This window comes from Arachis ipaensis, chromosome B7 (genome assembly GCF_059453495.1).
Source record: "Arachis ipaensis isolate K30076 ecotype BB chromosome B7, ASM5945349v1, whole genome shotgun sequence".
Lineage (NCBI taxonomy): Eukaryota > Viridiplantae > Streptophyta > Magnoliopsida > Fabales > Fabaceae > Arachis > Arachis ipaensis.
Window position 1 is genome coordinate 137,550,667 of NC_142442.1, and position 72,089 is coordinate 137,622,755.

A 72,089-nucleotide genomic window follows, 5' to 3' on the forward strand; every position below is an offset into this window, starting at 1 on the left:
TTTTATATAACCTAATCACTAATATTGTGTATGATATGGTAGGTGAAAATAAAAAATAAATATAAAATGTGTGTCAATGTATATTTTGTTGTTGTTTTTTATTTTTTTTACTCCTATTAGAACTCCCTTCTCCTTTATTGAGGTCAAGAACTTACTATAATTAACTATGAAAATAATAGCAAGTTATAAAATCACATGTGAAAAAAATAAAATCAAAACTGAAATTTCATGCCACGATTAAATACAAATTTAATAATAAAAAATAAAGTGATAAAATGATAAAAAAAATACTTAGAAGGAATATATACAGTAGGTTGTTCAGATGCAATATTGTCTGACAATGAAAATGGTGGTGGAGGATCAATACTTCCATCACATGAATCATTACGTGAAAATGGTGAGATTTGGAACATTGCGTCTGCGTGAGAATGATAGTGGAATGATGGTGGAAGGCCAGTGCTTCTAGCAGACTTTGCGTAAAAATGGTGGTGAAGGGTCAGTATTTTTCACAGAATCAAGAAGAAAAGTAGATTTTTTTTGTTTTAAAATTAATTTTTTTAAGGAAGTGGTAGAATAACTTATTGAAAAGCAGAGAAGTCATATATTTCTACTTCTTCAAAAAGTTGTAAATTAACTTTTCGAGAAATTAAAAATTTTTTCTAAAATGGTGCCAAACACACAGATTCTGACTTTTCATAGTCCAAAAGTCAAAAAAGTAGCTTCTGCTACTTCTCAAACGGACTCTTAGACCACTTGTATCAGCTCAACAGACTTAACTAACTTCCTAACAAATTTAATAGTTAGATAAACTTGATTAACTAACGGACCCTTTTTATTCATTTTCAATATCTTCTTTCACTCTATCAATGTATATTTATCAATGTATATTTAATTTATTGGTATATATTTTTAACTTTTAACATCAACTATATCTACATATATGTGTGTGAGAGGGAATAACCGAAGAGGGAAAAAGGAGCCACAGAAATTAGGCAGATTTCAATCAATAAGTGACAAAGACAACCTATAGCATACTAATAATGAAGATTTGTTTGTGAGACTTCTAAATAGTTTACATTAGGATAATCTATTTTATCTTGGATTTTAAGGGCCATGTATAAATACCAGGGCGTTGATATTCAAAGATGCCTTGTTTGATGAATGATTGTGGATTTAGTGCAAGTCAATTTCCTTCTGAAGTGTCCGTCCCTTAATTTTCAAATTCTCAACAATAATTTAGGGCAAATTAAATATAAAATAATTAACGACTATCATAATAAATTTTTTGGTGTCTGACTATCTTAATAATTAATATAATCTAATAATTGAAAATATATGTGTGAGCATTTTTTTATGATTATTAACGACTATCATAAAGAGTTGTTAGGATTTTTATAATTATTGACTTATCAATAAAAATTTATGAAAAAAATTTTTTTTTAGTATACTCTCCGCTAACAATGTATTTTTTTTTTTAATTTCTTCACTTATTAGCTATGATGATTGAAAATACATTATTAAAAAATTGTTCAAACTAAGTATTATATGATCAATGTCAATGAGTAATAACTTAAATGACATAGTCTTCTTATACTCAATTAAGAGATTACGGGTTAAGTCTTCTACTTTTGATAAAAAAAAATATTATATAATCAATAAGTCTTTTCTTCACCGACGTTATTGACTTATATGAAAATTAAAAACCGTCAATTATTCTCATCATTTTTAATATTTAATCTGTGCAATTATATATTGATTTTAATTTAAAAAATATAATATGTCAATTATTGAGTTAGAGGCGTCACTGATTCATTACAAATTTATTGTTTAGTAATATAATTATAAGTTACGTATAGCTAGAAAGATAAACATGAAACACATTACAGTATCTGTTATACTTTACAATTATTCTATATTTATATAAAAAAATCAATTATGAAACAATTATTATGTATAAAAATATATATTTAATATTTCATGAAAAATTAACTTCATGCCAGTCAAATCTTGTCCTCATTTTTATCCAAAAATAATTAAAATATTTTTATTATATATATTAATTTTAAAAATCTTAATTAACTTCTAGTCCTTTATTTTTCTGTAGTAATATGATTAGAATTTAGAATTTTTAATATATATATATATATATATATATATATATAAGTATTTTAGTCATTTTCTATAATAAGGATATTGTAATATTTTTTTATAAAAAATAATATTAATTTAGACCAGTTTAAGATTTAATTCACTATTTTTTTGTCAGATTAATTTGTCTGGTCTAATTTTGACAAAAATAACACGATTTAATCGATTATATGTATTAAATTTTAATTACTAAAAAATATTTTTAAAAAAAGACGTTTTAGACGTCTTTATCTAAGTGATTCCCAAAAAATAACTATATAGATAAAAGAAATTAATTTTACTACAACTAATTTCAACACTAAAATTGTAGAATCTTGTTGATAATGCATGAGAATAACAAATGATAATAAGAATGAGATTCTAATTTGCATGAATAAGCTTATAAGTTAAAAGGTCTTTAATTTGTAAAAATCTATTAAAGCCAAGTCCAAGACGTTAATGTTTAAAATTAAAAATAATTGAATAAATGTAGAAGGTGGAAGTTGATCCCACAAATCTAATATAAAAGTATGAGACATAAATCAATTGAGTTATATTTGTTTTTTTGTAATAATATTACTAGTTCATTTATAAAAAATTTAGAGGTCATGGCCTCATTTCCAAAACTAAGCTCCGCCTTTGCCACTGACCCAAAAAATAAGTTGGAACTTTCACAAGAAAAAGTTTGGATCTCTGGCTCAAATTCACCTTGATTTTAGATATCCCCTTGAAATAATAACTATTTAAGTTAAATTCAAATTAAAATGTAAATACGTAAATATACCATCCTAATTAATATTTAAATATTTTAATAATATTTTTTGTAAATAAAACAAGAGCTTAACTATACATCCAAATATTTTTGTATACAAGTCCAATCGAGAAGGCCTAATTAAATTCAACAATAACCACTTTTATTATATTCGCGTGTATACACACGCGTTTCAATAACGCTTCTTTTTTTCTGTCTTTGTCTTCGCGTTCTTCCTTCTTCTTCTTCGTTTTTCTCATTCTTTGTCTTCGCATTCCTTCTTCTTCTTCTTTGCGTTCTTCCGTCTTCTTCTTTGCCTTCTTTCTTCTTCTTCGCGTGTTTTCTCTCAATCGTCATTCTTTTATTGTTGCTGTTGTTGCTACATTTTTTCTTTTTTCCTTTTAATTGAGATTCATTTGGATCTAAAAATGAATCAAATTTAGTTCAGATTTGGTGAATACTTAACAGTAGTATCAAGTGAACCTAACTCAATTCACAAATGAATCGAATTCGGTTTAGATTTGAACAGAAAGTAATAAACATTCAATCAACAAGAAAATCACATTTCAATTTATTTTTGCATGCAAATGAACTTAATTAAACTAAGAGATAAACCAAATTTTTTAAGGAATAACAGATTTAGTGAATACTTAAAAGTAGTATCAAGTGAACCTAACTCAATTCATAAATGAACCGAATTCGGTTCAAATTTGAACAAAAAGTGATAAACATTTAATTAGCAAGAAAAATACATTTCAATTCATTTCTACATGCAAATGAAATCAATTAAACTAAGAGATGAACCGAATTTTTTAACGAATAACAGATTTGGTAAATACTTAAAAGTAGTATAAAGTGAACTTAACTCAATTCACAAATGAACCGAATTCGATTCAGATTTGAACAAACAGTTAAAAAATTACTTAAAGAATAAAAAATGTAGTCAATACTTATCAGCAGCATCAAGTGAACCTCAATTAACACAGAAATGAACCAAAATAAACTGAGAAATGAACCAAAATTATTTAATGATGGTATCAGAGAAAATCAAAACTAATAAAGATGTTAGCAAAATGTTGGTGTTATTGGTGATGACAATAACGAAAAAGGAAAAGAAAAAGAAGAAGACACAACATTGGGGAAGAAGGAGGAGGAAGAGGAGGGGGGAGAAGAATTTGCGTGTGCGAATTTAGAAGAAGAAGAACTAGCGTGAATTTGGAAGAAGAAAAAGAAGAAAGACGAAGAGGAGGAAAAGGAGAAGGAAATGGAGAAGAAGAAAGAGAAAGAGGCGCGTGATTTAAAAAGTTGTTATAATAATTTAGTTAAATTTAATTAAATATTTTGTTTGGATGCAGAGCTTTATTTATAAAACAAATTAAACGAGTCAAATGAATCAATTCATATTCACTCAAACAGAACTCACTTATGTATGAATTATTCGAGTCGAGCTGTATCTAAAAATAATTTATATTTTTATTGACTCGACTGGCTATTTTTATAAGTGAACCGAATTAACTCGCGAGTTGCTACTTATTTTAATCGCAAACAATATTCAACATTTAAATATATAACGAGGAACACCTTCTGATTCTTCTTGGCAAGCCAAAATTCATTATTCTATATTTAAAAAATTTACTTGATAAACCCCATAAAATAAGTTTTTACTTCAAAACTCAGAGCATATATATATATATGCTCTGAGTTTTGAAGTAAAAACTTATTTTATGGGGTTTATCAAGGATAGCATATCAATAAGGGAGTGAATTTTAATTGATAAGAACTCATTGAAGAAGAATAAAATAATCGAAAAAATAAAGAAATTGATAAGTGAAGATATATATATGTCAAAAATAAATAAGTTCTGAGTTTTGAAGTAAAAATTTATTTCATGGGGTTTATCAAGGATAGCATATCAATAAGGGAGTGAATTTCGATTGATAAGGACTCATTGAAGAAGAATGAAATAATCGAAAAAATAAAGAAATTGATAAGTGAAGATAATTGATGGTAGTTATGGACAACATTCAAAGCGCAGAAACGGTTACTTAAGATTATATTTACGTAGGATATATTTGCTTGGTTTAGATTGGCTAAAAAGCTTTATAAATAGTTGAAGAATGGAAGGAAAAAGGGTTGGAATCTCATATCAGAAAATATTCTCGCACACTCATATCCTCAACGAATTCCTAAGTCTGTTAAGAGTTTTCTTTTCTGTAGGGTTCCTTCCATATCTTTATTTTTCATTTAAATTTCTTGTAATTTTTATTTTTCTTGCAAATCTATTTTTCAAGCAAGTTTATTTTCTTTTAAAAATCTACATTTTGCGTTTAATTTCAAAGTCCTTCGATCTTGTCAAAGACAATTTCTTGCTTTCTTTAAATTAATGTCATTTTACTCATTCTCAGTCTTTTTAATTTTAAATGTATTTGTTTTGTTTCTAGATTTTCTTTTGTTAGTTTAACCAATTGAAAGAATTTTTGATGCACTTTCGAAAACTGGTACTCACAAAGAGGAGTAGGTTTCGTTCCTAGAACTTAGATATTGAACCACTTCAGTTTGCTAAAAAATCAGTAAAACAAATTGGCATGTCTGGTGGGACAGTTTTAAGAATTAAGTGTGTCAAAAGGTGTTTGTAATGATCTAGTGTATGCGACTTAAAAGTGGCAAAATTAAACAAATGGCAGAAGAAATTTCTAATACTAATATAGAATCATCAGCAAATGATAATGTTGCTATAGTCTCACAAACAGAGGCGGAGATAGCGTCACGTGCTGAAAGTAGTACATTAATGGAGAATCAGTTATTAATCCTCTAGGTGAGAATAATGAGCAAAATCAACGTTCACGAATTACTGTGATGCAAGCAAAACCGCCAGTAACTGCTGGTTGGCCACCTTATGGCCTTCCTCCGAGTTATACTCCACTAATAAGCGATTACATTCCTCCGATTAGATTTGGAAATACGTCAAGCTTTGTTAATAATCCAATACCTCCATTACACCCTGAGTTTTCTCAAGATTATCAAATGGGTTCTACATCGAGTGGTTCCAGTTCTATGGCTGCTTTTCGACAATATGTTGATGAAAGTTATCATGGTTTAGTTAATCTATTGACCCAGCAAATGACCACAATTTTAAACCCTATGATGACTGATCATGAATCAAAATTTGAGCATCTTGCTAGACAAGTGGAAAGGATTGCTCGAATTGTTGACTATGATGAAGGAGATCAAAATTTGCAAATAAATCAGAAGAATGGGATGAATATACCTGAAAATATGGGAGGTGATATGCATTTTGAAAGAGATACTCCTCAAGTTGTTCGACGAGATCAAAATGTGGATAAGGTGTTGGCTCGAATGAGAGCCAATCAACATGGTGAGAGATACTAGGTTACTAGAATTATTGAAGATATGATTAATAGAGTGGGTTTCAACGTAGGTTTCATAAACCAACCGTATTTTGTTTTTACTTTTTCTGCTGTTATGCAAGCAACAAAAGCGTCTAGGGGAATGAAAAATCCAAAAATAGTAACAAAGTTTGCTGATGAAAATTGTGAATCGACCACTGAGCATATTGCTCGATACATGGTGAAGTTGGAAATCTTTGCGAATGATGAAAATTTAAAGATGAAGTTTTTTCCTTCTTCTGTAACAAAGAATGCATTCACTTGTTTCTCTAATCTTAGGCCTAATTCAATTGTAACCTGGGCACAACTAGAGAGTACTTTTCATTCTCAGTCTTTTAGAGGAAAGTTAAATGTGACCGTCACTGACTTGGTAGCTTTGAAACGCAAGGATGGAGAATCAATTGATGACTTCATGATTCGTTTAAAAAATGTTCGAAGTCGATGTTGTGTCTCTTCCCGAAAGTCAAGTAGTGAAAATAGCAACTATGGGTTTAGGTTTTTATATGTGTCAGAAGTTGCTTAATGTTCATATACCTGATTTGGCTTATTTGGCAGAAAGAGTGCGTCAGGTAGAGATTCTTTGGAAAGAGAGAGAAAAAATTTTAAATGAAAAAATATTGAAAATTAAATCTTTTTCTTGAAAAGAAAAAGTTTCATATGTTGAAATGGAATTCTCGAGTGAGGAATCTGATTTTAAGTTTCCTGAAGTTGATTTGTTGAATTAAAGAAAGGTCCACTTTATGTATGCTCTTTGCTTAAGAAAATCACAAATGTTGATAGATCTAATGATACAAAATATAAGAGCGGAAAGAAGTATAGTTTTGATATTTCAAAATCTGATCAAATATTTGATGTGTTGCTTAAAGATAAACAATTAGTTTTGCCTGAGAGTAAAACATTGCTTTCGACAAAAGATTTAAAGGGAAAACCCTATTTTAAGTTTTATCAAGCAACTAGCAGTTCAACTAATAATTGTGTCCATTTCAGGGACTTGATTCAAGAAGCAATTATGGAAGGGAGATTAAAGTTCGATGATAGAAAAAAGGACATGAAGGTTGACTCTGATCCCTTCGATGCTAGCACAAACTTTGCAGAGCCTTTTAGGGGTCAATATGGTTAGTTTTTCTTATGAGTTTGATACTGCTTTAGCATATTTCAAAGCTAATGTTCGAGCAGTATATCCAGGCATCAGTGAAGGGTTGTTGGAATTTTTGATGCAACAAAATTTAAAAGATCGAGATGTGTCTTTATACCCTCGTTGTAATACCGTGTTTGATGTTGATGTTGCAGCTATATTTGAGAAAGAAAGAATGAAAAAAGAGTTAGCTCATAAGGAAGAACAAATTTGACAAAAACAACTTTCTCGAAGGCAGGAGGGACAAAGTTCTGGTGTTCCTCAGAGGAATTTTCCTTCCTCAATGAATCGTTCACAAGCTTTGGGTGTGCAATGGATACGAAATTGTGAAGAGTTTCGTAATTGAGATGCGCAGTATAGGTCTAACCTTCAAAGAGGTCATCGAGGTTTTTATCGAGACCGTTATCCATATCCTCGAGGAAGAAAGAATGGACAACCAATGGTGCAACGGGAACCTTCCAATAGTAAAGACAAGGTGGTAACTCCTGTTTATTCTTGAGTAGTTTTCCCGTCTAATGGGAAAATAGTTCCTAAAGGGATTCTGTCACCAACTAAGTTTGAAAAGGGCAAAGCTGTTGTTATAGCCCTAATCAATGACAGAGAAATATGTTGATCTAGATAAAGAATAGAAGGTGATGAGGAAATGATAAGCACCATTTTAATTATACCTACTAAATATCTAGGAGAGATGATGGAAGTAGTCGTTGGCTGAGTAGGTGATTGAGCTTTTTGAGTTTGTGGCAGATAATGAGAGATTACATTGCCGCTAGAAGAAAATGAACCTGAATGATGATCTTCCTTCTTTTTTGGGTTAACTTGTACCATTGATGCAAAAGGAGTTGGTCGAATGGTTTTTCCAGCCTTTATTATGATAAAAGTTGTAATGGGTAAAATAAAGTTGAAATCGATAAAGTTAATGTTGAATTAGTTAATAAATATATCTTGATAGACCTTCTGGGTTTGTGGTGCGAAAAGTGAGAAGAAGTTTCCGATGAATCATTCGACTTGAAATCATTGGAAAAAGAGGAAGAATCTTTCGAATGGGAAGGAGTTTGTTTGTTTGAAGGTTGAGGGCTTTCATCGGAAGAACTTTCGTTGGATGATTGTTTCTGAAATAAAGATAATAGAGTTTAATATGAGAATTCTAGAAGAATAAATGAAAGAGGAATTTAACTAAGTTTTTACCTTTGTTGGTTTGGTAATCTTGGTGGAAGCTTTTTGTGCTCTTTGTTTTTGTTATCTTTGATTTGAAAAGGGAGCAAGCATTAATTCCTCAGTTCAAAAATTCTTGCATGAATGAAACTTCGAGAATGCTTCCCAAAAGAGCTCTTCAGTCGAGTGTGCATCTTTAAAATTTGGTTGAAAGGTAACTAATCGAAAACCCTCAATGCTTTATTTTTTTGAAGTTGTAATTCCTCCCTGTTTCATGTGTTTTTCAAAAATGGCATTTAGCCAAAATTGTAGAAGCCAAAGGGAACCTCTTTCACTGATCGAAGACTTCATTCAAAAACTATCAATTAATTGCCCTAATTCATCATATAAATTTTCTAAGAGCAATTTGGCCAAATTGAACCTGTGCCCTTCATGAAGTAAGGCGGCCAGTGGGATAAATAGTTTTTGCATCGAGATATTTCTCGAGCATAAGACAATAGCATTTAGCCAATAGTACAAGAAGGCTATGCTTTCATCGTCTGTCATAGGACTACATTCTTTACCCATATTGGGTTTAATAAAGTCTCCATAAGAGTTCTTCTGGATAATGTTATAGGATTTGGTGGGCTTCACATCGAATATAGCTACAGGGTTACTCATCGAAAGTCCAGTGATAGCAGCTACATCGAAGAGTGTGGGACTAACCATTCCACAGGACAAGTGAAAATTGTTTGTAGTCTTGTTCTAAAAATAGAGCGCAGTGTCAATCATCCAAAGATGAGTAGTTGGTGTAAAATGAGAAAGACGAAGGAGTTCATGTATACCTTGTGCTCTCCAAGCTTCGCCTTTTACAGGTTCGAGTCTTTGGTACCAAGCGAACAAATCGGCAGTTTTGAAGGAGACTTTGTGATTGTTTCGGAAATGTTTTTTGCCATCAATAAAGTATGCTATGAAAATGTTTCATTTAATAAGCAATTCTTCTCCTTCAGCATTGGGAAAGTAAAGGACGTTTTTCTTGACTTGTTCTAAGATTTGCAAAGGATTGATAAAACAGTAAGTATCATCTTCGACAGTAAAAGGGAAAAAGATTCTTTTGTCATTTGTAATGTTCTCAAAGTCTTTGAATGGAGACAGTATTTTTAAATCAGACTGCTCAAAAGTTTCAGTCACAATTTGTTTGTCCTTGTCTTTGGCTGTTGAAGTTTCTGGGGTTTTAGAAGAGGCCATTAATGATGGAAAGAAAAAGAAATGAGTGTTGATTTGGTTTCGGATGAAAAAGAGTGCACGAAAAAACTTGAGAAAAAGATTGGCGTAGCCATTGGAAGAAGATGAATTTGAAAAGAAAAAATAAAAATGTGGAGACGAAGGATTTATAAAGTTTTTTTTTTAATTTTCAAATTTTGAAAATAAAGAAACTTCTTTGAGAAGTCACGATTAAAGGAGAGAGAGAAGATAGTAATTAATGGAGAAATGGATCTTTCTGAGTGTTACTTTTGAAATAATGAAAACGTGGGAAGTTAATGACTTGTATCTGAATTAATTGTTTAGTTATGAGTTTTAAAATTCTTAAGAGAAAATAGGATTGAGCGTTTTACTGATAGCTCGATAGACACATCAATCCTAAAGGGACAATTTGTTTGTCGAAAATAAATAAGTTCTGAGTTTTGAAGTAGAAACTTACTTCATGGGGCTTATCGAAGATGGCATATCAACAAGGGAGTGAATTTCAATTGATAAGGACTCATCTAAGAATAATGAAGTAATAGAAGAAATGAAGAAGTTGATAAGTGAAGATAATTGATGGCATTTGTGGACAATATTCAAAGCACGGAAATGATTAATTAAGATTATATTCACGTGGGATATATTTGCTTGATTTTGATTGACTAAAAAACTTTATAAATAGTTGAAGAATAGAAGGATAGGGTTGGAATCTCATATCAGAAAATACTCTCGCACACTCATATCTCCAGTGAATTCCTGAGTCTGCGAGTTATTTTCATTTAAATTTCTTGTAATGAGTTAATAGTCAAAATCGTCCCTAAAAGATACCCCGATCTCCATTTTGGTCCTCGAAAGATAAAGTTAATCGAAATCGTCCCCGAAAGATACACGACTTGGTCACGTTAGTCCTTCCGTCAGTTGGATGATGACGTGGTGGGTTAATGCCACGTGTTACAAGATGATTGATTGACGTGTCAAATCAGTTATGCCACGTGTCACTTGACATGTAAAAAAATTATTTATAATCAAAATAGTCCTTGAAAGTTCAGACATAAGTCATTTTCATCCCTAAAATGTTAAAAAGTAATCAAATTAGTCCTTATATAATTTTTTTTATTTTTTCTTGATAATATTAAATTTGAAATATTTTTTGATACTACTAATTTTAATAGAAATATAATTGACAAACAAAAAATTAGTAATTGTATATTTTTTTCTTAAAAAATTTTTCAATAAAATTATCTCTCCTTTAATTCTTCTCAAAATCTCGCTTATTCTTTTCTATTCTAAAACATTTTTCTTACATTATTACATTTTGCTGGAATATATATATATATATATACTCAAAATTGAAATGTATGTATTTGTTAACCTAAACAAAGTTATATGCTCAAAATCAAAATTTATGTATTAAAAAAAATTATATAATAAATTTTTGTGTGTTTCATATGTTTGAGATAAATTTTTGTGTGTTTCATACGTCATCATCCAACTGACGGAAGAACTAACGTGACCAAGTCGTGTATCTTTCGGGGACGATTTTGATTAACTTTATCTTTCGAGGACCAAAATGGAGATCGGGTATCTTTCAGAGACGATTTTGACTATTAACTCTTCTTGTAATCTTTATTTTTCTTGCAAAACTATTTTTCAAGCAAGTTTATTTTCTTTTAAAATTCTATATTTTGTATTTAATTTCAAAGTCATTGGATCTTTTGGAAGACAATTTCTTGCTTTTTTTTTTTAATTTAATGTCATTTTACTCCTTTTCAGTAATTTTACTTTTAAATTTATTTGTTTTCTTTTCAGACTTTCTTTTGTTAGTTTAATCAATTGAAAGAATCTTTGATGTACTTTCAAAAACTGATACTCATAAAGATGAGTAAATTTTTCTCCCAAAATTTAGACATTAAACCACTTGGATTTGCTAAAAAATCAATAAAACAATATCATACCAAAAAATATATAATTTAATACATTGATCATAAAATATTATTTTTAATAGTTTTTAATAAAATAATTTTAAAATGTGTTCTTAAAACATATTAATAAGACTCTTAGGATTAATAATAAACAGTTAAACACAAATAAATATAATTATGCAAATTAAATAATTTTCTAGTCGCCGCATTCTTCTCCTTGATTCTGCTGAATTTTAGCGATTTGCATTGTAGGTTGAAGTTGGAATTGCTGCTGCATGCCGTGGAAGTAATGAATTGTAATAAAGGCAAAGATTATTGACGATAATTAAATTCAGCAAGCGCATGAATGTGGCCACGAAATGCAACCATATTCGGACCCATGCAATGGAAATATTATATATTTAATATTTTGTTACACTTACACGTATGCCGCAAAGCCGAAAGAAAATCTCATAAAGTCATAACAGCAAGCGTTGACCCAACCAATCTACTTCTCCAATAAAATCAACAAAAGTCTCTAGTCTTCCTACCTCCTTTGACTTTTCAATTTCATCGCAGCAATATTACCATTATTATTGAAGACAAATTCTTACACCCGTTGATAAAGTTTTGTTTTTTTTAAGTATAACAGTTATATTTAGTAGCTCAAATGGCATAGACTCCCATACTCAATTAAGAGGTTGCGGGTTCGAGTCTCCTATCTTTTCAAATTTCGCCAATGAGTAATAGCTCAAATGGTATAGTCTCCCCATATTCAATTAAGAGGTTGCGGGTTCGAGTCTCCTATCTTTGGTACAAAAAAAAAAAAACAGTTATATTTAGTAAATCCAAATAAAAATAATATATAATGTTATATTAATTTTTTTAATATTGAAAAATTTTCTTCATAAATGCTTTCGAAACTAAAAGTACAAATATGTAATTTTTTTAATTTACTAAAAAATGAATATTAGTTGAATGATATCCTCCAAAATGACGTTAGAATGAAAAATTATTAAAAAAATATATATTTTATATTTTGTTTTGGATAAAAGAAAAAGAATAAAATGCTTTTCAATAAATAACTATTCATATTATACCCAAAAAAATAATTTGATAACATAGCAAATTAGTATTCATTAATTCATGATTAAAATAATTAATATTGAAAATTTTGGCAAATAATATACATTGTTATAAAATAACATATAATTAGTACTTTTGTATATTTTTCACCAAATAAAAATGTAATTCTACATGTTTCCAATAGTGGGGAAATGGGATTAGAACCTGAGTACTATGTACAAAATGAACAAAATTAAATTACACAATATCATTATCTCGTAATATTATAATATTTAGAAAATCATATAAATTCATTACTAACTAATTATTATTAAAATAAATATAAGAATAAGACTTAGCTTTAGTATCATAACATAGTTACAAGCCTTTTTTTTTTTTTTTCAAAAAATGAAACCAATCAAAGCCTTGATGTAAATTTCGAATGGACGAAGCATATGTTAAAAGTAAAAGCTCAAGATTAACATACTTTTTCTTAATATAAAAGATCAAAACAAATAATTAATATTGTATCACAATTTTAACGTAATTTTCAAAGGTGAAAATTTAAGAAATTATTACTTCCACCATAAATATGTTTAGAACAAAATTCAATCTATAATTCTATATTAAATTAACTAAATATTATCCAAAATATAATTAAGATAATAACTTAAACATAGATTAAGAGATGGCTAACGACAAATGAAAACACGCATTTCTATGTCGTTGATGTGAACAAAGTTCTTATTCTATGAGTTTGGCCGGTTGTCGTTATTAGCTCTTTTCATATGAAGTTTTTCTCGGCAACCAAACACAACATTTGATAAAGTTGGGCTATCAATTCCTTTGATATTTAACGAGGCCAGACACATAAGTCGGTTAATGTTGGATCTACAAAATAAAAGGATTTTGCTATTAGGTACACTTATCAATATGACAATTTTATAAAAAAGATATAAATATGGTTGGCTAATATTTTTTTTAGTTTCAATGTTCATTATATCTAGGATTATGTTGGAAAACAGAAAAATATTAAAAACAATGAAATTCTGGGTTTATTGTTTTCTTACTAAATCTTAAAAATAAAAAAGATAAATAATACTTTTTATTTATAAAATTTATCAGAAATTTTAAAATATTTTTAAGTTTTATTTTATTTTATTTTAATTTAATCTTAAAAATTTTTAATTTACATCAAATATATTTTTATAGTTGAATTTTTAAAAAAAATTAAAATTAATAAATAAATTAAAATAAATTAAAATATAAGAATATTTTTAAAATTTTTAATGAATTCTAGTGACAAAAAATATACATTATTTGAATTAAAAAAAAACCAATACCAAAATCAAATAGGTTCTAACACCTTACATACTCAATATCTTTTTTATAATAATATAGAGGATCAGTATATTTTGTGATTTGTAATAATTAATTAATTATTTAATAATATAAAATTAAATCTAATAATATAAAATTATATATTTTTTTATTAATTAAATGTTGACTAGATTTTAATAAAAATATTTCTCTTAGACTTTCTTATACTATTGTTCGAAGATAACAGTTAATAATTGTTATAATTTCGTTACATTATCAACGGTATTTCTGTCAATTTTTGCCAACTCTTATTTATAATTGTGTTTAATAGAAGTGTTTTTGTGGATGTGTCTAATAAAAATATATTTTTTATGGCTGTGTTTAATAGAAATATCTTTATAAATACATTTTTGTGTCTCTTTATATATCTATTTAAAATATAATAATTAATTATTATTAACAATAAGTTAGCAGATAATATGTTAGTATCCTATACTTTTTCTATCTGTTATGCTGTATTTTTTTAACAAGTTCAGCTGGTAAAACTTAAAAAAAAAAAAAAAAGAAAAAAACAGCGTTTGTGCTGTGTCCGAGTTTTACGAGCTTTTTAGCAATATTGAGCGTTGGATGATTCTTAACAATGCATGTTACTCCTATATTTATGGTCATGCATTACATTCATCGAACCTGGACAATAATCATATCTATATCACACTGGGATTATTATTGTTTCTTTTCTTCTTTAATTAATACTATTACTATACTAGCAGTAAAAATTAACTGCCATATTCGAAGCAAATTAAAAAATCAATTCTTTTGAGAAAGACGCACGAGAACCATCCATTGTGGGGGATCGCAAAGCCAAACCTAAAACCCAAAGTGCTGTGAGTGACTCATTATATTTGCTTTGTTTCTCTGCCAATCTCTCTCTGCATGCACCTTTTTCCCCCCACTTTTTGGTGCCTTGTTTCATTCTCCGTTTTTGGTAGAGTTGGACTCGCAATGCTCTTTTGATTTTCTGAAATGTTAATTAAAGTGGGATACTCCTATACGTGTTATTGGAATTGAATCCTCCACTATCAATGGCTTGCATCACAACAACCATAGGTGAGGTTGAGGTGAGTAGCTAGTGTCTGTTTCTGTAATTTCACTTTATTCTCATCCCCAAATCCCCACACTTAACATTTTTTTTTCTTTTGGAAGTTGACACTTAGTGGTTCATAAAACACATCTCATAAGGGGCCTATTTGAAAAAGTAGTCTTAGTTTATTTTCATATCTTGTCATGTTCTCAAACAAGGAAACCTTCTTCGTTATTTTGTGTTGTTCTCTTTTACTATGCTGAATAGTAATATGTACATGTCTTTCTAAAGTAAGCAGAGCACATGTTGCGGCGCCCCGTTAATCAAAAGTTATGCTACATTACATATATTTAATTGTGGTAATTTCCACTTTGTTCGTTCTTAATTCAACTATAATTAATTAACCCAATACTGATAAGCGTCACATCTCCAACAGTAAGATGACTTGGCTAAGAAATCAAATAGCGTTTTAAATTGGTTAATTAGAGTATTAGACACATGTTAGTTAATATGATCAAGTAGGTATTTTAATTAAACTCATTTTGGTTAATTAATTTTATATTGGTGTAGAGACTAAAATGAATTCAATTAACCAATTTGAAATACATATTTAATCATACTAAAGTCTTAGTACTACACTTTAACGTTCTATATCAGTACTCTGTGTTAACATTAATTGAATTAAAGACGAATGGAGATTGAGATTTATAAACTCAGGAACTAATTTGGTCATTTCCAAACGTTGAAAAATTCAGAGATCAAAGTTAGCATTATCTCATATTTAGTTTGTACCATTACTATTGCAATTACTGTTATTAATTATACAAAACTTCTCTTAGCACCTTATAGATTAATTAAATTATTACTATTGGTATTAGTATTGTTGTTGTGATTGTGGTTTAGTGCATAATGCATGAGTTAATTATTATTGACCGTCAACTCACATTAACAATTAGGAAAGAAATTAAAGATAATTATTTTGATTCTCTTGGACAAGCACGGGTTTGTTTGATTTTTTGTGAGGACTATTTCAAAGGAATGGACTTTTAGGTTCTTTGTTTGAATTTTCTTTATGTTTAAAGCATTTGATTCCTTTCTAATATCTCTTTTCTGAGATTGAGATGTTCTATACTAGGATTTAAATTCATCACTATTTTAAAGTTCGATAGAAAGTGATATATATTCAGATAACTTTTGTATATCAGTGTTTTTCTATGCCATTGGAAATAAGAGGCAAAGACTAAGATTATTACACTTGTTCATTGGGTAAAAATGCTCACAACTTGGCTTCTCTTAGTATAACTGAATTGTCAGCTTATTTTTTTCTCTTGATTCTTTTCCAAAATTATTTTAGTCTTTGTCTTGATCAGTTACACCAAAGCATCATATTCCTCACTAAAAAAATAATTGTTTTCCATATAATATATTATTCTAATGGAACTTTTAAACTTAATTAAGTTCTTTTTCTCCCTAAAGTACATTTTTTAAATATTATTGATTGTCCTCCTATGCATTATTTAATTTTTCTCTAGTCCCTTTTCTTATGCTACAAAATGTGCTCCTTACACAGTCTTCTTCCCTCTTAATCTATAAATTCATTATTCTTCTCATAGCTACTACAGTTATTATGAGATTGCTTGATGACCATATGACTTTAGCTTAGGTACTTACAATTCAAAGGAGTTGAAAATTATGCATAAATTATTAGTGCATTGACTGTGACATGTATGATATCTCTGTTCACACATTAATATTTTCATGTTTCTGCTTGTTTCAGCTTGATAACATTGACTTAGACTTATCACAGTCCTTGGAGTTATATTATCCCATAACTTCACAGCTCCTACTCCAGAATCAAAGCTTCCTTCAGCTTACACTTGTTCCATTCAGGTGGGTTAAAAGTTGAAACATCTCAGAACTTTGCATACATTATATTTCATCTGGTTGTGTTATGTATTGATAAACTGCATGCAACATAATAACCTTGTATAGGTGAAGGGGCATTATTGTTAATGTCTTCAATGGGTGCTTCAGCTGAAGAGAACCTTGAAACAAAACAGATGGATGAGAGAAGCTTTTCAATATCTTCATCACAAGGCCAACAACAGGCACCACCATATGTGCACAAAGTGGGAATTCCTCCACGACAGAACCTGTTCCAAGAATTCAAGGCAACCATCAAGGAGACATTCTTTGCTGATGATCCTCTAAGATCCTTCAAGGACCAACCGAAATCGCGAAAGTTCGTCCTCGGTATTGAGGCCTTGTTCCCCATACTCAACTGGGGGAGAAGTTATAACCTTAAGAAGTTTAGAGGAGATCTTATATCTGGCCTAACTATTGCGAGTCTTTGCATTCCCCAGGTACTAAATTTTCATTACTAAGATCATGAATTTGTGCTTTTCACTTGAAGATATTTTAAGTTCACTTTTCTTAATAATTGACTTGAAAAAAACAGGATATCGGATATGCCAAGCTTGCAAAGTTGCAACCAGAATATGGACTGTGTAAGTCTCTTAGCTTGTCCAAAAATATCTAACTCTTAAGTTAACTTAGGAGTTTATAAGTTTAGGTCCTCAAATCGAACTTGAGTCGATTTTACTAAATTATGAATTCATCTAAACTCTTTGGTTTGATTACCTTGCTTTTTTTCGTTGGACTGAGATTTTTGTGTTGCCATTTGCAGACTCAAGCTTTGTTCCACCACTAATCTATGCTGTCATGGGTAGCTCCCGTGATATCGCAATAGGACCAGTGGCAGTGGTTTCTCTCTTGTTGGGAACCTCACTTAGTAATGAGATTGATCCTACTACACATCCAGAGGAATATCTGAGACTTGCCTTCACAGCCACTTTCTTTGCTGGGATTACTCAAGCAACACTTGGGATTTTCAGGTATCATATACAAGGGAATTTGTATTTACCTTTGCCTAAGCAAATGAAGATTCCACGGTTTACAACATCATATGATGATGATTTTTTCTCTTGTTTTCAGGTTGGGATTCTTGATTGACTTCCTGTCCCATGCAGCTATTGTTGGTTTTATGGGGGGTGCTGCCATCACCATTGCCCTTCAACAACTTAAGGGCTTTCTTGGGATTCAAACAAAAAATTTCACAAAAAAAACTGATATTGTCAATGTGATGCATTCAGTAGTCTCCACAGCCCATCATGGAGTATGTCTCTCTCTCTCTCTCTCTCACGCGTGCGTGCGCACACAGACAAACAATAATATAGGATTATTTATACACATGCCAATGATATATAATAAGACGTACTTATTGTATATTCATAGACTAATCACTGTGTTACGAGATAATAGAGTGTTTCTCCTACTAAATAAAGAATATTGAGTCACCTATATGGTGATGGAGTAATAAGGATATACAAGTGAAAAAATGGGTTATTCTATCTATCACTGCTCCTTATAAATAAGTCCTGCCTAAACAACAATTTCTAATTAGTGTTTTCCTTATGCATGCATGAAACTGATTGATTTATCTAACATCTTGCAGTGGAATTGGGAAACTATACTCATTGGAGCAAGCTTCTTGGGTTTTCTTCTATTTGCCAAATTCATTGTAAAGACATTAAACCTATTAATTTTGGCTGTTTGTTCTTTTAATTCTATAAGTAGGATTGTAATGATCCTCTCATCATTTTCTGTTATGTGGATCAGGGAAAGAAGAATAAAAAGTTCTTCTGGGTGCCAGCAATTGCCCCATTGATATGTGTTATCTTGTCCACTTTTTTTGTATTCATAACACGTGCAGATAAACATGGAGTAGAAATTGTAAGTAAAATAGATAGAACCCTGTGTTATTCATATGATTGGAGTCAGAATCAAGAATGACTATAAATGCAGCAGAACTAAATATGTGTCTATTTATATGTGAAGGTTAGAAACATTAAAAAAGGGATCAATCCTTCATCTGTTAAAGAAATATATTTCACCGGTGACTACCTTGGGAAAGGTTTTAGAATTGGTGTCATGGCAGGCATGATAGCACTAACTGTAAGTAATAAATCTTGACATTAATGTATACCTCTCTTGAAAAGTTTATATTCCTCCATATTCCAATCGAACCGTTGCATTTCTGCTATCAGGAAGCTGTAGCAATTGGAAGAACATTTGCATCTGTGAAGGACTATCAACTGGATGGAAACAAAGAAATGGTAGCATTAGGAGCTATGAATGTTGTAGGTTCAATGACTTCATGTTATGTTGCAACTGGTAAGCTTGAATTCAACTTCATGAAATAACTAAAGTGATAAATATTATGAGCCAAAGGAAAGAAAAACTAAGCAATAACTATCCACTGTTTGCTTCTACTAATAAATCAAAATAGGGGAGAAATGAGTCTATCACTCTTCACTATTTTCTTTAAGGACTTTGGAATATAAAAGAGAATAAGGATTATAATCATCTTATGGTATTGTTTTGTGGTTCATCATTGAAGTGCAAGATTCTAATCTATCTTTCTGTTGCTTTCAGGTTCTTTCTCTAGGTCAGCAGTGAATTTCATGGCTGGTTGTCAAACTGCAGTATCTAATATTGTGATGTCTGTAGTTGTGTTCTTAACCCTGGAATTCATCACTCCCCTTTTCCATTACACTCCAAATGCCATTCTTTCTTCAATCATCATTTCTGCTGTCATCAACCTTGTGGACTATCAGGCAGCTATTTTGATTTGGAAGATTGATAAATTTGATTTTGTTGCTTGCATGGGAGCATTCTTTGGTGTTGTTTTTGCCACTGTTGAGATAGGACTTCTAATTGCTGTAAGTACTAAATATTAATTAATGTATGCTTAGTTATCTTATGCTTTCAAAATGTGAAGTAGTTTCTACTGGTCAATTTTTGTGGCAGGTTTCTATATCCTTTGCAAAGATTCTACTACAAGTTACAAGGCCTAGAACTTGTATTTTGGGGAAGATTCCTAGAACAACTGTGTATAGAAACATCCATCAATACCCAGAAGCTAGTAAGGTTCCAGGTGTACTTATTGTGAGAGTTGATTCTGCAATATATTTCTCCAACTCCAATTATGTCAAAGAAAGGTAGAAGATGTGGTCCTTCTTTGTTTCAAATTGACATATTCTGCATAAACATTGTTTAATATCCCTCTTCTAATCTACAAAAGGATTTGAAAGTGATGCGATCTCTCTCTTGCAGGATACTAAGATGGTTGATGGATGAAGAAGAACAAGGAAAAGGAGATTACCAAACAAGAATCCAGTTTTTGATTGTTGAAATGTCACGTGAGAGTCTCTCTATTCTCTACCTTGGTTTTTATCTGATTTTTATGTCAAGCAAGAACATACTGTTCTGGTTTGTTAGTTTTCTATAAGTATTAACTAACTTATACTTTGTGTTCTTTGTGCAGCCGTTACTGACATAGACACCAGTGGCATCCATGCCCTTGAAGAGTTACACAGAAGTCTTGAGAAGAGAGATGTTGAGGTAACCAAACTATATATTATGGTTGCTATATGAAACAAATGAAATCAACAATAATTCAAGCTGAACATATTATCATGGACAACTAGTATCTTACCAAAAGGAGTCTCTTTAATTTTTCTTTGTTTGGACACAGCTTGTTCTGGCAAATCCTGGCCCAGTGGTGATTGACAAGATTTACACATCAAAGCTTGCAAACATGATTGGTGAGAACAAGATCTTCCTCACAGTTGCAGAGGCAGTTGCATATTGTTCTCCAAAGCTAGCTGAGGACCCATGAAAGAACAATGAACAATGATCTCAATTTTGCATTCAAACAGAGAGAAGAGAAGAGAGAGGAAACTGAAATGGGACATGCACAAATGTGAAATGTTAAAAGAGAAGAGAGGCCAATGTGGTTTCTGCTATAGTCAACTATAGGATCAAGAGTGAGTGAGATGGTCCATCACTAATAAAAAAAAAAGGAAATAATAAAGTGGGTAGATGATAATGGCCTATCTGATAGTTAGTGCTATATGATATGGATATCCTTATCCTAAAGTGGGCAAATACATATACATGCACACAAGTATAGTATAAGATGTAAAATCATTAAATAACTCTAATAAGCATTAACTCCTTCCCTTCTTTTTGCTTGAGAAACAAAACCATAGGAATCTAACCTAGTTGTCTGTATAATGAGAGGGAAAAGTGTATTTTTTTTTCAGTAAAAGGGAAGCTGTTCATCTCTCACTCTCTGTAATCTCCCTGAAAAGTAATTACTTTCTTTTTCTGTATTATGTATTACTTTTTCTACCATTTGGTGGTTGTGATTCTTGGTGCTAGGAACGTTAAGCATTGGATGCTGGATATGTAAATAATGTTTGGCTCTTGAATGAACCAAGAGGCAAAACAACGCCAGATTCATACATACAATTCAAGCAGGCTTCGTAAAAAGCAAAAGAAGAAAAAAAAGAGGTAAAAAGTATGTCTGATGTCAGATTCAGACACTGAATGTACGAAAGTTGTAACAAATCTTTAACCATTTTCTCAATGGCAAATTTTATAGTGCCTATAATTTTGGTGTCGAAATTGCCGAACTTATATTATATGGTAAATTTTAAATATTAAAAAATCATTTATTTTTATATTTTTAATTTAAATATTAATTTTTATCTTGTTTTAATAAGTTAGGCAAATATAAATAGGCACCATAGAATGCACCTTTCTCAATTGGTGCATGGTGCTGGTAATAATAATAATATTGTACTATGTAGCTGTTTTAATATTTTATTATTATGTTGCCTTTCTTTTTGGTCTTAAAAAATTAAGAGGGGGCCGGGGCTTCAATGGGGGAATGTATGAACACCGGAAAACGTCCAGGTAGTGGGGACTTGGGAATGGTGAATGCAAATGCACATTCAAATAGTAGTTCCAATATTTACTTTTAGATGATTATTTATTACTTTTTGAAGGTCCTTTCATGGAATTATATGTTTCAAGATATACCCAAAAAATTACTACTTAAAAAACATATAAGCATTTCAATACTTCAAACACATTAGTCTTAATGCTCAATCATTAACAAGACAAACGTTCTTCCTTTGAAATTTTCCAGTGACATTGTGTTTTGACTTTATTATCATTTAATGAGGGGAAAGGAGGTAAACGACTGAAAGCAAAGCTCAATTTACTAAAGATGTGTCGTTGAAGAAGAAACGAGCCTCTCATTTAATCTTTACTCCTACAGTCTTTAGATACAAGAATGACTTCCTTGACTCCCTGTCATCATCATGTTGATATTTTAAGACTTGATGGTTTTTTTTCATGCTACTACAAATCTACATTGATGATAATGATGTTCTGGGTCAATAGTCAATACAATGAAAATTTCCAAATTGCCTAGATATGGGCCTTAACTATTTCATGGGCCTTATATGGGCCAGGCCTCATTGAGGATCCGGGTGTGAGTACGGACAAATCACAGGAGAATGCAGATAACGAATGTTACGAGCCTCAGAAAAACCAAACGCAGTGATGGCGCACTTACCCGCCCTCCGGGTTCTCCTTCGCCACATTAACTGCCTCATTCCGCCACCGCGCACATCTATGCCTGCACTCTGTACCATCCGTGCCACGTGTCACTTCCTCCTTCTCTCCCCTAAACCTCGCAAACTCCACGCCACCGCAACTTCCAAAGGTCCAGAGAACCACGCGCTGCTGCTCAACAGAGACGAGCGCGTGGCGAGAAACGTTACTCCAAGCGACGTAGTTGAGAAAGGGAGCACAATCGCGGCGATAGTAACGTCGTTGGGAGGTCCACCTGGCGCCGTCGGAATCGTTCGACTCTCAGGTCCTTCTGCGGTTTCCGTGGCGGGTCGAGTGTTTCGACCCGCCAAAAGGAGCAAGAACAATGATTGGAAACCGATGAGCCACGTGGTGGAGTACGGAGTCGTTTTGGATTCGGAGGGAAATGTGATCGATGAGGTTTTGGCGGTGCCGATGCTGGCGCCAAAATCTTACACGCGCGAGGACGTTGTTGAGATTCAGTGTCATGGAAGTGAAGTGTGTCTGCGCCGAGTTCTCAGAACTTGCTTGGAAGCTGGAGCTACACTTGCTCAGCCAGGTCTCTCTCTCTCTCCCTCTCAACTTTACTTCTTACTGTGATAGTTAGTTAATTGGAGCAATGCTTGCAATTAATGAATGTTTTTGTTGTCTGAAGTAGAGTTGTGTTCCAAATTTCATTGTGTTTTTTTTTAAGGAGAGTTTACGCTTCGTGCGTTTCTAAATGGTCGGTTGGATCTATCACAAGCTGAGAATGTTGGAAGGTTGATTACCGCCAAGTCTGTGGCTGCTGCAGATGCAGCACTGGCCGGAATCCAGGCATGTCTAACTCGAATTTGGTTTGATTTGATTTTGCAATGCAATAAAATGTGTTTGTGATTGTGCATTTTTGTTAGTGTTAGATATTAGATGGAGAAATTCTAAAACTCTCAAGGAGCACCAACTAAATTGTACTCATTCAATTATAGAACGACAGTTGAGGATAGAAATTATCACTAGCTTGGACATTTTACAGTCTCTTATTATGTAGAGCGTAATCTAGCTGGTGCTGCTTCTTGAGCATGTAATAATTTCTTTGTTAGATGGGCTTGTGTAATTGCATTTAATGGTTTTGGTATTTATATCTGTTACTTTTGACTGCTGGGGAAATTATACTGAAATTTAACCAAAAAAAAAAAAACAAAAATGTTTCTTCTTGGATAGGGTGGTTTCTCCTCTCTTGTAAGATCGTTGAGAATGCAGTGCATTGAGTTGCTTACTGAGATTGAAGCTCGTTTAGATTTTGAGGATGAGATGCCTCCTTTGGATTTGAATATTATTATGGATAAAATTCATAGCATGTCGCAAGATGTTGAGAGTGCATTGGAGGCAGAAAATTACGACAGGCTTCTGCAGTCTGGATTACAGGTATGATCTGAATGACGCCTTTGTATTAGTCCATTGCAAACTGTAATAGTTGCTGAATATTGTTCTCTTTCAATGAAGACAACTTTTCTACGTCCATATTCATTTGAATTTCGTCAAACTGTAATAGTTGCTGAATATTGTTCTCTTTCAATATGGTTTTCTTGTAGATAGCAATTGTTGGCCGTCCAAATGTTGGCAAGTCAAGCCTTCTAAATGCATGGAGCAAAGTAAGTCCTGTCATTTTATCGATGCAATATTAAATAATTTAATTTTGATATTTGTTTCATTTATGGAATCTTCGGTCTAGGTATTAACCTTGCAATGAGAGATTGAAAAGTCAAGGCTACTTTGCCACACCTAGGAAGGCTAAATATAATATACTACCATTTCTCGAGTTTTCTCATGACTTGAATTTGCTACCAAGATTAACAAGCTTTTGTAAAATTTGTTGGGACACAATTAGCTGGTCGCAACTAACGTGAAATGAGTCACGTTTTTTTTCCCTGATAATAACTTGATGATCATCTAACTGTATTATTTAACTTTTTGATTATTTAACTTATTGAGCATGGTGTTCTTGTAGCATGCAGAGTGAGAGGGCAATAGTTACTGAAATTGCTGGAACCACTCGTGATGTAATTGAAGCAAGTGTCAGTGTCAATGGTATCCCTATAACCCTTCTTGATACTGCAGGAATCAGGGACACTGATGATGTTGTGGAAAAGATTGGTGAGGTTTTCTTTCCTTTTAGATCAACGCAAATTTAAGTTTTTATCTTGCACCACCAAAGAGACTGATTTATGTTATGATTAGTGTATGGATTACTGGAGCACTGGAATAAGTCTTAAGTTTGTAAAGGATATCAGTTAGGGATAAGGACTTCGTCTTATGGCAATAAATCTTGTGCATGGATGTCGGTATTTTTCTTCTTACTTGAACTCATTTCTCCATGTACTGATATTTATTTCTGTTCCCTTAACAGGTGTAGAGAGATCAGAAGCTGTTGCTAGGGGTGCTGATCTAATTATCATGACTGTGAGTGCTGTTGAAGGGTGGACTTCTGAAGACACCAAACTTCTAGAAAGGATTCAGTCTGCTAAGGTTTTACCCTATAATCCTCTATCTTCATTTTCTTCCTATCTTGTTCATGATATTTAGTATTTATCTTGATATAGATAGAAATAAAACATTTTTATTTTGGGGAAGAAAGATTTGGATAACGCAAATTTTGGCACAAACATTGGCTAGCATAGAACTAGACAGGTTACCACTTTCTTAATATCGTTTCAGAATTCATATGAAAAACTGGCAAACACAACTTGGCCATCTTATAAATATTGAGTTATTGACACACTCTGATTCTGGGATAAAGGCCCTGAAACATTATAATATTAAATTATACCGGATCTCTTTCTTTTGGCATTAAGATTGATATGTGTGATTATTGTCTGTCATTCTGTTTAGAAAGTGAAAGTTGTTTGTTTGTTTTTCAGTCTTTACTAAATCTTTCTGCGTTGTTTTCCATCCTATTAAAATCTTTCTTTAATTAGAGTTCAACTGGATCCTTGATCCCAGTAATACTTGCGGTCAACAAGATAGATTGCAATCCACGCGCTGAGACAGATTGGGACAGAGGATGTCAGAGTCATGATATCTTCAGTAAACGCGTGTTTACGTGTGCTGTTACCGGTCAAGGATTACAAGACCTAGAGAGGGCAGTACTAGAGCTTGTGGGACTTGATGCCATTCCTTCTGGGGGTCGCCAATGGACTGTCAATCAGGTACTTTACCATTTTGGTTCTCTCACAATTCCCAAAGTCTTAGCTTTAAATGTTTCTTTTTACCTTTTGCATGGGAGAGTGCTGGGATCATGTATCTATATTTGTTTGAATTGAACTAGAGGTGAAGGTTGAGGATATACCTCTTTTACCAAGTGTTGCATGCATTTTTTTTCCAATATTTTTCTACTACGTGACTTTTTCCTAAGATTTGCAAGCACACAGACACACATAAAAGAGGGGTAAAGATAGGATGTGATTGCATTGTTCATTTGTTCTGATATAATTGTATGGTTCAGAGACAATGTGAACAACTTGTTCGGACCAAGGAAGCTCTTGAAAGGTTACAATCGTCAATAAAGGAGGAACTACCATTAGATTTTTGGACAATTGATTTGAGGGATGCTGCATTATCCCTTGGACAGATAAGTGGAGAAGATATATCTGAAGAAGTATTATCAAATATATTTGGGAAGTTCTGTATTGGTAAATAGAAGGCTCACATGAACTACATAGAGATGTTTTAAACATATCCCCTCCATTCTGTATGACTCTATATCAAGTTAAGTTCATCTGGGCCTGTATCCCGGTGTACCCCCATGGCTTTTTTTTATTTTTTAATCATGTTTCCCTTTTTCTTTTTCTTTTTCCGGCTCATCCCTTTCTTTGTATTTGTATTCTGCCACCAGAGGAAATAATTTCTGTCTCTTGGGCCTGTCGACCAAAACAACAGGCTCTCTGGTGAATACTAATCCCTCGTAATGAACCAAAAAATAGTTTTACTAGAATTAATATTCAATGTATAAATGAAGTCCCGTAAAAGAAGAGAAAAAATGAAGCGTCCAGTGTCTCACTGATAAAACGTTGATGTTCATTTTTTATATTCATTATTGAATAAAGCGCAAGATTCATCTATTTTCCTTCATTGCTTAGAGCGGTTAATTGCCGACGTCGGTGACGGGTTTAAGAATTGGCAGCTCCATGATGGTCAAATTTATGCCCATCAATTTCAATGAGACTTGGTAGCAACGCCTACGGTGTTCACTTGAACTGCACTCACAGTGGATTAAAAAAGCAGCAGATTGGCAACGTGACATGCTAATATAAATTGACCAAAACTTTTCTTATTCAAGAATAATAATAAATAATGATGTTGATAATAATAAATGTTACAAATTATTACAAATTTATTGAGATACATGACATGGATGAATTAACCAGCAAATAAATAGAAGGAATCTGGTGGTGCTGGTTGTGATCCATTCCCAGACTAAAATTACAAAGCTATCAACATCTCTCATATACACTTTGAAGCAGGGGATGATACAACATAGCCAACGGATTGCACTAATAAAATGGATACATATATGCGACCATCAACGTAGTAAACACTAAACAGTGAAACTACGATTGCAGGTATGCTTGCCTTCTAACTTCTAAGTTCTAACCAAGTACTTTTCGAAGTTCTTCCGTCAACTTCACCCGACTCGATGGCTCCAACTGCATCACATTTTATAATTACATGTCATATAAACGTTTCAACTCTTAAATAAAAATAATAATAATTAAATGAATGATGGTGATAATTAACAGTTAAGGAAACAAGAATTCTTTTGAAGTGTTTTACCTTGCTTAAAAGAGCAGCAAGTCCTTGAGGCAGAGCTTGCAAATCTAGAACCGAGTCACCAATGTTTGTCAATTGAAGCAACACTTTCTGTGCACGCAATTCCTTTAGTTTATCCTCATAATTCAATGGATTTTCCTTCCAACTGAAGAAGGCTTCATCGTCCAGCCAAGCATCTTTTCTACCTTTGGCAATGTTGGAACTCAAATACCAGTTTTTGACCAAGTCCATGGCGGAAACATGTGACAAATGGTCACCAGCAGCTTCTCTCACATTGTTGATAAGTGACTGCTCACCAATTCTCCTGTACAGTCTCCGGTAGAAGACGGCGCGCGAGTTACCCCAGTCCAGAACTTGTCTTATTACCCCCTTAGCAGCCATTCTTAAGGAAGTATCATGAAGTTCAGCAAATTTGGTAGCTATCTGGGTATACAGAGGCAAAAGCTGTTTTTCGCGAGATTTAATCTGCTGCTGTAGAGATTCAAAGGACTCGGTGTCCCTCTTGTCCTTAGCCTCCTGAAGTTTTGCCTTCAGAGTTATCAACTTCTGATCAAGTCTACCCATGCACTCCAACAATTCCCTTGTTCTAAACTTAATCTCAATCATCCCTTCTGGTTCAAGGACATTTCCTTTAGCTGTTCTGTCGGCATACATTTCAATATGGTCGGAATTGATCCGACTGTCAACGACAACCCATGCTCCACCACGGAGTTCACCCATCATTGGGATGTATACAAAAATGGGCTGCTTGTATGTTCTAAGGTTCTCCACAATTGTCGAACCAGCCTGGAGAATTCCTTCGAAAAGGTCCCTCTGACCACCAGAGAAGCCTCTCCAGTTTGCTAGAATGAAAAGTGGGAGCTCTTCTCTGTTGAAATCCATTATTGCTTGGGCTGTTTTAGTAGCAGAATCAGGGAACCACACTTGGCCAGCCTGAGGAACAACTCTCTCATGGGAATCAAGCTGGCCCGGATCAGCAGGTATTATTTGCATCACTGTCTGTGTTTCTACAGCAACAATCCCCACAGGGATTCCTCCAAGCTTTGCCCTTCCTGTAACGACTGTCCTTGCCCATCCTTCTAGTGTCTCCACGAAGCTGTCCTTGTCGAAAATTCCACCGAGCCATCTTCCATTACCATCCAAAGTTCCAGAAATAGCAGCACGAGGATCACAAGAATTTTCTGGTAAGTACTCCACTGGTCTTTCAGGAGGGTCAAGGGGCTTTACGATGGGAAGTGAGCCACCTACATGAGAAGGAATGTAGCTAAGCCACTTCAAAATAGCAGAAACACCTTCAAGGTCATCTGAAACTGTAAGATGTACAACTCCATTAGTAGCCATGATTTTAGGTCCACCAAGTTGCATGTGAGAGCTGTATACCTCCCGACCAAGAAGTTTGTTTAGTGCTGAGAAACCAGTAAGAATTATAGGCTGATCAAGCCTCTGTATGCATCTCATTCCAAGCCTAGCAAGATAAGCCCCTATTCCAACAGTCCTACCAGTCACATATGTTAATGTGAAAGTTTCCTTGTATGCCCTTGAGTAGGAACCAGCAATGGCTCCACTACCACTCAAGTTTTCAACCCCCAGGCCATCCTCTTTCCCAACAATGGTATCTATTATCCATCTGGTTTCACCGCTTTCAAGCTTTAGCTCGTGTGCAATCACAGATGATCCAATCCGAGCAAAATCCTCAGGTGTTAAATATACATACTGAAAACCATGCTCAGGGTTGGACTCCTCAGACCAACCAACTTTAAAACAGGCTTTGACTTCCTCGGCAACACCTAAACGGGCACCAGAATTTGCTGCTAAATAAATTAAAGGCAGTTTTTTTGCACATGCAAGATCAGTAACTGCACGGAAGAATGCATCCTCTCTAGGGCCAAAAGAACCAGCCTTGAATGTCACATCATTTGCTACAACCAATATTGTCCTTCCGGATGGGAATTCGGGGGTACACATGTCCATAAACCAAGCTACCATCCCAACATCATTGAGTCCAGCAGAATGCTCCACAGGAACAAGAGGAGTACCCCAACTACCCTCTTTGTCAGCAAATCTAAGCTCTGTTACCTTTAACAGATTTTTATCTTTTGGTCTTCGAAATCCCGGCTGTTGGATTGCCCACGACTGTTCCAAGGCTGTTTCAAATGCCTGCACGAAGCATTTATCCTCAGCAAATATAATTTGATTTGTTTCTTGATCTAGTCATTAAAAGGAGCAGTCCCATATTTCAACTCTTATCCATTAAATAGCACTTACCAGGGGGAAATCATAGCAAAAAGTGGTACTGTTCTTTCTTGCTGATAGACGTTTTCGATCAATAACTCCCAAAGGTTGATAAGTTTCATTCACAGGTACACCATGCAGTGGACCCTTTACAGTGATTGAACTGTATACCACTCTATGAGTATTGGTATCTTCCATTTCTCGGTATATCTGCAAATAAGTAAATTGGCAATCAAGTCAATATACTAATAATCTTCATTTACTATCCCTTCAATGCAGAAATAGCCAAGAAAGAGAATTTATTGGTAACCAGTCCACCCAGAAGAGTGAAATTGAGGTCACATATTTAATTCACTAATGGTTGGTCACTTCCATATTGATACTAAGAAGATTTAAAATATTAAATAAATAAATAAAAGAAAAGAAAAAACGAGTCCAACATTAAAGAGGGTCATGCTTCTGAGTTCTAACTATTTTCCCTACCCAAAGAGCTTTGTCTATAAAATATGTTCTTGCTGCAGATTCCCAGACACTCAATGATGAACTGCTGGTACATGAATTCTATCTATCACATGCTTCATTATTCTAAAAACTAATAAAAGGATATGGACTATGAAATTAACAATTATAAGCTGACTAGTGTATCTCTTATCAAATATATGGAGGATACTCCTTTTTCATTATTAACAGAACCGTCTTCTGGTTTGTAGTTACAAGGTTTACCCAAGAAGTTTCAATTAATTATGTTAATACGGAAGCCGAAACTTAGTTTTCTTGTCACAGGGAATTTTTGTGCTATGCAGGAAAGCTTTCCTTTTAAACTAGGACTTACATGTACAGTGCATGTATGACCTGTCACATTGTTTACAACAATCCTCCATGCGCCATTTGCCTGTCCACAGGCTGCCATCCAGAGCTTGACTTCCCAAACTACAACTCCTAATCTATGCATTCTTACACCAACCGATGAATGGATTTCATGTGCTAGTTCTTCCAAGGTTGCCTCAACTGTTGTTTCTTCTTGGCCCGCATCTATGTCAACTCTCCTGGAATTAACATCCAAGTGTAAGACAGACAAAAACTTATTTATCGTATGTTAAGAATCTAAATAGACAAGTATGCAGCCATAATTACTTGGGATAAGGCACAAGATCATTTATTTCCTGCTCGCGTATAATATAGAGGTACATATGAGCGTGTTCAGGTCTGATAGTGGCATTGTGTGAATTAAGTTCCAACTCCTCCATTGCAGCCATCAAGGACCTAAAAATGCTCCTTGAAGTGAAGGACATAGCCAATTCGGTACTAGGTGTTTCTGCATCCGTCCTTTGATACGAAGAGAATCCTTCATTTGTGGTTGGCTGTCTTAAAAGTGTTCGAAGAAACATTCTTTGAACAGGTTGAGGCTTTTGGTCCATAACAGTGTACAGATGCCATTGACGATCTCGAGAAGGAGTATACCGTATGTTCTCATAGCCTTTAAGTTTGTCCTAAAGGAACAAAAATGTTGAGTTAATGATCAAGCATAGAAGTGGAAATTGTTTCTTTTCTACCTTCTAGGGTAGATAAGGGACTTTAGCCATGAAATAACTAACCAATTCAAGGTAAATGGATAGCGGTGGTTCCAAATGACGCAACAGAGGTTCCTCCTGATAATAGAGCTTTTCTGCTGACCAGTGAAATGAGTGCCTCATCGGGGTACGCCCTTCATCCCTCTGTATGATACAGCTAATTACTCCAACACCAGTACCTCGTATAGTGGAGCCTACTTCCTCTTCTTTTAGTATTTTCGCCAACTTATTGATTCTTTCTTGAGCCTGATCCTCGTCACCACTACAAAGCACAAAAAAGTAACTTGTCAAGAAGATATTGTAGGTCCTAATAGGAACTTCAACAAAAAGGATACTAATAGTTGATCTATATAAAGGAGAGAGAGAGAGAGAGAGAGAGAGAGAGAGAGAGAGAGAGAGAGAGAGAGAGCCTAATTGCTGCATCAACAATTTAACATATAGAAGGAGTTACTGTAACAGTACCTGTCTTGCAGTAAACTCATCTGGTTGTTGATGCCCACTAATGCAACATGCATCATATTACCATGCTTAACTGGTTCACCAGCAGCACTTGAAACTGCTTCATGAAGATTATTGGTTGCTTCCTTTAACGCAGCAGTGATAATTGCAGGCAAAAAGTGAAGAGATTTAATTACAACCATTACGCCCCATTTTTTCTCAGTGTGTTTCTCCACCAGCGTTTTATCTGACATTTGGTCTTCAACCCCACTCTTTCTTTCAATGTACTCTTCTAAGAACTCCCATGAAGCAATAAGACCAGATCTGTGCCACTGCATTCTGACACTCCCTTTGACAAGATATGGCTGACAGCAGATATTAAAAATTAGAAAAGCATATGATAACCCCATTCTACCCTCACCTAGAACAAAAGATTAACAAGCAAGAAAACAATGAAAGGATCAAATAGCGATAGAAAAGCTGAAATACCTGGTAGAGTCTGCGTATATAAGTTTCCACAACCCTTCTTTGAAGGGTGTGATCACTGTGATCAAATAAACCCACCAAAGCATCTTCAACTGCCAAAGGAGCACTAACAAGGTCCTCCATTCGGTCATTAATAGCGCTTTTCCTCTTGGGAGTATCAATATTTTCACCATCCTCAGTGAACATCTCTAACTCAGAAAGACTTCTAGCAATGTTGGATCGAAGTTCACTCAATTTAGTTTGTTCCAGCAATTGACTTGCCTTAAGGGCCAACTGCATCAAGATAATTACACATAAGGAATCTGCTAAAAAAGATCCAAAGAAGATAAAAGTATCATCCTGATTCCTCAATACGGAGCAGTAAGCCGATAACTTATATTCACAAATCTTCCCTGGAGAAGAAACAATTTGACATCTGAAAATGAAACAAGATGAAGAACATAGAACTTTGTTTTTCAGCTTGAGCAGAATATCCAAGGGTAATGTCCAACCTGAGAATAGTTAGTATGGTTGAGTTGAGAGAAGCGGATTAATTGATCCCTGTAGGCAGCAGGATTGGGGTAAACCAGTTTATCCATTAGTCGTAGTATCAGCTTATTTTTACTCTTGATACCCTGAAACCAATGAATGTAGTTAGTAATATAGTTACATAATAATGTAACATGACTTGAAGGAAGCAAAACTCTCAAGCTGAGTATGTTGCAAAAGTTTATACCTGATGTGAGAGAACTATATCCACAATCTTCAACAGATCTTTCTTATATTGAAGACGGAGACGTTCAATTACATCAGCCTAGACATCAGGTAAAAGGGTAAAGGTTATTAATATTCTAAAAAATTAAATGATAGATAAGACATCTTTAATTTTAGAAGAGCTGCTTGGTTTGTTCTAATTTAGTTTTTTGTATTATAAGCCTCTTGTAGGAACAAGCAGGGAAAATGAAGTTACCAAAGAGGAGTTTATCTACAACACCACGAGATAAGTAAACATTTGATATAGATAACAGAAAAAATTAAAATGATCAATTGTGAGTGTAAAAATTAGAAGTAATAGGGTGGAGAAACAACAAATGACATATGCTTTTAAGTTCTAATATCACACAGAAAAAGAAGCCTCACTCTAGCCCTTACTAGGATAAGGCACAAAATTAACAGATTGTTTTACAAATACAATACCTGCATAACGATTGAAATCATCATACTAACCTGTATATTATCACTAAATAGTTCTTCAACAAAAAGATACTCTTCAAAAAGGGATTGGACAATTTTACGAGCATGGCTCTCTCTTCCACCCTCATAGGACTTCACAAGACTCAACAGAGGTTCAATCAGCCTTTCTTGAGCCCCTTTTTCCTTGTTGGGACATGAGGACAAATGAGCCTGCAGTTTAAAATACACATCATGAATTCACATCCAAAGGAAGTTTATCAAAATGAGGAATTTGATGACAGGAACTCACTTCAAGAATTCCCTTCAAAAGTTTGGCAGGGAAATCAACCACTTGGAAGCTTGAAATCCTCTCGTACTCCTTATATTTCGATTCCAACTGACAAACCACAAAGGCAAGGCCAGCTCAGGTCACTGTCTAGAAGTAATATCAGAAGGAAAAGCCACCAGGGTTTCACTTTACCTCATTTTTCAGATCTTTGGGAAGACGGTTTGCTAGAACTGCAAAGCACTCTTGCCATTGAAGGAAAGGTAATTCAGGACTATCAAGGCAATTGAGCAAACTTTGCACAACCTGAGATAGAAGTCAGATTCATTAACTAGACATGCATATACAAGTCTAAGAATAATAAGGGTAAAAAATTTCCTATAAATGGCGAAGAGATTATGACAACCTGTAAAAAGAGTCAAATTTCAATATTAAACAACTCACTGTAAAAATTTACCCACCTCATCAATATTGTGCTCATAACCAGCAAGAATCATCTGTGCAGCATTTAAGCTTGCAGCACATTTCTGATGAACTTTATCAGAAGTTGCAGTGGGTGGGCCCAGGACTGGGAATTTTCCATTGAAGGGTTCTGCCTTTCTTACTGCTGAAGGATCATCTAGATCAAGCCTTGCTATTAGTTCACCAGCCTACAAAAGATAGTGTTTTTTTAAACCCATCTTTAAATTTTGCAATTAAACGTTCAATGCGGTGCACCATGTACCTGCATCGGTTGACCTTCAGACATTTTGAAATGAATAACCCCAGAAGCAGGTGAAAGAAGTGGCATGCACATCTTCATGACTTCAACTTCAGCATAAGGTGTGTCAGCATCAATATGGCTGTCATCTACAACCAAATACCTCATAAGCTTGCATGGTGTCTCTGCAACTAACTTCGATGGATCATGATCATTCTGCCAAAATAAATGTTTTTGAGACGCGCCTCACAGTAGGGGGAAAAAGGATAGAACTTCAACAGCCAAAACAAGTCATATACCTGAAGCAAGCAAGTCCTTCCATCAATTAGAAGGCGCGTTCCAGCAGCTTCTTCCTCTGCATATATAACATGACTGTTTCCATCCAACTGTATATAAGTAGGAACTACCAGTTAATAGCTTCAACATCCAATATATATAGAAAGGACAAATTACTTATAGTGATGTCAAGCATAAAACACTGACATTGACTAAATTGATGATAAAGTTTTGTACAACATGCAACCCCAAGATATACAGAAATTATAGATGCATCATGCAAATTGAAGTTTATGATGTGCAGAATGAATAAAAAGATACACTTGCAGTTCAGAGAACAATACTTGCCTGCATCAGCAAACCTCCATCACGTAAAGTATGTATCTCAGCTTCTACTTCGGATTGATTCATTCTCAATCTATAACTTCCAGACCCTCCTCGTACCATGTCAATCTAGTAATTGTTTACAATATGGGAATTACAAAATTGACCACGATCTCTGGTGGAATAAAAGGAAACTACAGAGAATGTCCATCAAATGGACAACTATAACAATACATACTGTGTATTTGCTTCCTTCAATGTTCAAGGACACTTGAGAATGCACAAGAGATATATGCTGGCATAGTTATAAACTCAAATTAGTATTGATATTACTAAGAAAGGAGCTAGAGCTATGAACTATTCATTTCTCCCATTTAGAAACAATACCTTGGGAGGGATTTGTCCCTTTTCCAGATAGCCAACATAGTCTGATACCAGAGCTGCACTGCTTGCAGAAGCTTTCTGCATTAATTGGAAAAATCACATCATAAATTTCACTATATGTAACTAACAAGAACTCACTGAAATATACAAGTGAAAAGAAAACTTTCTTACATAGAGGGCCCCTCCAACAACAGAAAGATACCAGGGAGGCCTCTCTGCTCTAACCCTCATCGCAATTCTACTGTCCAGCCATCCCGTGTGAATTTTGTTGTCTCTGTAGTCTGAAGCCTGTGAAACCATGTACCAGTGTCACTTGTGTGTGCTCAAAATTTTCTTAGTTCTTATACATTGTCATCATGAGAGAGTAACTTACATTCAGAAGATCAATGGTATAATCAACATTGGTACGAATCTCTCCACGAATTTGAATCTCCTTCAGCCCTAGAACCATATTTGCTATAGCTAAAGCCCTAGATTCTCCAAAAGCAAAAACATGCCCTGAGGTGAAGAACAAGACATTAGAAATTAAAAGACAAGGTGATAGTAAATACATGAACAAAAATGAAAGAAAGCATCTTATAGAAAATTGATACACTGAAGTTAGAAATTCACCATTCACCATGTATCAATTTACAAACTCAAGTTCATAATTGGTATCTTGGACAAATGAAGGTCAAGATTATTCTTTACTATTATTGATTTAACTAACAGATATTACTTACCAAACTGAGAATCTGAAAACTCGTGTATTCCTCCTCCAGACTGCAAGCATATAATTCAACAAAATTCGGTCAGTACCTCAACATCAAATGAACAGCTGAATGTGAAGAAGTAGAGATTTACCTTAACAGAGAAGTATGCCCACACATTTGGCTTGCTTTTAAAGCTAAGCTCCTGCACAAATATTTTAACTCAGTACACAATATCAAATTCACAAAGCAAGGGATAAGATTGCCACTGGATGTAGTAGTTAACCTGCACTTTCCCACTTGTAGGCTTAAAACCATCATCAGGGTCCTCACTTGTCACTCGCACAGCCACACAGTGACCTTTTGGCTTTGTGGATTGTGCTTTGTCAAAATCAAAAGGGGTAGCCAAAGCTGATGTTTTCCTCCAAGCATCATTCCCCCCACCATGTTCCACCCCATAGAAACGTCTTATCTCTGTAAAATGAGACGCATAGAAGAAAACAGAAATCAAACCTCAAGCAATTGGGCAAACAAGAAGAAAATGAAGAAATAGTAAGTTATCTGAAGTTGTACCAGGAAGTTGCCAAAGAGGGATACCCATCCCAATTGCAACTTGTGCTGCTGGCAGATTTATCTCCGCTATCCACTCAGTAACAGGGTGCTCAACCTATATGCGAATCAAATGCAAAACAGTCAGTCAATATTAAATATATAAGGGAAAACTAAAATGAACATATAAAGGATAAGAAAATTAGGAAGAAATGACTTTAAGTATTGCATACATCCATAAACTATAAAAACATACAGAAGCATTTTCAAAGAGTAAATAGCTAAGCTCAAATGGGTGTTAGTGCAAAGTTTCAAGCATAATCATAAAGGTACAATATGTCATCATAATCAAAAGTCAAAAGGAGTATTAATCAAGTCATAAGAGCGCGGACCAAAATGAAGGTTTAAGTACAAGACCTGTAGTCGAGGGTTCAATTCCAAAAAGTAGTACTCGCCAGTTTCCATACTGAAAAGATACTCAACAGTAGCAGCCCCAACATAATTTACAGATTTAGCCAACCTTCTAGCTGCCTGTTCTAGTAGTTTCACCGTTTGTGGAGGAGCTACAGTAATGGGACCCTCTTCAATAATCTGTTACAGAAATGTGATTAGGTCATTTGTTAGATTCATTTCACCCAGCAATTTTATGTGAAAACATGAAACTTCCAAACCTTTTGGTGCCTCCTTTGAACACTGCAATCACGGCTATGCAAAGCTGCAACATTTCCATACTGATCACAAAGTAACTGGACTTCTAGATGTCGGCTCTATTTGGAAAAAAGAAATTATACCATCAGAATATGATCAAGAATCCAAGAATCATGATCAAACAAATTATAGTTCAGCGGCTTGTCTAACCTGGGAGGCAACCTTCATTATAAATATAGGTGAGCCCGGAACTTCACCTTGGACTTGCTTGAACAATGCCCTTACCTCATCATCATTATGAACCTGAAACATCCTTGTGATGATTACTTTCTAAACTTTGCCAGAAAAAGAACACAAAAGTAAGGTTACGACAAAGTTCCTCAAAAGGGTATTTATCCAATTCTCTTTAAGCAAATATTTCATATACTCCTGGAACAAAAATCAGCTTGCAAGATTAACTGAATAACTGTAAAAATCTTATATGATTTCCAAAATGCCTCTACTGATCACACAAGAAGCAAACCTTTCTTATGCCTTTACCACCACCACCCCAAGATGCTTTGATCATTGCAGGGTAACCGACAACTTGACAACTGGCAATTGCTTCTTCTGTTGTATAAACACATGCTTCCCGGTAAATTTCATCAGGAATAGTAACCAAGCAACTATCGGGAGGAATTTTCACCTATAAGAAGAAAATTTAAACTCATAAATTGAACACACGGGACAGAATAAAGGCACGATCACTGGGGAATGAAATTTACATGAGAACCACTCCATGGAAGGGTTGGCACTTCTGCTGCTTGAGCAATCAATGATGAACCAATTTTGTCTCCCAGTGCTGCCATAGATACAGCTGGAGGTCCAAGAAATACAATTCCTTTTGCTTTTAATGCATCTGGAAGCTCAGGATTTTCTGATGCATGACCCCAACCTGGCCACACAGCATCAACCCGAGTTATCTCAGCCATCTGAAATATATATCGCATACCAGTCAGCAGACATTAGAAGTATATCACATAAGCTAAAAATATCATTACTACACACAGTCACTGAAAAAAATCAAGAACAAGTTGCAGTGACTGTAGACAAGTACACAACAGAAATAAATAAAGTATGCAACAAATATTGTCATTAAGGGTATGTTTTGTTAGAGGGTAAAAGTGAGATGAAAGCTTTCATGGATGAAATGTAGCTCATCAATGAAAATTTTCATCCCATTTCAGCTTGAACCAAACATACCCAATGTACAATTTCATGTCTAGATTCATGTGGGGAGATTCAAAATCATAGTTTCTTCTTGACAACATTTGAAACCTTCAACTTTCCATAACACAATCTGCTTCAGCAATTACTTTTGAAGAACAAAATCTTGTGAAATAAACTTCACACACCTCTACAATAAGCTGCACATTGGCATAGTTATTGTTATTGGTCCCACCAGGTACTTCGACAAATTGATCGGCTATTCTGATATGTTCTGCATTGATTCTCATGTCCTCTGGAGTAGCCATGGCAACCAACAAGATAGCCTTCTCCGTACCAAACGTCTCATAAGCCCAGCTCCTCACACTACGTATAAACTTGACTGCGGCCATTCCATTGTTTGCAATTAATATACTATGAATTGGCCTTGTTCCCCCAAGTGCATTGCAGTATTCATCTACTTCAGATATTGTAGCAGGGTGCCTGTTAGGTACCACACCATTTGTGTATCCATTTCCACGCCCAACACCAGCCATTCTCTTTCTCCTTCTATTTAAGTCCTATGTGCTGCACAGTAGAAACTAGATTACCAGAAGCTGAAGAAATTTGAAAATTTAAACTCATTTATAAATTACACTTTTTTTTATCAATTGATAGTGTTTGATCACAAATAGAATACAGGTAAATTTTTTTACAAGTCCTTATGTAACTTATTCTATATAAGAAACTGGATTTACTTATAATGACCTGAGTGTAAAAAGGTATTACACATATATCTCATCTCAATTACCACATGCATCCATTATCTCAAAAAGTTATACAAATGCAAGCATCTAATTGGATGACACAGTGTAAAGTGCATAGCGAATAAAGTCTGAGAAACTCAATATAAAGCATATGATTAAGCAATAGAAAGCCCATGCTAAGTTTAGACCAAGTTAACGAAATTGGGTTGGAAATTTGAAAGGTTCTGTTTGGTCAACCATATTTGGACTCAGTTAGACACTTCAATTTTGCAAGCATTAGTACTGTGAATGATGTGGTGAACTCATTTAGTAAATAATTCCAAACGTGAAAAAATTCTATTACAAAACCGTTCATTATACAGCAACTTTCTCTGCAAGATACAAGCAGCCAAATAAAGCTCTCAATTGCAATAAAAAGAGAATAAAAGGAAGCAATCATCCAATGATAACAGACCCACCTTTTCTAATCAATTAACCCACCAAGAACATGCAATTTGAGATACCACAAAAAACAAAGTGTGAACCAACCACCTAAGGAAAAGAGCCAATTACTTTATCGGCTTAACAAACTGCATAAAATAGGGGCATAAAACTTAAAAGCTTGTTCCTTTTCTTCATAAAGAAATCAGAATTCAGCTCAAGGGTCAAGCTTTGAGTGGGAGGAGAGAAAAAAAAAATCATAACACAGAAAGAAATCAAGTAATGAAACTCAAACAGACTAAAAGAAAATGAAGAAATGGATGAGAGAGAGGACAGACCTCAGTGATGGGAGTGTGTGGGTTAAGAAATGAGGAATTTTTGCGTTGTGGAGTTTGGTAATAACGAAAATTGGTGGGAGTTAGGGAAGCATTTGGGAGGGTGAGAAGTGATTAAGGGAAGAGAAGAGATGATCATGCAGAAGAAGCAGAGCAGAAGAGAAAGAGAAATAGAAATAGAAAGAAGAAGAAGAAGAAGAAGAAGAAGGTGGTTTAAGGGAGTTAGGTTTGGTATTGGGTTGAGACTTTGGTGGGTCTCTTGAATGAAGGTAGCACGTGGAACCTGCCCCTGCCAGCCACCGAAACCCACACCTTCTTTCTCTCTCTAAGTAAGTAAGTAGCAGTAGTAGTAGTTCGTAGCTACCACCTCCTTTCTCTCTCTATTCAATTCAATTCAATTCAATTATGGGCGACTCCAAATTGGGGATTATTGTTTGTGAATTGTGCAAATGCAATGGTTGATTCAGTTGAGTGGGTAGTTCGATGGTGTTGCCCAACAACCCTTCCTTCCTTCCTTCTCTTATATTATATGGGATCATTAGCTGAGATGAGTCATGAGTCAAACTTGGATGCTGCCCTCCTTTTTCTTCTTTCTCTCTCTTCTTGTTAAACTAACTCCCATCTGGCCCTCTCACTATCCCTTTCTCTCTCCTCTCCCTCTCTTTTTTATTTAAAAAATAATAATAATTAACAAAGGCGAATCTATTTATTTGTAGGTGAATACTCTCGTCATAATATCCTCACATAGTCACATGATAGTGTTGCGAACACTTAGATGATTGGATCATCCAATTATTACAAATTTAATATTCTATAAGGTAGAAATTCATGAATAATTATTTTTATATAAAATTAATAATTAAAAATTATTAAATTATTTAACAGTTTTAATTATTAATTTTATGTAAAAATAATTGCATCTAAGTCTTTATTTTTTTATAATTATCGACCAAAAAATAATGATAAAAAAATATACATTTAATATTTAAAAAATAATATTTATATATCAAAAATCAGTCAATTATACAAAATGTATATTAAAAATAAACTAAACAATCTATATTTATATACAAATATACAGTGATTAATTTTTGTAAGCAGATAGTATTTTTTTAGAGAAAAACAAGTGTACGAGTGACACTAGTTATTAATTAAGGTGTTAAATGTAACAATTTTATATTGAAAAACTAAACTTTTGATTTTCAAAAGCCTCTATTTTATAAAAAAAAAATTTGCACAAAATTTTAAAAAAATTATTCAAAATAAGTCACTTTAACTAATGTTTTTGTAGCATAATTATTAGTGAAAAAAATTTAATTTTATGTACTCACAATATAAAATATTTTATATAGTTATATAATTACATATATTTTTTTAAATAATTATTCATGCATTTAATAAAATAGTAATTATTTTTTATAACGTGACATCAAGTGATATAAAACTATTTTATACGAATAGTACATTAAAATTAAATTCGTAAAAAAAAAATTAAATATACTTGTACTACTCCAAAGTCCAAATACCTTAACGAACAATTGTAGTGTAAGAAGATTTCTTGGCCGTACTTAACAATCATTCATTTCTTTGTAGCCATGAATTATGATTGCAACTGATGCAATCCCTTCTTCAAGCTTTTGACTTCTTTTATTGATAAATTTACATACATGGGAAAATGATCGCCCCAATTGAGAAAATGGGGTGGATGAAAGCTTGAATCAATGGTGAAAGAGAATACATAGAGATGTTAATTAAAAAGTGAGGTTGCATTTCAATTAAATAATACGGTTGATAGCTAGGTTCATATATATTGATATTAATTTAGCATGGTTTTCAGTTTATGGTTGGGGGTTAGGTCCATTCATGAGTCATGACAACCTCACCTCTCTTGTTGCCTACTATCCTTGATTTGCCCTTAATTTTATGGGTAAGGTGGGACCCTGAAGATGCAAAAATCCAAGAGCTCTTGTTTTTTTGGCATATTGAATGTCTTTTTCAGTTATTAAAAAATAAAAACTAAAAAATTTAAAAACTGCATATCCAACATTTATGTTACTTAATTGTATCAGCTGGATTTTATTTTTTTTCAAAATTTATTCTTTTTACCTAATATATAAAAATTCAATAATAATACTTGATAATTAAGAACTAATAATAAAATTTTGTGTCTGATTTATTCGTGATGAAGGTTATATTTATAAAGTTGTTACTGAATTAGGTCTAATTTTTTTAAAAATTAATTATTAAAAATACATTTGATGTAAACAAAAAAATTTTAGGAATAGAATTAAAATAAAATAAAATTTAAAGATATTTTTAAAAAATTTGATAAACTTTAAGAACAAAAAATATATGTTATTATAATAATAATAATAATAATAATAATAATAATAATAATAATAATAATAAGAATAAGGTTTTTCATTTATTATTCTACCGTATATTACAAGAATACAGCGAGAATCAGCTAAGGCGCAGACTTCGCAAACGATTATAGTCTTGAAACTTCGAAACACTTTTTTTCCTTTTTGTTTTTGATTTCCTTTTTTCAGCTTTCTTTGTTATATTTTATATGAATAGATAAGAAAAATAATCTACTAGTCAGATTATTATATTTAAAAAAATAAATGAACTAAATATAATTTTTACACAATAAATAAAAATTAAAACTCTTAATTTATTACATCTAATAAGAAATTATTTTTAAAAAAATCTGTACACTCTTTTTATCTAAAGCACGTTAGCATTTGTCCAATTGCTAATGAATATCATAGGTGAAAAAAATTTGCTAATGAATATTTTAAAAATATAAAAATAAAAAAGTTTTAATTGAAGAGCCAACAATTAACACATAAAAACTTAATTTTGTTATTCTCTCAATAAAATTTTATACTTTGCATGTCCTTATTAACGAATATCTTTATTTAAGGGTATTTGATGACAAAATTCGGAAGACAAAGAGAAAAAAACAAAAAAGAACGTAGTTCCAACTTCCAAATTCTGTGATGTTAAAAAAATGGTAGGTAGGTGATGACCGGTTCTATTATGGTATGCTATGTGTCGAAGTAAACTCTGACCAATAACTTGGTTTTTACTTGGAATGGATTTTCTTTCTTTGGGGAATGCATGTAATCATGTCAATTTATGATTTATTATAGGTGGAATTGTGAAACTCAAGTACAGTCCACTTCACGTGAAGTTGATAGTTGAGAACCGTTAGATGGTTGGACTGATTTGACTAAATTTTCATCTAACAACTTTTAATTATCAATTTTATGTAAAGTCGACTGTACCTGAGTTTCCACATTTATTATATTATTATGTTTATGCATACATGCTGGTTGCCCAAACATAAAAATTTCCAAAAACGATTCATTCCCACCACAAAAAATTGGGGACAGAGACATATCCATCTAAATATTCAACGTATTCTGGTTTTCTTCCTTTGATTCAATTAGACTAGTGGCTACGAAGCAAACAAATACTGAAGGCTCGGTAATTCATCAACTTGGAATACAGTGTGTATGCTATTAATAAATCGACTATACTATGTGTATATCAAAATCAACCACCAAAGTAAGTCATCAGTATAAAATACATGTTGAAATATAAATATATATTGAAAATAAATTAAACTACATATGTATTTATATACAAATACATTAGTGACTAATTTTAATAGCTGATTTTAATATATAAAAGTATTTTTGTAAATCATTATAGCAGAAATATTAGAGAGTCATTAGAATTTATTTTTTTAATCTAATAAGTTAATAATATATTTTATTCTATACTTTTAAATATTAATTACTAAATAATAATAAAAAACAATAAATTTTAATAATTTTTTAATAGTTTTCTAATTATATATTAAACCAGCAGCGGCCACACATACTCACAGAGTCATAGACATGAAAAATGAAATTGTAGCTGCATAATTTAGTTTTGGTCAACAGAAATGTCATAAAATAACTGTTTTCAAAAAAATAAATCAATAAAAAAATATATAAATAATTATATCTTAAACAAAGAACATTACCCAATTCAAACAAAATATTTTTAAAATAGTAAAAAATTATGACCTTAGTTTTAGTTATACTTTTAAAGTGTTGTTACAATTTTATAACTACAATAGTCATCATAATCAATTAATCATAGTCACTATAAATACATAAGTAAGTCCTTAACAAGTCATATTAGAACAACAAAATAATGTCATTTTGAAAGAAAATAATTCTCTTAGAATAATATATTTTGTGACCTATTTATCTTATAATAAAATTTTTATTAAAAACTAATTTGTTCTTTGAAATTTTTATTAAAATTTGTATTTGATAAAATTATATAATAGATGAAATTGAACACATATCAGTATTTGGTAAATATAGTGATATTCTTTGGTTAAAAAATAATAACTTTTTCTTAAATATATTAAATATATTGGTTTTAAAATGTTAATTAATTTTTAATAGAAAAGTTTACAATATTAAAATAGTTATAAAAATGATTATCTAAATAAATTCTCTAAAATTGATAATAACATTTCAATTAATTAATTTTTGTTGTAAATAGGCTTTATATTAAGTAGGAGTGTAGATGAACCGGATGAAATCGGATTTGTTTTAACTCAGACCTAATCCTAAATATACACTAGATCTATTTTTTAGACTCTAATTCGGTCCTATACCCGATGAAACCTAAATATTTTCGGACCAAAATTATACCGGGTTCAAACCGGGTAAAAATCGGGCCTTTAAAGCGTTAACAATAATTTATAAAGAAACTTATTTATAAAAAAACTTATTTATGATGCACTTATTTATAAAGAAAAAACTTGTTATCGAGAAGTTGATATCCATATTTGATCTTGAATTTGTCCATAAATTCTAATTTGATGCTTCTTTGATCTATTTTCTAATTCAACAAGTGTAATTAAAAATAAAACAATAAGCTTATTATTAATATAACATAGTATTGGAATTAATTTAAAATATATATACCTTTTTTAGTTTCCTTAAAGTGCACATGGATCGGATAAAACCAGATTTGATTTGCCTTAACCCAAATCTGACCCTAAATAATGATCGGGTCAATTTTTGAGACCCAAATCCGACCCTAAACCCGATAAAATCACACCAAATTAGCTTCGAAAATATTCGAGACCGAGTCAAACCGAGCTATGTACACCCCTAATATTAAGTGCAATATGTCTAAATTTAAAAGTTGCATCCTTTCTTATTTGTTAACTATATTGGTTCTTAGTTAAAATATGCATTTTTATTTTAAGATATTGTAAAAAAATTTATAATTTTATAAAAAAAATTACTTGAGTGTTGTAAAAGAAATAACTAATGAAGATATAATAAATATAAAGTAAATAAGTATAAATAGAAGACTCTAGTTTTGATATTCACCAATATAATTATCTTACTATAATAATAGAAGAAACTTATATATTTACTACTATTATATATTAGTAGCGTATGAAAGAGGGAGGAGAAAAATTTAATATAAAGAGAGAAAGAGAGAGAATTGCTTTTTTTATTTTTGTTGTGTGTGAATTGCATCTGACGATACCTTCTTTTTATACATGTAAAGTGTCTTCATTTTCAACCTTCATTTATTGGATTTTGTCTTGTAAAGTGATTCCTTCAGTATTGAGAAAGATAGCCACCCAAGACATACGTGGTCATCCATCTTTATCACAACACTTCCCCTTGAATAACCATTTAGAATTATGCCTCGTTAAAACCTTATTAAAGAAAAACCCAATGGGAAAAAACTTTAGCGAAGGAAAAAGAGTACATTATCCTTTGTGATGGGGACTGCCTCATTAAAAACCTTGTCAAGAAAAATCCAATGAGAAAAAAACCTGACCAAGGAAAAAAGAGTACAGTCTCCCTCTCTTGTCAACATCATTTAATGTCTCGAAATCAGCGCATCCCAATCTCATGTACCAATCTCTCAAACGAGGATTTTCGGAGTGACTTTATGAATAAATCTGCCAGATTGTCACTTGAGCGGATCTGTTTGACATCAATTGTCCCTTGATTTTGAAGATCATAAGTGAAGAAGAATTTGGGAGAAATATGCTTTGTTCTATCGCCTTTAATATATCCGCATTTAAGTTGAGCAATGCATGCTGTATTATCTTCAAACAGGACAGTTGGAGCTATCTTATGATCAATCAGTCCACATGATGACAGAATATATTGGATCAAACTTCTGAGCCAAAAACACTCGCGACTTGCTTCATGAATCGCTAGTATTTCGGCATGATTAGAGGATGTTGCAGCAATCGTCTGTTTCGTGGACCTCCATGATATAGCTATTCCACCATATGTAAACAGGTATCCTGTTTGAGATCTCCCTTTATGTAGATCAGACAAGTATCCAGCATCTGCATAACCAATTAGTTGTGACTTGGATCCATAGGGATCAAAAATCCCATATCAACCGTTCCATGAAGATATCAAATTGTTTGATTTAATTCCAATGTCTTTTGGTTGGAGAGGAACTATATCTTGCTAGTAAATTCACAGCAAATGATATATCGGGTCTTGTATTATTAGCAAGATATATTAGCGCTCTAATGGCACTGAGATATGGTACTTCAAGATCAAGGATATCTTTATTTTCTTCTTTAGGATGGAATTGATCGTTTCCACATCCAAAGACCTTATGATCATTGGGGTACTCAATGGGTGTGACTTATCCATATAAAATCTTTTTAAAATCTTTTCTGTGTATGTTGTTTGATGAATAAAGATCCTATTTTTTGTATGTTTGTTGAGTTAAGAAATTAACTAAATTAATTTGATGATGATAAACATTATTGGGCAAATTAACCAATTATCTTTTAATTGAATTTGATTAAGTGTAGCAGGCCAAAGAAAAACAAAGCAGCAATCCAATTGAATGGAATATAAAAACAAGGTTGGTGGGCTACAAAACAATAACAGCCCAAATGAATCAAAGCAATGAAATCAGAGGGGCCAAAGAAATCAAACGGGCTGCATGAATCATAATCAACCCAAGCCCGATTTTCTCTCTCAAGCAAATTCCTCCAAATTGCTTTCACCAAAAGCAATGTTCACCTTTTTCCTATTCGGTCAGAACTCAGAGAAAGAGAGAGAAAGCTTAGTCTCTAAGCTGTTCACCAAAGAAGAAAGAAAGAGAATGATTAAGCAAGAAAAGCATAAGTCTAATCACCCATTTCAAACCACATCAAGCTAAGGCAGAGGTCAAAGGTAACATATTTTCTCTTGCATGCATCGTGCTTTCTTCTCCTCTTCTTCAACTCTCTGCCAGTCCAAATTGGGATACATGGAAAAGATGACCTCTGATCAATACTGCTGTGAATCTATGGTTAAATGTGTGTCTTGGGGACCAAATAGTATTTCAATGGTTCAGATCTGGTTTACCATTGGAAGACTGTTTCTCTTTGCTTCCTTGAGGCTTTCAGTCAAGCAAGAGAAAGTCAGATTAAAACTTCCAATTTGAGGATTAACTGGAAAATGTGATGTGGTGAGTTGGTGAAGCACACAGCTCGAGGATTGACCTAGGAGAAAGCAACTCAACAACATGCAAGGAGATACAAAAGAAGTTGGTTCATCATTCAGAATCTAAGGAGAGATAACCAGTGTTTTGAGGTTTTGTGTTCTGAGAAAAGTTCTCTGAAGAGGTTCATCAACTTGGACTGTGCTTCCTAGTCAAAGGAGCATTCCGCCAGAATGAAGAACTAAATCAGAGGCAAGCAAATCTGGTTCATCACATAGCACAGAGGCTGTTGAAGCATCAATCTCCTTCATATTTTACAGAATGTAATTTTCTTTTTAATGTTTATCTTTCTGTAATTTCTTGAGGTAAAAGGCAGAATGAGAAAGCTCAAGTAAAATCCTAAGAGTGAAAAGAGGTAGAGTGATACACTTGAGTGAAAAGTCTAGAGTGATTTCAGATTTCTTTAGGTTGATTCTGTATCTTGTATCTTGTACCAGTGATGTATCCCTTTCTTAGTTGGGTTAGCACTAAGAGTGAAGAGTTAGGTATTAGCATAACCAAGTTAAGTTAGGTTAGAACTTGAGTGTGAAAGGATTGTGTCAATCCTGTGGAATTGGTGTATGTAATACTTTAACTATAGTGGAAATTCCACCACTATTGCAGTGGAGACTGGATTTAGGTTGTATTGCACAAGGCAACCGAACTAGGATATATGATGATGTCAACTTCTCTCTTCCCTGCTCTGTTCTATTTTCTGATATTCATGAGACAAAATGAAATTGTCTCATAAATTTTTTGCTGCTGAGTTCAAACAGATTCAGATTGAAAGTTTGTTTTAAAGGGTTATTTAATTAAAGTAAAAGAAGTTCATAGATTCAATCTCCCTCTTCTCTAAGCCTTCTACAACCTTCAATTGGTATCGAGAGCCAAGTCTCAAGAATCAAGCTTTGCCACTTGGAGCAAAGGTCTAATGGCGAACAACTTGGGCACAACCACAGTTGCCTATACTCTAACTGAAGGCCAGTCAAACAACAGGCCTCCCTTCTTCAACGGGAAGAACTATGCCTACTGGAAAGAGAGGATGAGGATGTTCATTCAATTTATTAATTACAACATCTGGAAGATTGTTGTCAGCGGTCCCAAGATTCTAACAAAAACAAGTGCTGATGGAGTGGTGACTCCAAAAGAAGAAGCTGAGTGAAATGATGACGACAAGAAGAAAATGGAGCTGAATGCTAAAGCCATCAACCTTCTTCACTGTGCAATCAGTTTTGAAGAGTATCGAAAAGTGTCTAGATGCAAGACAGCCAAAGAAATCTAGGAGAAACTCCAGGTTACACACGAAGGCACTAAACAAGTCAAAGAAACGAGGGTTGGTATGCTGCGAAAAGAGTACGAGATGTTTAATATGAAGGATGGAGAAAGCATTGATGAAGTGTTTGGGAGATTCTCAATCATAATCAACAACCTTGATGCTATGGGTACAACCTACTCAGAACAAACCCTAGTGAGAAAACTCCTTAGAAGCCTCACAAAAGAATGGGAAACCATTGTCACTGTCCTAGCCAAGAGCAATAACCTAAGCCCTATAACCTATGATGAGTTAAGAGGAAAACTCCTTGTCTATGAAGCCACACAGACAAACCCGGACTCAAAGAAAAAGGAAATAGCCCTCAAGTCAAAAATAGAATCAAAAGAGAGTGAGTCTAGTGATGGTATTTCAGATGATGAACTTGTGTTTTTTGTTAGGAGATTTAGAAGGATAATGAAGAACAAAGGCAAATACAAGGGTTCAAGCTTAAAGGATTACAAGAAGGACTTGAGTAAGGTGACTTGTCATCATTGCAAGGAGGCTGGATATTTTAAGCTCAACTATCCGAAGTTCAAGAAGGAGGACAAAGGGAAGAAAGAAAAGAAAAGAGTGCTCATGGCATCTTGGGAGGATATTGAGAATGATTCGAATGAGGAAGAAGACTCAGAAGGTGAAGACAAAATCTGCTTCATGGCTGGTAATGATAATCTTGATGAGGTAAATTATTATGACTTGTCCATAGATGATTTACATGCTATATTTGATTATCTTACACTGAATTCCTCAAAACTGTTGGAAAAATACACTAAATGCAAATCTGAAAAAGAAATGTTGAAAGCTGAAAATGATTTTTTGAGAGAAAAGGTAAAGGAAACTGAATGTGCTTTAGATATTATTGAAGAAAACACATTTCTAAAATCTGAACTTGAAAAACTAAAAGGAAAGCACATTGTGGATCCTTCTCAAGAGCTTATTGCTAAAAATGAAAGACTAAATGAGATGATTAAAAGATTGAATGGTGATTTAGCAAAATTTGCTCAAAGTTCTAGCAACTTGGACAAATTACTTGCAAGTCAAAGACCATTGTTTGAAAAATCTGGTTTGGCTTATGTAACCAAAGAAAGTACAGTTTTTAATGATTCCTCTATGAAATTTGTGGATTCTTCATCAAAAACTAAATTTACATCCAACAAATCTGGTATTGGATATGTTCCCACACATGAGGAGAAATTTGATGAAGTTTACACCAGTGAAAATGAGTCATCACCAAGAACCGACCTACATCAAATAGGTCAGGTCTGGGATACATTTCGAATAATGAGGTTGCTTTCAAAAAATCACCATTTTACAACAAAACCTCACATTCGAAAAGTCCAAAAGCTTTCAAAAATTCTGGTTGAAATGCTTTTGCAAAGAGGAACAATTATAACAAAAACCAGTTTGTCAAAAGAAATGCACCTCTTCCAAAAACCAAAAAATTTCGGTCCTTTAATCATTTTCAGCATAATAACTCACATCGATTTCAGCAATATGCGTAAGAAAATCATTGTTTTAACTGTAAAAAATTTGGTCACTCATATTCACAATGCTTCATTGAAAAAAGAATTGTAGGAAACCAAATTTACAATGTTATTTGTGATTTCAATGCACTTGGGTAACCAAGATGGATTAACTTCAAAGGATCCAAATTAATTTGGATACCTAAGGTTACTTGAAGTTTTTATTGCAGATTTGCCTAGCATCCAAGGACAAAAGGGATATGTGGTACTTGAATAGTGGATGCTCAAGGCACATGACTAGAATGTCAACTTTCTTCATCAAACTAAACCAGTATGATGGAGATTTTGTGACCTTTGGAGATGATGGAAAAGGTAAAATAGTTGCTGTTGGAAAAGTAGTTAATAATCATTCTACCTTCATTGATGGAAAAATTCTGTGATACTGAAGAAAGATCCCTCAACACATGCTAAAGCTTAAAGGCTCAACCCGCTTACTGTATGGGCCGATAATTTATTTAACCTCCTTCTGCTTCAAAGGTAGGAAAAGCAGCCTCTAGCGGCAAAGAGAACAACCAAGTTCCCCAGCTTACTCCGTTAAGGAAGACAAAGTCCCCTTAACGACAGAAAACCGGAGTTCGATCCGTTCATTCTGTCTTCAGGGCATACTTAAGTATAAAGAAAGAAGAAAGGAGGGAAGCTCATTCCGGCGGGTACTCCAAGTCCCTTAACTTATTCGTGGAACAGAGGAAGATAGTTGTGTCAAAAGATGAAGGAAAACGCGTATCCCTCAAGAATGATGGCTTGGCCTGAACCGTTGCATTTGGTGCTGGCAACTGCAGCACTGGGGGTGTTGCTTTTCAGAAATTGTCTCAACTTGATAGATGTCTAGACAATCATTAAGAAAGGCTAATTAATTAAGTTTACAAAAGTAAATTTTTTTGGAATGTAATATTTGTTTTTTGGTGGAGTTGTGTTATTGGTCCGCTTGGCCTTGGAAGTTGGATTTTTGGTGGGTTGTGGGAAGTGACAAAAACCCCATGGATATAATCATGGGGAGTTAATACTCAAAATGATCCCCGAAATTTGACTACCGATTTAATCTGATCCTCTAATTTTTAATTGATCCAATTTATACTCTGAAATTTTAAGGCGTGGCTCAGATTGGCCCTTCCGTCTAACTCCGTCACCTGAATGATGATATGGCACCCAAACCTCACCACATGTCTCTCATTCTTCCTTTTACCATCGCCATCACCACTTCCCTTCTACCAACACCCTCCCTCCCCCAACAAACAATAACATTCACAACCCACACATTTCCACCGCCATTTATAAAGGACCTTTCTATTATTTGATCCTTCTCTTTCTCACCATTACTATCACCATATTTTCTCTAATAACGTCTTTCCTCCCCGGCAAACAACATTAACAATCACTAATATTAACAAATTAAAGAGAAATAGAAATAGAAAAAAAAAAACACAACACTACACTTTAGATCCCTCTTAATAGGAACACAAAGATGGGTGCAATGGGTGAGAGTGTTTCGAATTTGGGGCAATGGATGGTGTGACCTTGTGATTGATGGTAACATTGAGAATGCATTATTCAACATGTATGCTAAGTGTGGTTATATGAAAATGGGGTTCAAGATTTTCAACATAAGGATGTTATTTCTTGGGGTGCCGTTATTTGCGGCATGGCGATGAATGGTTACGGTAAGCAAGCATTGCATCTCTTTTCACAAATGGTGGTTAGTTTATGGTGTTGCCTCTAACGATGTCACATTCATTGGTTTGCTGTCTGCTTACAGTCATGAAGGAATAATGAGTATAGGTGTTATGCTCTTCAAAGTTATGGCGGTGGAAATGTGTGGGTGTTGGTGGGTTGTGAATATTGTTGTTTGTTGGGGAAGAGAGAGTGTTGGTAGAAGGGAGGTGGTGATGGCGATGGTAAGAGGAAGAAGGAGAGACATGTGGTGAGGTTTGGGTGCCACATCATCACTCCAGTTATGGAGTTGAACGAAATGGTCAATTTGAGCTACGCTTTAAATTTTCAGGGTATAAATTGGGTCAATTAAAAATTAGAGGGTCAAATTGAGTCTGTAGTCAAATTTCAGGAGTCATTTTGAGTATGAACTCAATCATGGGCTCCGCAAAATATATGAAGGTTACATTACCCTAACAAAACTAATGGGCCTTAGTAGGAAAAAATAATGGGATTGAAATTCTTATGTGAAATAATTAAGTTTCAAGTAATTTATTAATAATTATAAACACTAATTATGTGTATACTTAATTAATAATTTATATTATTATTTTAAATGATAGACAGGATTAAATAATTTAATTATCTATTGAAGAAAGTGAATAATTTATTCATGTTTAACTTATTAATAATTATAACAATTAATTATTATAAATAGGTATATCTTTATTTAAAAAAATTTTTATATTAATGACTTATATTCATTATTTAAGTAATAATTAATATACATAATTATACTATATCAAAATTAAATATTTTTGTTAGTGTTAAGTTAAATTATAGTTAATAAAATTTATTTACGTAATAAAGTTAAGTTAAATATTTTTGTAAACGGATGACAGTTGAACTTTATCAGTAGAAACTGATGCAAGTGGAATCATTATGCTAATACGTTTTTCGCAAAGATGCTATTTGTGCAGCTACATTATCCTGATTACTGATGAACGGATTTTTGATGGTATAGAATTTCACAAATGAATTCTTGTTGCAAGTATAGTTTCTAAACCAATCACTAATCCTTTCATACAAAAAGTTGTTTGTCACTAAAACAAACCCCTAAAATTAATAACCGAAGTATTCAAACCTCGGGTCGTTCTCCCTAGGAATTACAATAAAGTGTCTTGTTATTGGTTATGAGTTATTTTGGGGTTTTGGATAAGAAGCATGAAAAGTAAATGGCAATGAAAATAAACTAAAAACTATAAAAGGCTCTTGGAAAGGTGTGAGAACTAGAAGTCCTATCCTAGTTATCCTTCTCAATTGTGATGAGAATTGTTCATTGCTACCACTTAGTTAACCCTTACTAATTAAAGGAAAGTCAAGTGGATGAATTGACTTGAGCCACAAGTCCTAGCCAACTCCCAAGGAAAGACTAGCTTTAGTGCACTCCAAACCAATTAGCAATCTCTCCAATTATCAATCAACAAAGGGATTAGATAACTCAAGTGTCACTAATTACTCTACCTAGGCCAAGAGGAACAAAATCTACACTATATCTAGAAGAGGCATTTCAACAAACACATAGAGTGCAATAGGAGTAAACATTATTAATTGCAAGAATTAAAGGAATCTACAACTACAAAGGTAAGAGATCAACAATAGAAAAGCAAAGAAGAACAATTATTATGAATTACCTCTTATTGAATTGGAAGAATGTAGAAGGAACAATACTAGATCTACAACAAAATATAAGAACAACATAAAGGAAATTACAACAAAAGAATAGAAGAAGATTGAATGTAGCAACAAAGAATTGAGAGGTAGAAGTGGAAGAAAGCAAAGATTAAAACCTAGATCTAAGAACTAAACCTAATCCTAATCCTAATTCTAGAGAGAAGTGAGAGCTTCTCTCTCTAGAAACTACTTCTAAACTAATCCTAATGAGTGAAAATGAACTAATGTCCCTTTGCTCTTCAATCCTTGGCTTTAAATAGCATCTTTGGCGCCAAAGTTGGTTGGGATTGGGCCCCACAATCCTTGAGAATTCATTGGCCACGTTTTCTTTAAAAAAATCATAAACCAACACCGACGCGTATGCGCACATCACGCGTACGCGTCCATGGGGTAATTCGCAAGGTGCGCAAGCGCCAGGTGCGCGCGCGCGTCCATGGGCGAGTTCAACTTGTTTGACTTTCCATGATTTCTTCACTTTGCATGCTTTCCTCTTCACTCCTTTGATCCATTCCTAGCCTTTTCAATCTAAAATCACTAACAAATATATCAAGGCATCTTATGGAATCAAAGGTGAATGAAAAACCATCAAATTAAGGGTCTAAAAGCATGTTTTCACATCTAGGTACAAATAAGGAGACAATCACAAAACCATGCTATTTCATTGAATACATGTGGGTAAAAGGTGATAAAATCCCTTAAAATCAATACAAGATAAACCGTCAAAATAGGGTTTGTCAACCTCCCCACACTTAAACCAAGCATGTCCTCATGCTTAAACCAAGAATGAAGTAAAGGGCATGGCATTTATTTAATGGAAACTAACTAAGTGCAATCTACCTAAATGCAACTATCTAAATGAATACAATTGCTTGGTCGAAATAAATCAATTCCCAAGAAGCATATATGCACAAGGGCTAAGGACTAGCAAGCCTAATCCACAATTGAATTGAGTTATTAAATATTTTTACAAACTTGCATGAAAAGAGATGATCATAGGTGGAGACATGTAATCGAGCATCGACCCCTCACCGGATGTGTTTGCACTCTATTCGCTCAAGTGTTTAGGGTTGATTCACTCAATTCTCTCCTAATCATGCTTTCTAAGATTTGTTCTTCTTCTAACAATCAACATATATTTCATGCATGCATACATCTATCATGAGGTCTTTTTCTTAGGTTGTAATGGGGTTAGGGTCAAAGTAGGATGCATATTTGGTCAAGTGAGCTTAAAATTTGAATCTTTGATAAACTTAGACTTCCCACCTAACCTATGACATCCTATACAATTAAGTTCTAACCTAACTACCCATTTTCTCACTTTTTCACATACTCATGCATTTTCTTTTCATTTCACAACTCATATGCATTGATCTTATTGAGCTTCACCTTGGGGCATTTTGTCCCCTTTTTATTTCTTTCTTTTTCGTTTTCTTTCTTTTTCCATTTTTTTCTATACTTTTCATATATATTTTTTTTTTGTTTTTCTCATTTTTTCTTTCTTTCAAACTATATACAAGAGTACCAATGCATAAGGTCTATACATTTAATCAATACATGAGCATGTACCCAATTCCCAATATTTACAATAATAATACAAAACTACCCGTTTATTCACCCAATGTCCCAAGGTCCCCACATTTGAATGATACACACACTCTAGCCTAAGCTAATCAAAGATCCAAATAAGGACATTTATTGTTTTTCGTTTTAAGGCTTGTAATGTGCTAAATTAAGAACAAGTGGGTTAATCGTAGGCTCAAATTTGGCTAACAATGGAAGATAAAAGGTAGGCTATTTGGGTAAGTGAGCTAAATGAAATGATGGCCTCAATCACATAAATGCATGAATACACAAAATAATGGACATAAAAAATCAAACAAATCAAAGATTACAATCATAGAAAGAGAATAATGCACACAAGAAGGAAAAATAAGTGGTTATAAGATGTAACCACATCATTAGGCTCAAGTCTCACAAGATTGTGTTCTTAGCTCAAAACATGATCCATAATATATATAATTCAAGCAAGTTCTATGAAAAGTTTTCACTCAAATCAATTGACATTCCCTATAGATAGAAATCTTGAAAAATTCTCATTATTTTGACTAAGCTTATTGTGTATGCATATGCAAAAATAAGAAAATGCAAGTAAAAATCATAAAATCCTAGAATGAAATGCAAAAGTATTGGAGTTAGAAATTTGTCACCCAAGATTGCCGATTGGTCGGACGACCTCCCCACACTTAAAAGTTTGCACCGTTCTCGGTGCACTCAAAGATGAGCAAGGGGGTACGGCGACTCTCCCGATTGCTATGTGTTCCTTCTTCCGCTTCCATGGTTGCTTGTGGTGCATTCATTATGAAAAACAAAAATAAAACACCATAAGATGAGAAGATATAAAAGCAAGGAAGCATACTTTGTTGGAATGAGGTAAATCACTAGAATGAGGTGAGTGAATTAGTGTGACATTAAGAAATATTAGGTGTGTGAATTCTAAATTGCGCGGTTTAGAATACACATTAGCATAAAAGCTATGTCACAAAAGAAGCGTGCACTTCACTTATCCTAGTGTGCTTGAGATGCTTTAAGTAAGCTTGTAAGGTAAGACAAGCATTAGAGAAGCATGAAAGCATTCAAGTCAAACATATGGATGGATATAATCATGAACACAATGCATTAAGGTAAATGCACAACATCATCCATCAAGAGGTTGCCTAATCGAGGGAAAAGGATCCAAATCACATGGTGGCTAGCTACAACATGCAATTCAAAAGAGTTATAAGCTCGAAGACAATTCTCATCACTTGGTATTTTTTCAAAAGGTAAGCATGAAGAACTCAAAACCAAGTAACAAAATATAACCTCAATCATAGAATCCAACAAAGATTATCTAAAAACATTCATGCTAAAATAGCATTTAGGCAATAAGGGATATAGCAATGTATAGTAAACAAAGTCAATACTCCAACACTTATGATGAAAAGAGAGAAAATAAAATGAAAACTAAACTAAAACTAACTAATCAACTAACTAACTAACTAATTTGTTAACTAAAATAAATGGTTGTCAATGGTGTTTGGAAGTGTTGGATGAGGGGTAGGAGGAGGGAAGAAGAAAGGAAAAAGGGAGAAATGGAAGGAGGAGAAGAAAAGAAATGGATGGAAGAAAGGGCATCCACGCGCACGCACGCATGGTGCGCGCACGTCGTTGGCTTATTTCGAGAGTGGCGCGTACGCGTCATGTGCGCGTACGCGCGAGTTGGTTTGTGCGAAAGGCACAACGTTGGCGCGGCGCAGGCACAACTCTCTGGAAAATGTATGGAGGTTGGAACTTCTCAATCCACGCGTACGCACGCATGGCGCGCGCGCGTGGATGGTCGGAAATGCTGTAAGTGCGCGTACGCGCCATGTACACGTACGCGTGGATGGTGCTCTGTTTTTCAAAATTTTTTTCTATGTTTTTTTTGCACCAATCCAAGCATTCCAAACCTCCAAACAGCTACCAAAACACCATAAAACCTTATTTAACATACTTAAACTATCAAACATACTCAACTAACTAAACAAAACATGAAATTAAGCTAATTCTACCAATATATACAAAAGAGAAAATGAAAGGATTTTACCATGGTGGGTTGTCTCCCACCTAGCACTTTTGTTTATTGTCCTTAAGTTGGACTTATGGGGAGCTCCTCATCAAGGTGGCTTGTGCTTGTATTCATCTTGGAACTCCCACTAATGCTTGGTTCTCCATTGTGCCCCAAGATTCTTCATGGATTGAGCCAAGTTTTGATGGAGTTCTTCACAAGCTTGGGGCTCCCAAAGTTGATCCTCTTCTTGTAATCCGGGATCCCACACTTTGTTTTCACACCCGTCTTGAGGTTGATCATCATTATTAGTCCAACCGGGTGGTGAGTGAGGTGAATTCTCTATATAGTGGCCAACAGCCCTCCTAGACCCATCTAATTGAGCACTACTCCAACCTTTATATCTCATGTTTGATGCATCAACCATAATGAGCCTTGATTTGCAACGCCAACCACAAAACATCTTTCGCTTACGCTTCATCCCACAAAGGATCCTAAGTTGACCATCCGTTTCAAGCAAGCCATACTCAAGTGGGACAATAAAGCTAATAGAGATGAATTTTACCCACTCAAGTGAAGGAGTAGATGGCCACCTAGGCAAAGATGCTTCCAAAGATCTTGACAAAGCATAACCAACCCCCGTTCTTCTATTTCTAGGGACTGCCACCTCTTCACAAGATTTCTCTAATTCAATCCTTTGTTCATTAATAATCAAACTATCTAAGCCTTTTCCCTTAATCAAACTATAATTGGGAGGGTGAAAGGAGTTTACCTCCACAACCTTTTCAAATGCACCGGGAGAAGGTTCTTCAAGTTCAAAGGATTCTCCACTACTAGGACTTGATGCTTGCTCTTTATTGCCATGGGAACTCAGTTCTTGCTCTATCCCATCCAAGTCTTCATATGGCATATGCCTTGGAAGGTGTGCACTTTCCTCCCTAGCATCAATTTCAATCATCTTGGAGGGGTTTTCTTCAACTCTATGTTTCCATGGAAGCTCCGCATCTCCTAAGTCTTCTACCACTTCTTCCTTGTCTTCAACAATTAAAGCTTCCTCCAATTGTTCCAATACAAAGCAACTTCGTTCATTTCCCACCGGAGTTTCCAATCTCTCCTTCATGCTATGTTCTTCATTTGATTCTCCACATGTAGCCATGGGAGTTCCTTGAGTGTTCAAGCATTGGGAGGCTAATTGATTTGTTACTGCATCCAAGGCGGCCATGAAATTTTGCACATCCCTTTTCATCTCTTCTTGCCCTTGAACAAGAACACCAAGGGTTTCATCCCTTAGAGATTGGGGTGGGTGGAAGGTTTCATTAAATTGGGGGGAGGGTTCATAGTAGGAAGGTGATTCTTCTTGGTAGAGTTGTGGTGGTTCTATGTTTTCCACTCTTTCCACTTGTTGCACAACACACTCCATGGTTGCTTGAAATTGATCCAATGCTTCCTTGAGACGATCCCTTGACTCTTGTTCCTCTTGGATAATATGATTAGGATCATGTGGCTCTTGGATCAATGGATATGAGTATTCTTCCATGGGAGGTTGTGGTGGAAAATAGTATTCATATATTGGAGGTGGTTCATCTTGGTAATAATGTGGAGGAGGTGGCTCTTGAAAATATTGATGTTGGAATGGTGGTGGCTCTATATGTGGTTCATATTGCTCATATGGTTGTTGGTAGGATGGATATGGATTAGGGTCATATGAAGATGGTTGGTAAGAAGGGGCTTGTGAGTATGGTTGGGAGTTATGTTGAGGGTATGGATCATAGGCATATGGTGGTGGTTCTTGAAAATCACAAGGTGAGTCACCATATCCATTGGATTGGTATGCATCATAGAATGGCTCTTCTTGATAGTGCATTGGTGGAGGTTGTTGCCATGAAGATTGATCATATGCATATGGCTCCTCCCACCTTTGGTCATCCCATTCTTGATACACATCTTCATTATAGTCCTCATTTCCTACAACATGTTGATAACCAAACTCATAGCCAAGGTGAGAATTCATGATAGCAAGAAGAAAATGAAAACAAAATCAAATAAGAAGCAAGAAAATTAAATCCTAAAACTAGCAAGAGCTAACAAAAGCAAACATATTCACACTATTCACATATATACAATAATCAATAACATAACACCATTGCAATTCCCCGGCAACGGCGCCATTTTGATGAACGGATTTTTGATGGTATAGAATTTCACAAATGAATTCTCGTTGCAAGTATAGTTTCTAAACCAATCACTAATCCTTTCATACAAAAAGTTGTTTGTCACTAAAACAAACCCCTAAAATTAATAACCGAAGTATTCAAACCTCGGGTCGTTCTCCCTAGGAATTACAATAAAGTGTCTTGTTATTGGTTATGAGTTATTTTGGGGTTTTGGATAAGAAGCATGAAAAGTAAATGGCAATGAAAATAAACTAAAAACTATAAAAGGCTCTTGGAAAGGTGTGAGAACTAGAAGTCCTATCCTAGTTATCCTTCTCAATTGTGATGAGAATTGTTCATTGCTACCACTTAGTTAACCCTTACTAATTAAAGGAAAGTCAAGTGGATGAATTGACTTGAGCCACAAGTCCTAGCCAACTCCCAAGGAAAGACTAGCTTTAGTGCACTCCAAACCAATTAGCAATCTCTCCAATTATCAATCAACAAAGGGATTAGATAACTCAAGTGTCACTAATTACTCTACCTAGGCCAAGAGGAACAAAATCTACACTATATCTAGAAGAGACATTTCAACAAACACATAGAGTGCAATAGGAGTAAACATTATTAATTGCAAGAATTAAAGGAATCTACAACTACAAAGGCAAGAGATCAACAATAGAAAAGCAAAGAAGAACAATTATTATGAATTACCTCTTATTGAATTGGAAGAATGTAGAAGGAACAATACTAGATCTACAACAAAATATAAGAACAACATAAAGGAAATTACAACAAAAGAATAGAAGAAGATTGAATGTAGCAACAAAGAATTGAGAGGTAGAAGTGGAAGAAAGCAAAGATTAAAACCTAGATCTAAGAACTAAACCTAATCCTAATCCTAATTCTAGAGAGAAGTGAGAGCTTCTCTCTCTAGAAACTACTTCTAAACTAATCCTAATGAGTGAAAATGAACTAATGTCCCTTTGCTCTTCAATCCTTGGCTTTAAATAGCATCTTTGGCGCCAAAGTTGGTTGGGATTGGGCCCCACAACCCTTGAGAATTCATTGGCCACGTTTTCTTTAAAAAAATCATAAACCAACACCGACGCGTACGCGCACATCACGCGTACGCATCCATGGGGTAATTCGCAAGGTGCGCAAGCGCCAGGTGCGCGCGCGCGTCCATGGGCGAGTTCAACTTGTTTGACTTTCCATGATTTCTTCACTTTGCATGCTTTCCTCTTCACTCCTTTGATCCATTCCTAGCCTTTTCAATCTGAAATCACTAACAAATATATCAAGGCATCTTATGGAATCAAAGGTGAATGAAAAACCATCAAATTAAGGGTCTAAAAGCATGTTTTCACATCTAGGTACAAATAAGGAGACAATCACAAAACCATGCTATTTCATTGAATACATGTGGGTAAAAGGTGATAAAATCCCTTAAAATCAATACAAGATAAACCGTCAAAATAGGGTTTGTCAATTACTAAGATCGAATTATAATTTAATAATTAAAAAATTATTGAAGGATATTTTAAAAAAAATATATAATTATTAAATTTTTTAAAAAATACAATTTAATCAATAAAAAAATACTTTATTAAAGAAAATTTTGGTAAGCAAAATTTAACAATAAAAAATAAAATTTTTGTTAATAGGTATTTTTTTAAAAATAATTTATTTTTTCTTAAAAATTGGATAAAGTTAACATTAAGCGGCGTAATCCATGACGCTGAATCACCCTTTCAAATTTCCGCTACAGTCTTTGCCTGAATCACCCTTCCTGACGCCGAATCCATGACACATTCCCAGCCTCCTGTAAAACTCATAAGCAGCGTCAACACTATCCCAACGCATCCGCTTTATGTCTTCCACATCTAATCTAGCGACATCTTCATATTCACCCAAATCCTCGTCTGCCACATCCTGACCACCCATGTCCTCTGGGTTCGATTCCACATCAGCCTCGTTGTCGGTACCCAGGAATTCACCATTCCCATCACTTAAAGACACCTCCATCTACAAGTAACTAATATACAATTAACATCTACATCAAAACTATACTAATAACAACTTCCACTTACAATTATTCAAACTATATATTAATTGGTCTCCTCAAATGTAATAATTTTTAAGTAACACTCTTTCCTTGATTCCGCCATCTCAAATGTTCTCTCCAACAAGTAGTTCAATGTGTCTTTAGCTGTGTGCAACTTTAGCACAACATCGTGTACTTCATGAAAGAATTATAATATAACAAGATTAATAAATAATTATTCATAATTTTATGCTACATTATTTTTTATTTTTTCTACTAGTTTTCTTTTAACACATACCCAACTGAAGAAAAGCTCAAAATGAAGCTATTAAATACAATCTTCTAAAACATTTTACCCAACAAATAAATAGCCCCGTTCATAATAAGAACAATCTTTAGTTTGGCTCCCACACATCACGCAAGTCTCAGTCGAGTTTAATCAGAGTATACTTATTATTATCGTTCTCGTAACACACTCTGTCCCAACACTTTAATTTAACACAACTATCATGTCATTTGTTAGCATAGTATTAGCTCAGAACTTATTCCCATGATGATAATCCAAATTAAAGATTCACTATATTATGTTTAATTAACCCAGAACTTATTCACATGCACTAAGTTACTAAGTTTGTAAAGGCTAGAAATTATAAAATCAACCAGAGATACCATTAAAGCATTACATCAAACACGTTGGGTGCAGTGAAATTAAACATAATAACGGAATTCACAGCTTAGTATCAACATCATAGACATGACAACACAACTCTTGTACACTTTAATTCAGTCTATGCAAAAAATTCAAATAACTGCCAAATCAAAAAGTTTACCTTTTGTAATAGAAATCAGAAGTTGCAGAGGTTGAAGGAGAGTATTGGTGTTGTGTGGGTGTATTGTCTGCTGGCATTTTTTGGGGACTCACACAGGCGACATAAGATCAGTTCGCTGGCCAGGTGGAGCGCGAGGTCTGGTCCCAGATGTTTACTGCAGACCGATGTGGCTTCCAGAGGAACGCGAACTAAAAATCGAAGGGTGAATGGTAGGTGAACGCTTCTTGGTTAATGCCAAGCGAGGAGAGGACGGCGGAGATTGGGAACGAAGACGAACGCTGATAGCATAAGCGAACCTGAACGGCAAAGAATCGTCGGTTCCTGAACCTCGGCTGCAAAGACAGAGACGACGGACACCAAGTTCTACCAAGCAGCTGCGATCGATGACCCAACAGTGGTTCAACACTTGGAGCACGGCAGGAACCTACATTGTCGGACGACCGAGGAACACTATCAATGCGTAGGAAGCTAAGGCTAGGGTTTTGGTATGGTACCAATTTGCTTTGCATCAGACGGGCAGGGGAGAAGGGGGAACTTCACAGATGACGGGTGTGGAGGGGTGTTGGACGGGTTACGTTCTCCTTTTTATTTTTTTGGGTTTTAAAAACATGGAGCCTTTTGCTCCTTTGTATCTGCACGCCCCCAGGCCCACTCAATTTTTCCAGCAAACTAAGGCCTGAATATAAAAACAAAAAAAATTTATTATATTACATTATATTTATTTTCCACTTGCTTAAGTTATTAATTTTTCTTAACTTACCTGTTAACCACTTCGATTTTGACCAGTTATTCTGAGTCGTGGGATCCACATTTGCAATGGTTACTTGCAACCGCAACAGATGTTGAAGCAATGAATATTTTAGGTGGACGCGTATTTCCACCACATTGAGACACGCAGTATAAGCACCTGCTGAGGAATCTATCCTTCAGCACCATAGCAGCCCCCTCATTGATGATGTCTTTTTAGTAAATGGGTTGAGGCATAATCTTTTGAGTATAAGTCAATTGTGTGACTTAGGTTATTTAGTGACTATAAAAAGATTAGAATGCTGTGTTATGAATGAAAAGACAAATAAAGTTTTGTTTATTGCTAAGCGTTGTAATAATGTGTATAGACTTACCCTTGATGAACTAAAGGATCAAAATGTAGCTTGTTTTCATTCTAAAGAATAAGAAAAGTGGCTATGGTATAAGAGATTGGGCCATGCAAGTATATTTCAAATAAACAAACTTGTTAAGAAAGGATTAGTAAGAGGTCTTCCTTTAATAAGATTTGACAAAGACATCACTTGTGATGCTTGCCAAATGGAAAAACAAACCAAAAAGCTCATTTAATTCAAAGGAAGACATCTCTACTACAAGACCACTTGAATTGCTACATATTGATTTGTTTGGTCCAACAAGAACTCAAAGCCTAGGTGGTAAATATTATGGTTTAATAATTGTGGATGACTATTCTAGGTTTGGTTGGATTTTATTTCTTGCACACAAAAATGAAACCTTTTTGGCCTTTGAAGTTTTTAGCAAGAAAATTCAAAATGAAAAGGATTTAAAGATCTCTTCTATAAGAAGTGATCATGGAACTGAATTTAAAAATCAATTATTTGAATCCTTTTGTGAGGAATTTGGAATATCTCACAACTTCTCTTGTCCAAGGACACCACAACAAAATGGTGTAGTAGAAAGAAGAAATAGAAACATTCAAGAAATGACAAGAGTCATGCTTTGTGAGAGCAATGTTCTAAAATTCCTTTGGACTGAAGCGGTTAACACAGCTTGCCACATTTTGAATAGAACCATCATAAGAAAATTTTTGAAGAAAACACCTTATGAACTTTGGAAAGGTCACCCACCAAATTTGAACTACTTGCATATCTTTGGATGCAAATGTTTTGTTCTAAATAACAAAGAAAATTTGGAAAAATTTGATCCAAAGGCATATGAGTGTTTATTTGTAGGATATTCCACAACTAGTAAAGCATATAGAGTTTATCATCAAAATGCTAGAATAATTGAGGAGTCCATACATGTTATATTTTGTGATACTAACTTGGTTCAAAGTATTTTGGAAGAATGTGATGCAGGAAATCAGGTTCAAAAGGAAGATGAAACAGCACAAAATCATGAAAATGAACATTTTGGACAAACTGAACCAGAAAATGCAGCTGCTGAAAATCCAACAAGAGACAATTTTATTTTGTCTCATGAATCTGAAGGAAATCCTGAAACCAACAACTCCCTGAATCCCTTGGTGACTGAATCTGCATCCAAGTCTACCAGAGCTCGTGAATAGAGATTCTTGAAGAATTATCCTGAAGAATTTGTCTTTGGAAATATCTCTCATGGTGTTAAAACTTGGTCTTCAACTAGAAAAGCAAGTGAAGAGTCAAACATTGCTCTTCTCTCTCAAATGGAGCTTTAGAATGTCAAGGAAGCCCTTGATGATCCTTCTTGGGTAAAGGCAATGGAGGATGAGCTTCATGAGTTTGAGAAGAACCAAGTTTGGATATTGGTTCCAAGGCCGAATGGAAGGAAAGTGACCAGCACCAAGTGAATATTTCGAAACAAGTTAGGAGAAGATGGTAGCATTGCAAGAAACAAAGCAAGGCTAGTGGCACAAGGATATGACCAAGAAGAAAGAATAGACTTTGATGAATCCTTTGCCCCTGTTGCCCGAATAGAAGCCATAAGACTTCTTTTAGCTTATGCTGCTTTTGTGGTTTTAAATTATATCAAATGGATGTGAAATGTGCATTCTTAAATGGTGTGATAGATAGAGAAGTGTATGTGAAGCAGCCACCTGGTTTTGAAAATAAAGAATTCCCTAACCATGTTTTCAAATTATCAAAAGCTCTCTATGGTTTAAGACAAGCTCCTAGACTTGGTATGAGAGAGTTAGCTCTTTTCTTTTGAAAAATGGTTTTCAAAGAGGCAGCACAGACACTACTCTATTTATCAAGAATTCTAATGACTCTTTCATTCTAGTCCAAATATATGTTGATGACATTATTTTTGGATATCAGCCAATGAATCTCTTTGTTCTGAATTCGAAAAACTCGTGACAAGTGAATTTGACATGAGTATGATGGGTGAACTTAATTTTTTCCTTAGGCTTCAAATTAAGTAAACTGAAAATGGTATTTTTATTCATCAAGAGAAGTATGCCAAAGAACTAGTTAAGAAATTTGGTATGGAAAATGCCAAACCCATGGGAACTCCCATGCACCCTAATTCAAAATTAGATAAGGGAGAAACTGAGAAAGATGTAGATGAGACTAGGTATAGAGGAATGATTGGCTCTCTTATGTACTTAACTTCCTCTAGACCTGATATTGTGCAAAGTGTTGGAATCTGTTCAAGATTCCAATCAAAACCAAAAGAGTCTCATCTTTCTGCAGTTAAGAGAATCATTAGATATGTTCATGGCACATCCAATTTTGGTCTATGGTATCCTAAAATTGATGATTTTTCTGCAGTTAGTTATTGTGATGCAGATTTTGCTAGTGATAGAGTTGATAGAAGGAGCACATCAAGCTTATGTTGCTTCCTTGGAAAGTCCTTAAACATTTGGTCAAGTAAGAAGCAATCAACAGTGGCTTTATCCACTGCAGATGCTGAGTATATAGCTGCTTCCTCTTGTTGTTCTCAGCTCATGTGGTTAAAAACACAGCTTGCTGATTATAAATTAATTACTGAAAATATTTCCTTGTTGTGTGATAATATGAGTGCCATTAATATTTCTAAAAATCCAGTTTTGCATTCTAGGACTAAACATATTGAAGTGAGATTTCACTCAATAAGAGAATATGTTCAAAAGGGGGATATTAGCATTCAATTTGTTAAATTAGAGGAGCAATTAGCTGATATTTTCACTAAACCACTAGCTGAGGACAGATTTTGCATGCTTAGGACTAGTCTAGAGATTTTAAGCTATGATTCATTGTTTGAAAGTTGCTGATATGTTTGTTGGAGTTTTTGTCTCATAAACAGGTATGAGACAATTCTGGGCAAATGAAGAACCTTCTCTCTAAACAGCGTTCTCTGGCCTTGTTGCATGTGCAGAATTATCTGGGCCAACCTAAAAAATCAGAACCTGGGTGGTCCAATATGTTTTCTTAAACCAAACCACCTCTGGGCCCAATATGAGTGTTACATGATCCATTTATTTGTTTTATATTAATTTTTTGGTTTTATTGAATTCTTTTTGTCTTTCAGTCAAAAGGCTTCAAATTTAAAATTACTTTCCATTTTATTTTTTAATAAAATCAAATCTTTCTTTTTGTGATGTCAAGTCCTTTCAAAGTCAAATCAGAGGTGATGCAGTTTCATGTTTTAAGAAAATTTTTTTTGGTGCGGTTACCAACACTTCTTCTTCTCCCTTCATAACTCCTCCTCAAACTCTTCGGTTTCCTCTACTACCTTTATTACTTCTCTTTGTTCAAAACCAGAAACCAACCAAATGAGGAAGAAAACCATCTCTCAAAAAGCCTCCTCGTGAAAAGATCTTCAAGCTTCTTGCAAAACAGAAACCTTCCACTCGCTCTCAAGACCGAACCTTCACTCCCTCTCCTTCTCCTCCTACCTCTCCTCCTCGCTTGGATCCTATGACTCGCACTAAGAACCCCTCGAGGTTTCCACCTTCAGCCAAGCTGACGCCACCACCAAAGGAACCTCCTTCTAACCCTGGTTTGTCGAAGCCAAGCTCTTCGAAAGGGAAATGCCCAGCTGCTACCGAACCTACCTCTGAGCCCACTCAACTTAAGACAAGGTCTGTTCCCTTACGTTCTTATAGAGGTAAACCTCGACTCCCTCTTAAATCTGTTAGAGAACCAGACATTGATCCCTTTGCACACAAATCCCACTTCATGACATCTCACTCCAACTATAACCCTTACAGATTTAAGTCTACCATGAATAATGATTTTTATGAAGGAGTTATTAAGTACCGTACCTTGTGTCCCTCTTTTCTTGCTGACTTACCAAATCTAAAAAAGAAAGGTTTTTCTTTTGTTGAAAATTTAGAATTTCTAGACTGGAATCACCTTTTTAACATAAAAAAAACCAGTGTACCCTCTTTTGGTCAAAGAGTTTTATGCTAACATGACTTATCATGAGAGCAGTGTTCATTCTTATGTCGAGAACCGAGACATTATGCTAAACAATGAAACAATCAGTGATTCATTGAAATACAATGATGTTGGAGCTTGTGCATATACCTCTATTAAGTGGGATGAAGGAGTTGGTATCTCTTTTAATGATGTTTTGGCTCATATTTGTGAACATATTTCTTTGATTGATGGCATCACCCCTGGCCTACTCATAAAGCCCTGGGTTATGAACGTGCTCAGTTGCACCGTATTGTAAATCACATCATACTTACTCAGAGTGGTTCATATCAAAGGGTATCTTATACTGACACTCTTATTTTGTATACCCTGCTCACTAAAATAGAAATTTCTTTTGCTTATTTGATGGTAAGATACATGTTTGACTCTGTTAGAAGTGAGAAAGACAAAGCCCTTCCTTATGACATATTTTTAACTTGTATTTTTGAGCATTTTAGTGTTAACTTGTCCAATGAGGATTATGAAATTAGACATTCATATCTAAAGGGAGGTGGTTCAGTGAAACAGCAAAAAGGACCTACTCGCTCTGAAAGGGTGGTTCTAGATGATGAAGATGATGAGTTCATTCCTGAGGATTCTCCTCCTCCTTCCACTGAGGGCACTTCCATCTCCACTGGACAAAAATCTGCTCTGTTCAATGTTGTTAGAGACGTGGTCCAAGAATTTGTCTCCCAATCCAATCATATGATTACCATGAGTAAGGAACAAAGGAAGCTGGCAAGCAAGCATGAGAACTTCCTCCGAAAGTCAAGAGACAGAGTGGCTGTCTTCATGAAGTTCATTGATAATCTTCAACAAGATGAAGATCATGCCACTGATGCTGAAGAGGAAGCTGATTCTGAGAAAAATAGTTCAGATGCCTAGATTTGTCTCATGTTGCTGCTGCTGTCTGCTCACTTTTGTCTCATGAATACTGTTTCTCTTGTTATTTTTGAACTACTTTCTGTTATTCCGGATGACTGTAATACTTTAACTACTGCTGCACTTACTTTCAATTAATTTGGTGTTCAGACTGTGCATTAACACTTTCCTGCATGTTTTAAGGTGCAATTTTTGCTTGATCTTGACTATTTTCCACTATTGATGACAAAAGGGGGAGTAATAGCATGAGTAGCATGAATATGTAAATTTTTAGGGTAAATTTGATTGCTGCTACTGATTTTTTTTGTGAATTCTGACTACTGCTGAATTTTATTGTGCATTTTGATTACTGCTGTTGTGGTCATTTTTGTGAAATAAATCTGATACTTGCTGCTGTGAAAGCTTGGTAAGGCTGTGATCAGACTAATTTAATCTTACCTTACAAGTTTTGTTGTTTTAACATGCCTTGGTTAAACTTGATGCTCTATTTTGTTGCTGACATGATATGTTCAGTATTGGGCTGGATATGTATTGCTGGTTATGTAATATCCCTTAGTCAAGTTGAATTGTGTGTAGCTCTTTATTATGCTCTCTATAAGAATAATGTAAATAGGAACGAAAAGAAGAGTATAAATTTAGGGGAAGCTACTCTTGAAAAGAAAAGGGGGAGCAACACAAAAGTAAGTGACATCATTCAAAGGAAAGTTTCTTAACTTTATTCAAAATTCAATTCCTTTGATTAATGTTTTAATTATGTTTGTCATCAAGGGGGAGATTGTTGAGTTAAGAAATTAACTAAATTAATTTGATGATGACAAAAATTATTGGGCAAATTAACCAATTAGCTTTTAATTGAATTTGATTAAGTGTGGCAGGCCAAAGAAAAACAAAGCAGCAATCCAATTGAATGGAAAATAAAAATAAGGTTGGTGGGCTACAAAACAATAACAGCCCAAAGGAATCAAAGCAATGAAATCAGATGGGCCAAAGAAATCAAACAGGCTGCATGAATCATAATCAACCCAAGCCCGATTTCCTCTCTCAAGCAAATCCCTCCAAATTGCTTTCACCAAAAGCAACGTTCACCTTTTTCCTATTCGGTCAGAACTCAGAGAAAGAGAGAGAAAGCTTAGTCCCTAAGCTGTTCACCAAAAAAGAAAGAAAGAGAAGGATTAAGCAAGAAAGGCATAAGTCTAATCACCCATTTCAAACCACATCAAGCTAAGGCAGAGGTCAAAGGTAACTTATTTCCTCTTGCATGCATCGTGCTTTCTTCTCCTCTTCTTCAACTCTCTGCCAGTCCAAATTGGGATACATGGGAAAGATGACCTTTGATCAACACTGCTGTGAATCTATGGTTAAATGTGTGTCTTGGGGACCAAGTAGTATTTCAATGGTTCAGATCTGGTTTACCATTGGAAGACTGTTTCTCTTTGCTTCCCTGAGGCTTTTGGTCAAGCAAGAGAAAGTCAGATTAAAACTTCCAATTTGAGGATTAACTAGAAAAGGTGATATGGTGAGTTCATGAAGCACACAGCTTGAGGGTTGACCTAGGAGAGAGCAACTCAACAACATGCAAGGAGATACAAAAGAAGTTGGTTCATCATTCAGAAGCTAAAGAGAGATAACCAGTGTTTTGAGGTTTTGTGTTCTGAGAAGAGTTCTCTGAAGAGGTTCATCAACTTGGACAGTGCTTCCTAGTCAAATGAGCATTCTGCCAGAATGAGAAACTAAATCAGATGCAAGCAAATCTGGTTCATCACATAGCATAGAGGCTGTTGAAGCATCAATCTCCTTCATATTTTACAGATTGTAATTTTTTTTTAATATTTATCTTTCTGTAATTTCTTGAGGTAAAAGGCAGAATGAGAAAGCTCAAGTAAAAGCCTAAGAGTGAAAAGAGGCAGAGTGATACACTTGAGTGAAAAGCCTAGAGTGATTTCATATTTCTTTAAGTTGATTATGTGTCTTGTATCTTGTACCAATGAGGTATCCCTTTCTTAGTTGGGTTAGCACTAAGAGTGAAGAGTTAGGTATTAGCATAACCAAGTCAAGTTATGTTAGAACTTGAGTGTGAAAGGATTGTGTCAATCCTGTGGAATTGGTGTATGTAATACTTTAACTATAGTGGAAATTCCACCACTATTGTGGTGGAGACCGGATGTAGGTTGCATTGCACAAGGCAACCGAACCAGGATACATGATGGTGTCAACTTCTCTCTTCCCTGCTCTGTTCTGTTTTCTGATATTCATGAGACAAAATAAAATTATCTCATAAATTTTTCGCTGTTGAGTTCAAACAGATTCAGATTGAAAGTTTGTTTTAAAGGGTTATTTAATTAAAGTAAAAGAAGGTCATAGATTCAATCCCCCCATTCTCTAAGCCTTCTACAACCTTCAATGTTCGATCTGCAGGCAGAGACAAAATTTAGTCTTTCCAAGATCTTTCATCTCAAACTCTTCTTTTAGAGTTTTTATAATTGTTGGAATCTCTTCAGGAGTCCCAATGATATTTAAATCATCAACGTACACATCAATTATAATGAATCCAGATGCAGATATCTTTATGAAAACACATGGACAAATATCATCATTCTTGAATCCATTTTGGGCCAAATACTCAGTAAGACGATTATACCACATTCGTCCAAATTACTTTAGATATCTTTAGTCCTTGCAAATATTCATTGGATAGTTTAGATATCTTTAGTCCTTCAGGGACTTTCATATAGATATCCTGATCTGATGAGCCATATAAATAGGTTGTTACCACATCCATTAAATACATATGCAGTTTATGACATGCGGATAAACTGACCAAATAACTCAATGTTATTGCATCCATTACAGAGGAATATGTTTTCTCATAATCTATATCAGGTCTCTGTGAAAAACCTTGTGCCACAAGTCGGGCTTTGTAGTGCACAACTTTATTTTTCTCATTTCGTTTTCTCACAAATACCCATCGGTATCCAACAGGTTTTACATCTTCAGGTGTACGAACTACAGGTCCAAAGACTTCACGTTTTGCAAGTAAGTCTAATTCAACCTTCATGGCTTCTTCCCATTTTGGCCAATCATTTCTTTGTTGACATTCTTCGACTGATCTTGGCTCAAGATCCTTACTTTCATGCATGATATTTAATGTCACATTATATGCAAATATTTCATTGACAATTGTCTTATTTCGGTCACATTTCTCTCCTGTAAAGATATAATTTATCGAGATCTCGTCATTTTCACAATTTTCAGGTACCTGAACGTCTTCTATCGTTAAAATTATATTAGAATTTTGGACAACTGCATGTGTCTTTACTATATCTTTTTCAACAGGAATAGTATTTACCTCTTTTCTCTTTCGAGGATTTTTGTCTTTGGAACCGATAGGCCTGCTACGCTTCTAGCGTGTATTTGCTTCGGTGGCAATTTGTTCAACTGGGACATATCAATTCGAATTGGGGCATTTTTCGCTTGTATATGAGATTTGGTTATCCTCTTTGTATCGAAAAATGCATCAGGCAATTCATTTGCTATTCTTTGCAAATGTATAATCTTTTGAACTTCTAGTTCACATTGTCCTAATCGAGGATCTAAATGCATCAACGATAATGCATTCTAATTATGTTTCTTTTCAGAAAGCTTATTCTCTCTCCCTAATGTTGGAAATTTTGATTCATTAAAATGACAATTCGCAAACCGGGCTTTAAATACATCTCCAGTTTGTATATCAAGATACCTCACTATAGATGGAGAATCATATCCAACATATATCCCCAAATTTCTTTGGGGTCCCATTTTGGTGCGATTAGGTGGTGCA

General features: G+C 34.3%; 3 protein-coding genes and 1 long non-coding RNA gene across 8 annotated transcripts; 2 read left to right on the forward strand and 2 right to left on the reverse strand.

Moving 5' to 3' along the window:
* Positions 1-16,374: 16,374 nt before the first annotated feature.
* LOC107606121 (sulfate transporter 1.3) lies at positions 16,375-21,420 on the forward strand. The gene is made up of 15 exons (XM_016308106.3): positions 16,375-16,429; positions 16,941-17,053; positions 17,156-17,526; positions 17,622-17,670; positions 17,850-18,057; positions 18,158-18,338; positions 18,678-18,743; positions 18,842-18,955; positions 19,061-19,177; positions 19,270-19,396; positions 19,658-19,944; positions 20,033-20,223; positions 20,339-20,424; positions 20,550-20,626; positions 20,760-21,420. Exons 3-15 carry the CDS (start codon positions 17,176-17,178, stop codon positions 20,901-20,903), a joined length of 1,998 nt encoding a protein of 665 aa, XP_016163592.1. The 5' UTR covers positions 16,375-16,429; positions 16,941-17,053; positions 17,156-17,175; the 3' UTR covers positions 20,904-21,420.
* Positions 16,789-20,861, reverse strand: LOC107606122 (uncharacterized). The gene is made up of 2 exons (XR_001612626.3): positions 20,721-20,861; positions 16,789-19,317 (listed from the first exon to the last, which is right to left on the reverse strand). It is a non-coding gene; the product is annotated as an uncharacterized LOC107606122 (long non-coding RNA).
* A 1,101-nt stretch (positions 21,421-22,521) lies between the features above and the next one.
* LOC107606123 (tRNA modification GTPase) lies at positions 22,522-26,560 on the forward strand. 2 transcript variants are annotated; one of them, XM_088492694.1, is made up of 8 exons: positions 22,522-23,228; positions 23,367-23,485; positions 23,870-24,073; positions 24,241-24,300; positions 24,664-24,802; positions 25,056-25,174; positions 25,624-25,854; positions 26,151-26,560. In XM_088492694.1, the coding sequence occupies exons 1-8, from the start codon at positions 22,607-22,609 to the stop codon at positions 26,343-26,345; spliced, it is 1,689 nt and encodes a 562-aa protein (XP_088348820.1). In that variant the 5' UTR covers positions 22,522-22,606; the 3' UTR covers positions 26,346-26,560. The 2 variants fall into 2 exon arrangements, with proteins under 2 accessions (XP_088348820.1, XP_016163593.1); XM_016308107.3 differs by having other exon boundaries at positions 22,527-23,228; positions 23,364-23,485.
* A 399-nt stretch (positions 26,561-26,959) lies between these two features.
* On the reverse strand, positions 26,960-41,618 carry LOC107606124 (acetyl-CoA carboxylase 1). 4 transcript variants are annotated; one of them, XM_016308110.3, is made up of 33 exons: positions 39,921-40,569; positions 39,621-39,693; positions 38,605-38,983; positions 37,975-38,181; positions 37,734-37,895; positions 37,421-37,513; positions 37,234-37,329; positions 36,980-37,153; positions 36,587-36,680; positions 36,300-36,487; positions 36,168-36,218; positions 36,047-36,086; positions 35,698-35,822; positions 35,496-35,612; positions 35,328-35,402; positions 35,179-35,235; positions 34,965-35,069; positions 34,640-34,726; positions 34,365-34,556; positions 34,102-34,290; positions 33,836-33,946; positions 33,665-33,751; positions 33,409-33,585; positions 32,918-32,995; positions 32,694-32,816; positions 32,206-32,475; positions 31,741-32,081; positions 31,303-31,540; positions 30,842-31,197; positions 30,540-30,753; positions 29,741-29,917; positions 27,479-29,632; positions 26,960-27,351 (listed from the first exon to the last, which is right to left on the reverse strand). In XM_016308110.3, exons 3-33 carry the CDS (start codon positions 38,950-38,952, stop codon positions 27,295-27,297), a joined length of 6,783 nt encoding a protein of 2,260 aa, XP_016163596.1. In that variant the 5' UTR covers positions 38,953-38,983; positions 39,621-39,693; positions 39,921-40,569; the 3' UTR covers positions 26,960-27,294. The 4 variants fall into 4 exon arrangements, with proteins under 4 accessions (XP_016163596.1, XP_020962108.1, XP_088348815.1 ...); XM_021106449.2 differs by having other exon boundaries at positions 39,621-39,731; XM_088492689.1 differs by lacking the exons at positions 39,621-39,693; positions 39,921-40,569 and adding an exon at positions 41,444-41,618.
* Between the last annotated feature and the right edge of the window lie 30,471 nt (positions 41,619-72,089).

Excerpts from the sequence above, each read along its gene's own strand:
- LOC107606121 (XM_016308106.3), top strand. The coding sequence starts at position 17,176 with ATGTCTTCAATGGGTGCTTCAGCTGAAGAGAACCTTGAAACAAAACAG. Across the intron at positions 18,339-18,677 it reads TCTCCACAGCCCATCATGGA|TGGAATTGGGAAACTATACT; the intron begins GTATGTCTCTCT and ends AACATCTTGCAG. Across the intron at positions 19,178-19,269 it reads CAGGCATGATAGCACTAACT|GAAGCTGTAGCAATTGGAAG; the intron begins GTAAGTAATAAA and ends TTCTGCTATCAG.
- LOC107606123 (XM_016308107.3), top strand. The coding sequence starts at position 22,607 with ATGTTACGAGCCTCAGAAAAACCAAACGCAGTGATGGCGCACTTACCC. Across the intron at positions 24,074-24,240 it reads TTCTGCAGTCTGGATTACAG|ATAGCAATTGTTGGCCGTCC; the intron begins GTATGATCTGAA and ends GTTTTCTTGTAG. Across the intron at positions 25,855-26,150 it reads GCCAATGGACTGTCAATCAG|AGACAATGTGAACAACTTGT; the intron begins GTACTTTACCAT and ends TGTATGGTTCAG.
- LOC107606124 (XM_088492689.1), bottom strand. The coding sequence starts at position 38,952 with ATGGCTGGTGTTGGGCGTGGAAATGGATACACAAATGGTGTGGTACCT. Across the intron at positions 36,219-36,299 it reads CTACAAGTGGGAAAGTGCAG|GAGCTTAGCTTTAAAAGCAA; the intron begins GTTAACTACTAC and ends ATATTTGTGCAG. Across the intron at positions 35,070-35,178 it reads TTGAAGGAAGCAAATACACA|ATTGACATGGTACGAGGAGG; the intron begins GTATGTATTGTT and ends AACAATTACTAG.